Source organism: Sturnus vulgaris, chromosome 19 (assembly GCF_052056855.1).
Source record: "Sturnus vulgaris isolate bStuVul1 chromosome 19, bStuVul1.hap1, whole genome shotgun sequence".
NCBI lineage: Eukaryota > Metazoa > Chordata > Aves > Passeriformes > Sturnidae > Sturnus > Sturnus vulgaris.
Window position 1 is genome coordinate 8105455 of NC_142261.1, and position 70748 is coordinate 8176202.

The 70748-nt window shown below is 44.6% G+C and overlaps 3 protein-coding genes and 1 long non-coding RNA gene across 7 annotated transcripts; 1 reads left to right on the forward strand and 3 right to left on the reverse strand.

Annotated features, from left to right (window-relative positions):
- Positions 1-13642: 13642 nt before the first annotated feature.
- On the reverse strand, positions 13643-17415 carry SDF2L1 (stromal cell derived factor 2 like 1). Its single transcript, XM_014894567.2, has 3 exons — positions 17158-17415; positions 16225-16421; positions 13643-15015 (listed from the first exon to the last, which is right to left on the reverse strand). Exons 1-3 carry the CDS (start codon positions 17324-17326, stop codon positions 14737-14739), a joined length of 645 nt encoding a protein of 214 aa, XP_014750053.1. The 5' UTR covers positions 17327-17415; the 3' UTR covers positions 13643-14736.
- A 4837-nt stretch (positions 17416-22252) lies between these two features.
- LOC148221645 (uncharacterized) lies at positions 22253-27108 on the reverse strand. Its single transcript, XR_015807619.1, has 2 exons — positions 26906-27108; positions 22253-24762 (listed from the first exon to the last, which is right to left on the reverse strand). It is a non-coding gene; the product is annotated as an uncharacterized LOC148221645 (long non-coding RNA).
- On the forward strand, positions 25370-37913 carry YDJC (YdjC chitooligosaccharide deacetylase homolog). 4 transcript variants are annotated; one of them, XM_088175829.1, is made up of 6 exons: positions 25370-25498; positions 26117-26289; positions 34139-34298; positions 34996-35095; positions 36008-36185; positions 37548-37913. In XM_088175829.1, exons 2-6 carry the CDS (start codon positions 26132-26134, stop codon positions 37888-37890), a joined length of 939 nt encoding a protein of 312 aa, XP_088031955.1. In that variant the 5' UTR covers positions 25370-25498; positions 26117-26131; the 3' UTR covers positions 37891-37913. The 4 variants fall into 4 exon arrangements, with proteins under 4 accessions (XP_088031955.1, XP_014750054.1, XP_088031957.1 ...); XM_014894568.2 differs by lacking the exon at positions 25370-25498 and adding an exon at positions 25777-26034 and having other exon boundaries at positions 37581-37913; XM_088175831.1 differs by lacking the exon at positions 25370-25498 and adding an exon at positions 25821-26034.
- A 1990-nt stretch (positions 37914-39903) lies between these two features.
- Positions 39904-57469, reverse strand: UBE2L3 (ubiquitin conjugating enzyme E2 L3). The gene is made up of 4 exons (XM_014894574.2): positions 57369-57469; positions 48954-49049; positions 45579-45765; positions 39904-42556 (listed from the first exon to the last, which is right to left on the reverse strand). The coding sequence occupies exons 1-4, from the start codon at positions 57393-57395 to the stop codon at positions 42402-42404; spliced, it is 465 nt and encodes a 154-aa protein (XP_014750060.1). The 5' UTR covers positions 57396-57469; the 3' UTR covers positions 39904-42401.
- Between the last annotated feature and the right edge of the window lie 13279 nt (positions 57470-70748).

The following is a 70748-nucleotide window of genomic DNA, read 5'->3' on the forward strand; positions in this document are numbered from 1 at the left end:
CCAATAGGAGGCGGCCAGCTCGGGGACAAAGCCAGGATCTTCCCATCCCACTCGGGCTCTTCCCTCCGTGCCCCCAGCCCGGCAGCCGCCGCAGCGGCTGTGCCAGCGCTGGGACCACCGGCCGGGCTGCCCCTCTTTCCCTGTTGCACTACTGTCACGGTCGCAGCGAGCAGTGCAATAATGAAAGGGCGTCAGTGCGCCGGGGAGCGGCGAGAGCCGGGGACGAGCCGGTGACAGCGCGCGGGGACGGGACGTCCCGCCGCCCCCCGAGGGCCACCTTAACGGGGCGGAGGGGATACACACGACACTGACGGACGGACTTTGGTTGTGCAACTTTCTTTGTTTAAACACGCAGCGGCGGAGAGCGTGCGCGCAGGGGCAGGGCAAGGTGAGCGGCTCCCCGCACCGCTTGCCCCGGGCCCGCTGACGCTCCCCGCGGGCGAGGAGTCTGGGGCAGCCCCTCTGCTGTACCCGGCCAACACAAAATAAATAAAGTGACCCCCGAGTCCCCTGTCCCTGTTTTTTCTTCCTGGGGGGTTTCTTGTAGGTCTACATCCCCTTCTGACTCCCTGGCAGCCCCTCGCAGATAAAAATCCCCTCGACGAGTTTTCGCCCTGCGATCTGGTGTGCTGCTCACCCGTTTGGTCTTGCCGGGAGAGGCCGAAAATGCGAATAGGAAACGAGCGTCTTCCTTCACTGTGGAGCCTGAAAAACTCGAGTCGTGCCCTAGTGCTGAATTCAGCCATGGGGGAGCACGGGTAGGGAAGTGAGTGTGGGGCGGGAGGGGAAGGGTTTGCAATAATGGAGATGAGAACAGTGCTTTGCATCTGTGAGCTGTGCTGGGAAGGCCAGGAAATAGCCCTTTGATTATTAGTGGCCATGGTGAAATGGATACTTCTATAAAAGAAGGCTGGGGAGGGGTATTTCCTTAGCAAAGGACCTTTCTGCTCTGGCCTTTTGAACCTGTGCTTCTCCCTGGCACTATTTCTGCTTCATCATGACTTTTTGCAGAGGAAGGTGAGTATAGAAAGCAGGCTGGCTGTCGGAGAGGGATGCAATCTAATCCTGATAAAAAGGCTTTTACAGTCTATGCTTCATTTCCTATTTCTTTTGGGTTCTCTGTCTTCCATCCCTCACATGCACAAGCAGATACAAAAGCTGAATCCTTCCCTGCAGTCTTTCTCCCAGGGAGAAGTCAGCCCTCTCCCCAGCTTCACCTTCAGGCTTTGCACACACAAAATGGCTGCAGCAGCCTGTGGGTGGGCATGGAGAGCTCAGGAAGCTGCTTTTCTTTTTCCCACCCTGCCTGCCCAGGAAGCCCTTCTGCTTTTATTTTCTGTGGCATTTTACTCTTGCATAGCTCTGTGCAAATCCAAGGGGGTCTCCAGTGTGTAATCTATGCATGGAATGGGAGCTGGGGAGGGAAATGGCCAGTTTGCATGAGAAGGGGACCTGTCGGGCCCCAGTGTTTATTTTTTTGCTGACCTTCTGGGGATATGGTCAGTGAGAGCTGTGACAGCTGCTGGAAGCGGCAGGGGCTTTGAAGATTGTGAAGGTTGTGACCTCGAGGCCCCTTTCCTCTCTCTGTCCCAGGAGCTGCTGAGTCAATCAGGGAAAAGGGGAGGTGAAATGGGGGCTGCTCTTTAGCCATTTTTCAATCGGTGAATGAAACAGGAAAGGACAAATGCAAGAAGAAAAAAGAGCGATTACTTCCACTTTGGTGCATTACTGAGAAGGGGGAATCTCTCTTTGGCAAAAGATTATAACAATAATGGGAAACCACTGTGCTTCTAAGATACAGCACCTTGAATAAAGGATTTAACTGGGCAAGGAGCTGATGGCAGATCAATAACAGTAAATTAGGGGGAAAGCCTACAAACTCCTCTTGGTTCAAAGCAGGAGGAAATCCACCTCGTTTCCACCAGATATCAGCTCTAGATGCAGCAGCAGCAATGTTCCCAGTTGGCCCACTAGCTCCCACCATCTCCTTGACCCTACACTAACACATCTTCGTCTTTGCTGAGCTCAGCTGAACCCTGTGGCTGAGATTGCAGAGGCCACTGACAACGGCTGCAGCACACATGCCAAAATAAAGAGACAAAGTACATTGTGCGGGGCTGTATCCTTGATGTGCGTGTGCTTTCAAATGGCACAAGTCCCCTGGCAATAGACACCCCTGGGCAGCCCACGAGAGGGCTCTCACTCAGTCCCAGATCCCTCTCTTAAGCCCAGTGAGAGAGGTTTAAGTCTTTTTCAATTTCTGGATAACATGATCCTATGGATCTTTCCTTTTAAAATAGTAATCAGAACAGCAAACAGAGCACCCGGCTTCGGTTGACCAATACACAACAGAGGCAAAGAAAGCAAACAGCAGGCTTTTCACTTAGTTTACACAGGGGGCACTTAAATACTGTATTGGTTACATAATACCATTTGGGGGTTGGGGTTTTACACATTCTTCTACTAAATATATCTGTGAGATTTGTTTTAAAGTGATCAACATAAATCCAGCCACAGCTTTGAGGCTATGATTAGACCTAATACCACTAGGTAGCTCATAGCATATTTACTGAAAACCATGGCACAATAGAACTTTTTCCCTAGACCTGCTGATCCACACTGCGCTTGTTCCACTGCAGCAGAGGGTGTACATTGCCTCTAGAAGGGCTGCCATAGACAGCCACTTCCCTGCAGGAAGCACAAATTGCTGGACTTTGGGGCCATATCCTGCCTCTGCTCCACACTCAGTCCTCAGAATTAATTTCAGCACAGACTGAACAGGACATGTTCTGGCAATTACAACAAACTAAGTGCTAAGAAAGAGGACGAAGCACATAAAAAAAAAATCTAAATCCTAGCTGTAATTGATCAGGAAAAAAAAGGTATACACTGTTAATTCCTCCAGAAAAACCCGTTCAGATGGGGTACCTGAAAGTACATTCCCTTCCTGAAAAGCCCTCCAGTAGATATCCTGTTTCCATCCAAAGGGAGTAGCAGGTGGCCAAACTGCTCCACTGGAGGTTTGACAATGGCATTATCTATCCAGCTTTTCAGCTGAAGCCTGGCTAAATCTGTACACAACTTCTGAGACTCCAGCTAAACCCTTCCTGGGAATGGAAAGCTACCCCAGGCAAAGCTTGGATCTAGCAGCCCTGCATTCTTGCAAAGGATGCATCTCTCTGCTCAGAAGGGAACAGATGGGGAGAAAAGTCTCAAAGCATCAGAGCTTTAAAACAGTGCTCTTCTCTTTAGTGTATTGTCACCAGAAGCTCCATGGGCAGGGATCTCTGCCATAAGGAACTAGCAGAACAGCGGGTGGGTGGCTAATTGAGAATGGAAGTTCCTTGGGGCAAACCAAAATAGTCTTTGTGGCACTGCATGAAAGTAGGTATAGTTCCTGGGCTCAGCATCAGACATCGACTCTGTATAAAATTCCTGCTTACTCACTCACCTGGGAGGTAGTTGAGCCTTTATACATCTTGAGACACACAGAGTAATCAGATGACACTGTCACAGAGCAAACTCGAATGTATCATTTTGCGTGAATGTAATAAGTCAAGTATTTTAAAGTCACCCTGCTACTACTACAACAAATAGCAGAGCCCTGCCTTCCTCAAATACTGATATACTAAGAAGTAACACCTTTGTCAGGAGCCGCTACATCTTTGTAAGCAGTTTGCCCAATTAAAATCTATGGGGAGTTACACTGAGTACAAAACCACCATCACACGGTGCTAAAAACAAACTGGTTTGTTCTACCACGGTGAATTCCCGTCATATTTCAGAACAAGGTTGGAGTGATGGCCGTCTGGGTTTACCCAGCCCTCCAGCACTAGATTCTGTTACTTGGTTTTCTTTTCACAGCACTAGATAATTTTGAAAAATTCAAACAAAAGGGAGGCTGTGTTCTAAGAGAAAGAGAAAATAGAAACTTCCCATTCTGAAGGAAAAGGGGATCTCTCATGAACCCTAGAGAAGTATGGAGGTCTCCTTCACGTGTATGCTGCTGCAGACACCAAGAAGGAGCAAAGCTAAGGATTTCTCACTGCCTGCCTATCCCCAAACACTAAGTGATTAACTTAAGACATTTATAGCAGTGTTTGGAGCAAGTGAAAAAGTAGTTTTGGTTAAATGTCTGTCTGAATTCTCTGATCAGATCCCTTCTCCCCCTTGTTTCCCTGTTCATGTACAGACAACCTTACTGAAAGGTAAACTTTTACAGGAAGAAAACTTAACAACCAACCACCAATCTCCTCCCTATCCCCTGAAATCTCTCTCAAACACACAAAACCCCAAAACAACAGCAACAACAAAAGCAGGAGATAATTTAATTAGGGGTGGGAGAATCAGGATAATACATAAATCGGGAAAAGTGAAGCTGAACTGTTTTCCACTTGCATCCTGTATTATGGAATCCAGAGGGGTAAGGGGTCTTCTTAGAAGCCTGGACTAGCTGAATGAATGGGTCTTGGCACTACAGCGGGTGGGGTAAAGCCCCAGCCCGCCTTCCCCCGCCGGCGGCGGAGCCGCTCCCCGGGCCGGGGAAGGCTCGCCCGGGCTCCGCTCCGCGCCCGCTGCCCCGACGGCGCGGCGAGCGCCCGTGCGGCCGGCGAGCGGCACGGGCAGCCCCAGCCGCGCTGCCGCCGGCAGGAAAAAAGGGTTTCGGTGCCGAGGACTCATTTTCGGTGCTCGCCAAAGGCCAGTGCACCGCAGCCGGCTGAGTCCGACAGCTGCTACCGCGTGAAACCCGGATGGTTTGGGGGTTCCGAGGGCCTCTGGCTCGCGGCTCAGGAGAGGACCACGCTGACCGTCGGTCCTGCCGCTTTGTTCGCAGGCTCTGACCAAAAGGAAGGCTCCAAGCCTGAGGATCTTTCCCCACCGTGACATAGGGAGGCAGAGGGCGACCCCCTTCCGCGGGGAAGGTGTGCTTGAAGCCACTGCCTTCCCTTCCGGGAAAGGCTGACGAGAAAAGTCACATCCACCAGTCCCAGCAGAGACAGGGAGGACAGGCTCAGAGCGGGAGCAAAGGGGACACTGGCTAAAATCACTTCTCGACATAGACGTCTTGAAATGTTTTATTAACTTGGGGGCACACCAATAAATAAATAAACATAAATTGGGGGGGGAGGGGACGGGGACAGAGACACAGCAGGAGTAAGTATTGCTCAGGCTAATTCAGTCACATAGTTTGATTATCTCTGCCCAAAACACCTCTGCCCGATATCCAAGAACATCCTTCCCTGGCTCTTCTCTATTCAATTTAAATTCATTGATGCACATAAATGCCCCGGAGACCAGCCTAGAGGGAGCCCGCTGCAGCTCCGACGGAAAGCCCCTCCCGGGCCCTCCGGGGGATTTGAGGGTGAGCCCCCGCACTGTGTTTCACCGCATTTCCCTCAAAGAAGTGAGTGAGAGTCTCCCATCTGCAGCCAGTCAGTCCTGGCGGTGAAAGCAGCTGCAAGGCGTGGGGAACTCCTCTCACCCCACAGTCTCTATCAGGGACCACAGCACCCCGGGCCAAAGGGGCGCTGGCTCTCAGTAGAACACCCAGCCTCCCTCAGCCCGGAGGGAGCGGCCGCGGCCAGGCTCCCACCCGTGCCCGGTCACTCCGCAGCCCCTGGACAGCCGGACAGGGACAGACAGAGGTCCATGTCTCCGAGGGACAGGGTGGCAGTCGCCATTTTAACCTGCTCCGAGCAGGCCCATAGCAGAGAGGCCGCGGGTGATCTTCCGCCGCTCTGCGGGGCCGCGGGAAAGGACATTGGGGAGGGCAGGGATTCACCTGGGCAGTCCTGGGCATGTCACCCAGTCTTCCTGCTGGCTTCTTGGACACCTGCCCCAGAACCCAGAGCACTGCTCACACACAAGGCAAAGAAACCCTATAATTTTCCAGATGGAAGCACGAAGAAGCACCGACACGTTTTTGGGATCACTCAGTTCTGAAGCTACAAACTGAGTGCTGCTCATCAGTCCCAGTTCAGCACCTTAAGCATAACTCTACCTATTCATTCCAAAAGATCCCTGGACTTTAGCTAACACTTTATGAGGATAGAATTTTATTTTAGGTTAAGTATTGAGGAATTATTTCAGGATAAACCATAGCATCTCAGACTGAACAGCAGTAATTTTTCCTTCAGTTTCTTAAGGCACCAGATATAAGAAAATATGATCTAGTGTCAAAGTGGTTTTCTGACAACAACGATATAGACTGGGCAACTTTCCTATGCAGAAGAGTGCAGAATGCAGGTCAGAAAGAAAAGCGGCATTTAACATTTATTATTATTTTCCCTTCAGAGCCTCATTTAGTGTAGCATCCCACTCAGCACTAGCCTTCCCAGCGCCGCCCCGCGCAGCATCTGCTCCCGGTGGGGCCAGTGCCCTGGCATGCAGCTGCCTCTGGGAATAAACCTCCGCTGCCAGAGCTCCGCCGCGGGGTCCCAGGCAGGAGCGTGCTGTGGGCAGAGCAGGAGCCGCCCAGGCGGCAGGTTAGTGCCGAGGATGCTGAACCACCCTCCCCTGGCCAGCTCCCACTGTACGTCCGCTCCACGCCTGCGCCCTGCCCCGCTGGGCACCGCCGGGCTCGGAAACCCTCATTCCCCGTCACTGACACGCATATTGGTTCTGATATTCCCCACATTCGGGACCCCACCTCCCCGCCCCGGCAGAACAAGAGCTCCCCAGCTCGGCTTTCGGGTGTCGCTGGGGAGGAAGCCGAAAAAAAATGCCATGTCAAATGTCCAGTCTTGAGAGGATTCTCAGGCTTTTCTCTGCCACCCATCCCTGCTCTCCCGGAGGTCGGTGTCCCTTCAACTCCAGCTTCCAAAAACTCACAAGTCCCCCTACCTTTTTTGAGTAGGGAGGAAGGAAGTCGTGCCCTCCTAACTGCCAATTTATCCCTTAAAGAGCAAATCTGTTCCCTCCGGTAGGATCGCTCCTCCCCACCCCTTGCTGAACGGCATCATCCCTCCTGTCCTCTGCTTTAGCCCTGGGAATGGCAATTTTCCTAAGGGGCGCCACGAAGCACTTTTCCCCCCAGAGCCGAGACCGAGGGGCTCCGAGACTGCGGGGACTTCTTAAAGCAAGATTTCAGTTAATTGCTCACAATAAACAACCGCCCATATCATGAGGGAAAACAGCGCACGTAGAGAGACAAATACTTTAACATTTTAAACTATTTTGCCCTTGAGACTGAAGTCTCTAAGCTCGACTGAGAGCCAGTCTCACCGTGGGTTTCTATTGCTGAGGAAACGCAGCACAACATAAACGTTTCGCTGAGCAGCTTTATAGAAAATTGCCTGCAGCTCGACAGTAATAATCTGCATATCCGCACCCAGTGAAGGCAGAGGTAATGCGTTCAAAAGTATAATATTTGCAAGAGAGAGCAGATGGCGCTCCCTTGGGTGCAATTTCAGGAGCATCCTCGCATTCTGCACTTCTCGAGGTCTGTTTTACCCGCACAGGTTTAATGCTATAAGAGCTCTATATTTTTTCTTTGGCGATGGAGACACAAGTACACCCAACGATAGCCCAGTGTAAGGTATTGCTGGCACGCGTCATGACCCTTCCCGTTTTGAACAAGCAGGGACGATACAAGCGGAGTAGACAGGTGATTAAACAAGTGTCTATACGATTATTTTACCGCATCACCTTCCGCGTGCCCACCGAAGCCAGTTACCGAGCTAGATGGGTTTGCACTAGGATGGGAACTGCTGAGACTGCATTAAGGCGTTTCTCTCACAGTGTCAGCAGCCGGACAGGGCCGGAAGCCCTCTCATAAGCCATATAAAAGCACGGTTTGAACATCCCTAGGCACGAAGGCCTCCGGGCTTCCTTTATGCGGGATGAGCTCTCAGGGCACCCCCGAGCCTGTCGGCTCCCTCTCCCTCGCAGGTACTGAGTCGCCGCTGTGTTTTCTCGGCACAAGGAGGCACAACGACTCGGTTTTGCAGCCTTTCAGGCTCTTAAGCTACTGGGCTTTAAACTTGCCGCCTGGCCAGAGGAAGTCGGGTGAAGGCAGCGGAGGAATCGCCCTCTCCGCCGGCCCATCGGACACAGACGCTGCCCAAAGCAGCCCTGTCCCTGGGCGTCGGCCCTGCGGCCAATCCTTGCGGCGCCCAGAGCCGAGGAGCTCTCCCATGGGAGACGTGCGGCGCTCAGGCTCTGCCGGGCCCGGGCTCTGCCCGCAGCCGGGGGCTCTGGCGGGGCCGGCGCACACCGTGGGACCTCCCCGCTCCCTCCACGCCCCGCTGCGGCGGGCGAGGCTGAATAAAGAGACGCCGATCGTGCCCGGAAGGGAGGAGAGGGATGGGGGCAGAGGGAGCCGTGAGAACAATTTCGCTAGGAGAATGAGGGTCTCCTGCCAGCACCCAAGGATCGCCGTTAGCAGCGGCTGGCACGCAAATACTGGTACCCGGGATCGCGGAAGGCTCCTGTGCGAGAGCATCTTTCCGCTAGACATGAAAGAATATTGGCAGGCGGCGGATGCTGAGATACCCAAATTACATCGCCAGGCAGACATGCAAAAAAAAAAAAATAAAATTCTACTTTCTTTTGGCACGTGAACAAAGCCCTCGGCAATGACTGCGCTGGCAGGAAGGGGAGCTGGACCCGCCGCTTGCTGTCCCCACTGACGGCTGTGGGGCGTGACGTGGGTGACCCACAAAACCAGCAGGAGCTGCATCCCCGCGGGATGTCTGTGAGAAGTCTCGCAGCGGCTCGCAAACCGATACCGTGTCGGTAAGAGATGGCAGCTCGGCTTTCATCCTCATGCCAAAGGGAATCCTCAGCTGATGGCACAGCATCTACTCCAGGGGAAGCGGTCCAGCAAGAGCCGAGGAGAGCCAGGTGAGCTACGTTAGGGATAAGAAGTGTTCCTGTAACCACCACTGACGTGCTGCCTATTCCAGTTAGGAACAGATCGTTTCGTTTTAGTTTTTACTGTCGAGATCTTGCGAAATGCATTTTTTTGGTACATGACAGGACAAGGAGCACTCCCTTTTTAACGATCCTTTTGTGCGTTTTCTTTCCTCACCGAGCAGAAACCGGTATTTAATTTTACAATACAGATAATTGCCTTAAATGTATACTGTAAGCAAACAGATTTCATCCTTGGCCGCACTCCAACGATCCCAAAGAAAAATAGTAAACAGAAACGCCTGAAGCACCGCTTCAGAGCTTATGCTAATGTTTTAAACTTCCCTTTCGAATAACCGAGCAGTGCATGACTTGGCAGAGCGCACCTAAGGAGGTACGGCCGCACGGGCGGTCTTGCAGCAGCTGATCGCCTTAGCAGTGTAACGCGGGGGAAGCGGATGTTATTTGTTTCCCCCCGAAGAGTATAAATCTGCGGCGATCAAAGCTGCGCTGCAGAAATCCTGCCGGGCTGCCAAAGGCGCACGGCTCTCAGGCAGGCAGCGCTGGAAGGCGGAGGAGCAGCGCTGACTAGCGGCCGCGGCTCCCGCGCCCGGAGAACGAGACGCGCCCGCCCCTTTCTGCTCAGAACGGCCCTGCTCGCATCCACCCCACGCAAGTTTTATACAGTTCATCCACAGGGCTGTTCCCTAGGCAGGACAGAGGAGCCACCAGCATTGAAGCGCACAGAACAGAAACTCTCGTGTAGGGGCTGTCTGCGGGCACGGCCAAGCCAGGCAGCCGTGGGGAGGCGGCTGAAGTCAGCCCGACCCCTCTAGGGTGCGGCGGGCGGGCAGAGATGGGGCTGTGAGAGATCAGCAGAACAAAAAAAACCATCAGGCACCTACTGCGTCTTATGTTCAGCTGGGATTTGAGCTGCACTTAGATTTACCCCACCTACTTCGATTTTCAGTACAGCACACACCTGTATTAATAATGAGTACACTCAGAAAATGAAGCTGAGGAGGATAAATACATCGCGATCACAAAGATCAAGCAAAGAGCTACAGATCCGAGTCAAAGCTCGACAGTCCCCCAGACAGCCAAAGCCAGCATCTACATATTATTTTTACAATAAAAAAAAAGACATAGGAAGTAATCACACAGCTTTTAAGCTTGTACACATTCTGATTAATTTGTAATGTGTTTCATAAGGGTTTGGGACTCATGAGATGTCATACAGCTTCTAACACTTCTTATCCTAATGAAGCAGGACACCATTTTCCCAAAGGACAGGAGACAGATGCATCCCTCACAGAACAGCAGCTTGAATCAGTATCAGAGCTATCAAAGGATTTCACTGTGAACTTTATGCTAATTTAGAATTAGCACAATACCAAATATAGTAAAAAAGTTTTTTATAATCAGTTTGATTTGGTACAATTTAAATAGAAACATTGAACAGTGCAGCTGCTGAAGTCGACTTTTCAAGGTGCTCACTATATTCCCCCCTTGCTCATACAACCCAAAATAAACCAGTACTGTCCTCAGAGGAACTGCTTGACCATGTCTCAATCAATTCCCACGCACTACTGCAATTACAGCAAGTTTGATTCAGGAAATAGATGAGAAGGAGCTAATGCTGGATTTCCATCTTTTGCATAGAAAGTAAAAAGAAATTTATTAGGTGTAAATACTGCATGCCCTACCAAAGAATTATATCCCTGGAAGGAAAAGGAAGAGGTATGAAATATTTATTCCTTTAGAGTCCTAAGGTTTTTATAAATGCTTAAAGTTTATTACTGTTTGTGACCTACATGCATAATAAACTCTAAGGTAATGTTTGAATTGCCTTGTGTTTCCTATGCAACTCCAGGTTGGTAAGATTGAATGTTTTATTCTTCCTTGAAGAAGAAAAACATCCCCTGTGTTTCCTACCCCACAGGATAGAACCAAGCAAGGCTGGATTACAGGAGATGTTTTCAAAGAGAAAGTTGCAAAAGCAAAAGGGCACAGATGCAAACTGAAAACTAGGAAAGAGAAGCGTTAGCATCAGACACTCTACATCCACAAATCTCTGATAGGCTCTCAGCCAATTCTCATCTGCCAGCAGGGAATTTAACAAAGGGGCAGCAGGGATGCTAAGCAGGGTGTCAGGCACCAGGGGGATGCTGCTGCTGCTACAGTTCAGCTTCTGTCTAGGCCAGGTGTGAAACGTGGTGCATCTACAGTGCCAGCTACTGCTTCAGTGCTGGGGAAGGCACTGAAGAGAAGATTCAGCAAAACTAACAGGCTTAAAAATACTGCTGAGTAAGAGTCATTGTTACAGGCTTGTTTTGACTATTTTCTCCTCTTTAAAAAGATATGCTAATTTAACCCAATAAGAACAGATATTAGTATTAGTACTAACTAGTATTCCTAAATTAGTATTTATAGTATACAATTAGTATTCCTAAACACAATAAATTAAATTATAGTTATACCATTTAAATACAAACACTGGTTTATATTTAGCCTCAACATTCAGAACCAAGATTTAATGAGCAGCACATCCCTTCCAGCACACTGGAAGAACTAAACCCAGGTCTCGCTCACCTTGACTGAAAAGTCAAAATGTGTGGCAAGTGTTCATATGCTGAGCAGTTGTACAGAGCTTTAAAGAGCTTCCAGAAATAGAGTAAAAATATCTGCAGGCACACACTTGCCTCCAAAATTAACACATCTAAGGAACTCTGTCATTTCATACTGAACAAGATAATATATATATGTGTAAAATGCACTATTTGACAGATTGCTTTCTAGACTGACTAGTCTTTAGCAACTATTCCTGCTGAGAACAATTATAAATACAGATCCTTCTAATCCCTTCCCCAAAAGCCTTTCTGGTTTCTTAAAGGAAGAGTACAAAGCAACATTGGTGCACCTTTCATAGAGTTCTTGTAGTAGAAAAACACCTCTCAGTTATTAGAAATAATTATTTCCTGCTAGCATCAGGAGTCAAAATAAACAGGTTTCATTTAACCTTGAAGCATACAGAGAATTTTTGAGAAGAGGTATAAAATTTATCACACTAAAAGGAAAAGAAAGAAACAAAACAGCATTCCCAACTTTTATGTCTACATCTCTCAGTATTTCATGTTTTACCCTAGAGCTTCAACAGCTGTAGGCAGATGATAAAATCATATGGAAAACAAACACCACCACACAGCAATACAAAAACATTCTCCAAGTCTCTAAGCTTCACTCATGGGGGCAGGACTGAAAAGGTGAATTATGAGCAGCTGAAGTAAATAAAAACACCCAAATCACATTCTGAAATCTCAGTACTTGCACAGGAGCACAAGTCACCAATTTCCACAACTATAATTTTTGCACCTCCTACATTAACATGACTTGTGTAGCCAGAATTCAGCATGCCAGGAGTACCAATAGTTCTTGAAGTACTGTATGAGACCATTCCAAAATAAGGTGTACTTCAATCAGCCTTATTTGAGAGTCTTTCAGAACAACACTTAGAGTGATAAAAATTAGGGGAAAAAACCCAAACCAAACAAAACCCCCCTGACTATTGTGACACACGCCCAAGTGAAATATTAAGGCTAAGTGACTTTTATACTTTGGTCAGAATCAGAAGTGGAGGAAACTCAGTTCACAGGAATATTGCTGAATATGTCTTTAAATAAGGCATTCATGGGTATATTTGTGTGTGGCAGCTTGGTTCTTTAAGAACAAAAGGTACAAATATTTTTCAAAACAAAACATATTAAAAAGTAAGCAAAAAGGACTAAAAGTTAGTTTTTTTGCAGCCTCACCAAACCAGTTTGGTTCAAATCCAGAACAGAAAGCCAAAAGTCCAGTGAGATGCCACTCAAGCATAATAAATAAGACTGAAAATCACCTTTGCTAAGGACAGAAACATCCAGGCACAGACAATCACTGGATGGGGATAATACCTGGCACACAGACTGAGATGAGCCCCACAGCTCTGCCCCCTCTCAGCCAGTTTAGTATTCCACAGGTGCACAAATACTAAGCCCATATGGTGTAGGCACAAAGCATTTTAGTTCTTAGTGACAAGAACTCATTGCCAAGGCTATTTCTTTCACCTAAAATGCTATCACATTTTTTTGTGTTAACGTATATACCACCTTCAAAAGAAAAGCTCTCTTTAATAAAGGAAAAGCTTGTTTATACAGGTTTGGTTCGTTTTAAAATAGTTATTTTTTTATGGCTATAACCTCAATACCAATTAGTCAGGAGTATCAGCGAACCTGAAATATTAATCATGTAAAAGTTTACTTCTAATACAAAACAGCAAAAGCCAGTCTACTTAATCTCCAAAATGCTTGCAATCCTTAAAAACAAACATGCAACTAAAATTAGTAGAAAAAACATTCTTACCTTTTTCTTTGAGGGAAAAGAGCAAGATATACAGAAATGCTGTTACAGAGGTTCCTTGTTCCATAGGGTTTGGACTGATCTTCCCTAGCAGGAAATCCTTAAATAAAACCTGGAGCCAGCCTGGGCAGCACTCCTGCATGAGGTGCACAGAGCAGCTGCTGGATTTGTAAAGCTGAACTCAACTGCCTGCTGCACCCTCTCAACACAACACCAACACTGCAGCTCCCCACTGGAGCTGTAAGAGCAGCAAATTAATTTCCTGCTTCTTTAACTGATTGACTAATGAGCACTGTAATCAATCAACTATTTACACATGGAAACAAGAACACCTGGATGTTCTGACTTTTCTCACTCATTTGGTGAGCTTTTCAATTTGAAACAAAATCACATATACATGGTATTTTGAATTTTAATCAGTATGTCCAGTAACACTGTGTAAAAAACCCACTGAAGAATTAACTTCTCTTTTCACAGAGGAACACAGAAATTCTTCACTTGTTCAGTGATGACTCCTTGCTAGCACTCCAGTGCATATCACTCTGTCCGAAATCTATGACCAAACCATTGTCTCAGATGTTTTTTGCTCTTCTGGATTCACACATAAAAAACCCCACATAGGTGTATGCCTCACTATTTATTCACCTGGATTGTCACACTGATCCTGTAGAGTGACACAGAAGTAAGCCAAATTCAACTGTTCCTTTGCACTATAAGAAACTTTGTAAAATTCTAATATTAATTAAGCAAGCAGCCGTTTTCTGCACCTGTTCATAGAGCAGAGCAGCTTTACCAATGGACAATCAGCTGTACCACCACTACTAGAACACCTGAATTTCTTGGACAAAGTGAAAATATTAAAATTTTATCTTCTTACTCCAACATACACAATATTTTCAAGTCTTCCAATACAATACAGAATGAAACTCTCGTAAGACATTGGATGCAATTTTCAAATAGATACTTTCTTTTTAACTCAACGACTGACTAGCTGACTGCAAATCATTCAAAAAACAACATATTTCAGAACCATTTTTCCATTTCTAGACTCAATCCATCTCCTTATCACTAACATTCTTTCACTAGGACGTAGAAATCAGTTTCCAAATATTTAATTATAGTTGGGAAAAGATTACAAAATACAAAGTTTTATTGTTCTTGAGACTAGAGAAAAGTATTACTTTCATTTTTTCATTTCCTTTGAAATCGAGAAAAAGTAACAAGCAAACAAATGACAACAAAACCTAACAGACATATGAACTAGTTTCACCGATAAAGCTTGGAAGTCCAGAAAGGATTTCACCAAATAAATGTCAGTGGCTGAACCTGGCAGAAGCCATTCTCCACAGAAGTGCTGCATTCCTAGAATGAACTAATGCCCTTCAGTAATACAGAAAGTCACTCAGGCAAGGCAGGACTTAGAAGAGACCAAGGATTAGCATCTCCGAACACTGGAGTCAAACGAAGCATTTTGGATCCTGTGTCAATTCAGAGCTCATCATGTTTTGCAGGGTCCAGACTGGGTTTGATGAAGACTCCCTCCATGGCTTTCCAATAGTTGTGGTGGTTGGCAGCAGACATGCCATGAACTTCCCGCTGGCCTCTGATGGGGTGGCCGTACTGCTCCCCCGTGATGGACAGGAACACCTCAGTCCCCACGTGCTTGAAGCGCACGGCATCCTCCCGCTCCCAGTAAGTCCCACTGCACTGCACAATCCAGAAATCCAGGTCATCTCCTTCGCCATCATCCCCAAAGGCACTTACTTCCTGTTAGAGACACAAGCTTCCTGAAGTGAAAGTGTAAGCAAACACCTCCAGCACACACAAATATCAACCACAGACTCAGCAGAGTTCAAAGACAAGGATGGGAAAAGAAGCGGTGTTGTTTTGTTTTGTCAACAGTTACCAAAGCCAGAAGCAGTAAGGTTCTACCACTACATTCTGAACACAAAGTACCAACAAACTCCAACCTGTAACCTGAGCAGAAAGTGCTTAAAAAACCCCAAACAAAACAAAACCCCACAATGACACTTGAACAATCTTACCTCAATGACAATATATGAAGTGTCTACACTGAAAAATGAAATCCGGGAGAAGCTTTTAGAGTCAATCTTTCCCTTAAACAATTATTTTGGAATGTTATTTTTCCATCACTTCTCTTAATAATCAGGTCATCTAGACACCCTTCACAGAGCTGGGCCTTATTGTTTCAGCCACTTTACTCATGGTGAAAGAAAAACTTTTCCACAAAGAGTCACATCTTCCAAGTTTGAAAGTAACAACCCATCTACATAGCTTGATGGAAGACTGACATGACTAACAACAAAAACCTGCCAACAACTGCATTATTTAAGAGAGATTTTTAATCTTGGAGAAGTATTTGTTCAAGGACAAGACTGGGGCTGAATTACAGTTAGAAATTACGCTCTTCTAGATATGTGCAAAATTATAAATAAATATGATTGCAAGAGCAGATTCAATTTTCCTGTGGAAGGAGTACAGATAAATAAGACCAGTCAAAGGAAATAGAGATAGCAAGAAGACAACTGAGACTAATAGACTGGATCACCAAGGAATATGGATTTAGGAATGCCTAATGTTTTAATACATGATTAGCTGCCTGGCTCTAAAGCAGTCTTTACAATGCTGAGGGAGATACTCAATCTCCTGCATCTTGAAAACACCAAACATTTCAGAACAGTCTTCCCAGTAGCAACGGTGCAGAAAAAAAAGAAAAAAAGCAGATTTGTTAAAAGTACTATGAAATACTAATACTGGCACATTCTAAATATTATCTCTATCAAGAACTGAAATACATCATTTCAAGATGCAGAAAAGCCTACACTTGAAACTGGATATGCACAGACTTAGGGCTTCCCACAGCTGGTACTCAAGGCTGATTCTCCAAAAACCCAAGTAACTATTGTCAATAGCATGCACTACCTATACAAAAGCTTAAGATTTAAACCAACTCACTTGGTTATTGGAGAGAGGTGATGGGAAGTGGTGAGTGTGCAGATTTTTCCCAGTGTTAACGTGGGTAAGTCGTATGGCTTGCCCACACTTCACTGGTGTCCCACGCTGGCAACTGCTGTCACTCTTCCCACGGATCCGCCAGTAGCTGTTGGCATCATCTGAAGCTTCAACTCCTGTCACTGACTGCTGCCCACTTCCTGTTTGAATAGAATTAAATGACACAAGACTTATCCTGCTTCCCCAGTTCAAAAAGACATGAGAAAACTACAGAAATTTGCTCTAATGTTGTCATGCCTTCGTGTTTACAAGATGCTTAATTCTCGTAGCCCATTTACTGACTGCAAAAGGAATGCAGGTACCAAATAATCCTTCAGATTGAAGTAGTGAAACACAGCATGTGTTAGCAGATGCAAACTGTCAAAGTTTATGGCAAACACACAAGAAAAAGCTCTGATCCATAACAGGTACTATTCACACCATCCCACCTTTATCAAAAATACTATCAAGGTCTTTGTGTTCCTGAACAGACCAACACCCTCGCTGCCAGCGGAGACACTGGGAAGGTACTGCTGAGGCCCTTGACACTGAGCAGGGCTTACCTCAGGGACAAGGGCAAAGCACCCCTGTCACATCGCGACTCCAGGGCCCACAGAGCAGCTGACACATCCTCCTGTCCCACAGGCCTCAGCATCCCCGTGTCCCTGTCGTGTGTCCAGCCCACTCCTACATCCCATCCCTGGCCTGCCGCTTCCCTCTGCACCAAGGACGTGAACCTCGGGAAGCTCCAACTTCCTTCACCTTCCCTACCACCCTCACTGCCTGCCCACCCCCGCCATTTCCCTGCCAGGCGCCGCCTGTCCCCCCTCCGCTTCCTCGCCCCCCTCACAGCCCGTGACCCGCCATTTTCCAGCTCCCCAGCCGGGCCCTGCTCACCGGAGCCGTATTTGACCTCATGCGAGTGGAGCCGCACGCTGTGGCGGGTGTTGAGCAGTTTCAGCACCGAGCCACAAGTCACGGCGCCCGGCGCCGACTCCCTGCCGTGGCACAGCCCGGGCAGCAGCGCCAGGAGCAGCAGCGGGAAGAGGCGGCGGCCGCCCCGCATCGCGCCGCACCGGCCGGCCCCACCGCCCCCTCAGCCCAGCCGCCACTGCCGCCCTCAGCGCGGCGCTTCCGCTCCCCGGCGCGGGCCCACCGCTCGCCCCGCCCACCGCCACGCTCAGCCAATCCCCTCCCGAACCCCGCCCCACCGCGCGCTCTCATTGGGCTACGGCGAACCAGCAAGGATGGAAGTGACCAATCAGAGCCCGCGGCGTGGCGGCCCCCAGGGGAGGACGCGAAGGAGAACTGCGGGCGCTGCTCCCTCACGGGCCCGGGTCGGGGTTCCGCCGCCTTCGCCCCCGGGCCCGGAGCGGTGCCACCCCCGGCTGCCGGGCACCCTCGGGGCAGCGCTGACACGACTCTGCAGTTTTCCTTTCCTGAGAACGTAGGAGGAGAGGCCAGGTCTGTCACTGCTGCCCTCTCGTCTAACGTGGTCTGGGCTGTATGAAAAATTACAGCCAGGTCAGGCTGAGGGGTTGTTAAAAGGCCTTGGCGGAAAACGTGCTGTGGGTAGGAGTGTTCAGTTATCATCAGAGCCAGGGAATGTCCCCACGGCGAGAGCAGTGTCAGAGACAGAGCGGCTGCGGGGTCACAGCCAGGTACGGGCAGTGTTTACACCCAGCCTCGGGGAGCCGCACTTGGCCCTGCCAGGTCAATCGGCCCCTGCTGTTCCATTCACGCCACTTCTAGCTCAGAGCTGGCAGGCGGCACATTGAGGTCTGCTCCTGCCTGCAGGCCTGGCTCTTAGAATGGAGTAACTATCTCCCCATTTGGGGGATTTACATAGAAAAGTAACACTGTTGAAAAACAAAGGGAATTAATGTTTGTGTTATTATGGATTATATTAGATCTTCTAATTATAGGGCATAAACACTACACAAAAAAAGAACTAACAATGGATGCTGTAACATTGAGCGGTATCAATAATACAGCATCTTTGCTTTTAGAACCCAAATTTCACCTTCTGGGCTTCAGTCTCTTGCAAAATTCTTATAACAAAGAGATTATTAAGCTCTGTTCTATAGAAAAAAACCTGCATAAATTAACATACATACCGTCCTTTATTGCATAATTTTGCAAAGTGAAGAAATAGCCTCCTCAAAAAAAACCCTCAATAAGAGGCAGCCATTTACAAAGGACATTTGAACTCCTACGTAGTTCTTTTGCCTCTGAAACTGCTCAGTGGATTGACCCATGTACCACATCACAGCCTTGTATGAGTCCCACGTAAAACTGTGAAGAATTCAAAGTAATTCAAAAGAGCAAAAGATTTTGATCTTAATGGCAAGGAAACAGGTAGAAGGGCTCCTGTCTTGTGACTTAAATATTTGTAATAATGGTATTTTGTCCTTGCAACAGCAAAGAACTGAAACGCTGCACTTGATATTATAGGATGATTTAGAATACATTAGTGTTGCTGGGTAGTGCAAATATCATAAGATGCTCAGCTGACTCTCTCTTCCATCAGTCCTGAAGCTGCAAGGGTTTTCCTGCCTAGGTGATACCACTCAATTGAATGGTTAGGGGGTTTTTTGTGCTGGCTTTGGCCTGTTTTCCATAGCTATACCTACATGTAAGAAAAATCTCTGACTTAAATGCTACACCAGCATTAAAACAAGCCCAAGTACTAAACTCAGTCACTTACACACGTGTCTATACACATACATACAGAGCATGCTTTTCTCAGGACTAGAAACTCATTTCCTAGTGCTGGAGGTATAAAATCTTTACTCACAGAAAAGCAAAAGATCCCCCACTGATAGTCAAATGCCATATTTTTATATAATTCTAAGCAGCCTTGCTGTTCGAACTAAGACAACAGCTCACATTTGCTTCTGTTGTTATAAGTGAGGCAAAACCAGATGTCTGTGGTTGCCATTTTAGCCGTGGAAAATCAATCATATGGGGCTTTAGCTGGCACCTGTCTGTCTTTCTGGGAGGTCGCTCAGTCTCAGTGCATTTAGTGCCGTTTACATGGTGCTCCCTACAATGCTTTTCACTCCCACTTTAGAAACATAATTGGGTTAGAACGGTTGCCAACAAAGAGCCCATCAATGCCAAACACCCACGGCAATTAACAGCCACCTCATTGCCACAGGGCCTTCTATTGTTTCTGCTAGATTGCTGTAAGCTCCAGGTAAAATTGCCTCAGAAATTATGTGGCTTCACCTTGGTCATGGGAACATCAGCTTTTTTGATAGGAATCTCTTTATGATTCTTGTTTATGCACAGAAACAAAATAATACAACTGTGCTGTAAAACAGGAGAATGTAAAATGTAACTACAAAGCCTTCAATCACTTACAGTACCCCCACCCCCCAATCCTTGTGCACAATTAATTTTCAAGCATTTTGGAAACTCTTACCATTTGCACTCAGGTGCAGCTGTAGGTATAGCCTGTTCCCTCCCTGAACAAATGGTTGAGCAGTGCCAAATGCTTTGAACATGCAGGAGTGAAGTATCTGTGGCACAAGAAAATTTCAGAGGGTATATACTTACCCAAAGCAACAGATTATAGAAAAAGGATATAGTTTTTATGTTGGCCTTTGTTTAAGATGCTTTAAACTTTCTGTTTGCATGAGTGGAGCAGTTACTGAGAACTAAGGTAGCAGAGCTGGCAACTCCTGGGCATGATCTACACCCCAAAAAGTATGGGTGCATCTTTTGGTATAGACAGCCCTTGATTTATGGAGAGCACTGCAGGAACACCTGGGTTCTTTCTCAGACCAACACAAACCTTAGGCTAAACAGACAGAAACAGTTCTGAAGCCATTAGTACCTGATAAAGAAACAAGCCCACATAAGCTCTTCCATTGGCTTTTCTCTGCATCTGGTCCCTTCTCTGATGTCAATAAAGGCGAACTGTACTGAACTCAGAGTAACTGTAGACAATCAGGTCTGCAAAGACTCTGTGTTTTTTTTTCTGTCTCCTCCTTTCACTCCACACTGAGGAACAGCTGGTTATAAACCTCACTTCAGATGAAACATTTGTCTTCACTGGCATGCCTTACAACAGAGCTCTTCCAACTGTGACCCCTAAGCCTCATACAAACAGTGAACAGGAGTAATAATGATGAAATGCTGTCACCCGGAGAGAAATCCAAGTGACAAAAAACGGCTTGCCAAAAATTTATAGAATTCCAGTTTCTTATCACTCAGCCTAAGTTGTTTAAGGACTAGATAACCAAAAGAATTTGCTTTGATTTTTGCATTCAGTAGATATAAACATAATGTAAGAATAAACAGAGTAAGCAAATAAGCAGAAGACATTTGACCAAAAAAAGTATTAACATATACATATTTAAGTATTTAAATTGAAGATTTTTTCATCTGGGGGAGAAGATTTGATGTTTTTTAATTGCTGTCTTCTATTTCTAGTTTTAGAGGTAGAGAGGATTTCCTGGGAAGTTCTGCAGAGTCCTGGCAATGTGTCCATCACTGTTGCCATCTCTCAGCCACTCTCCTGCCTGATGCTTGTCCTACAAGAGCAGGGGATCTCCCCTCAGAACCCCAAAAGAATTAATCTGCATTTCCATTCAATCAACTGAGATTTTTCACATGTTATCAGTGATGCTGGGAGGCGACAACAATCACTGTACGTGATCTGCCAGATTAACTTCCATGTGTAGTAACATTGCTGGATGTTCCCAATGTTTGCATTCATTCCTTTTTTTTTCCCCCTTAACACATAAGGACCTGCCTCTGGTATATTTAATTAATTTTAACGACTCCTGATCAACATTTGTAAAAATCAGGTTCCGGCTTAACTCTGCTTTTTTTTAGACAAGTGTAAGTTGAAGTTTAAGAAGTTATTTAGAGTTTGCAGGCATGGATTGGAATTGCTGTTCTATTTTAGAATAAGAATGTAAAAATGCAATGTATGTTACATCAATTCAGACAGCTTTTAAAATAACTTAGTTCTTCATGGGATTTGAAAAACCTCTAGACATCTGTTTCAGTGGTAGGTAAATATTAATGCAATTCTGAAAATTCCACAGAACATCTATGCATCTTTTATATAACCTGCTCCTTTCTGACCTCAATAGACATAATTTCCTCTAGGAACCTTTATTATAAATACCAAGAAATGAGCTCCAGACAGTATAATAACTTTCAGAGAGGTCAAACTGAGTTCCTGATGCAATCAAACAGTTAATGGAATCAGATAGTCTAGGTTTAGCTATTAATGTGCACAGTTAAACAGTGCCTATTTTGGACCCATCATTTAATTTCTGGGAGAAATATTCCCCATCTCAACTCTTTTTTGACCAGGTGTCTTTGTAAATTTAATAGACCTCAACATCAGGCAAAGAGGCATCTGGAAAAGGAATGTGCAGGCTTTAGATCATCTCAACCCCAGTTAGAAGTCACAGGTGCCATAGCTTACTTAGTTCATATTAAAATATTAATTTTTACCACACATTAGACACTGAAAGAAATTCAGCAGAGAGAAAATAATTCCCTGAAAAAAGAGAGAGTGGATTAAAATTCACCATCCGTGAGCCACAGTATCAGCAAAGACCAGAGACCTGCTAGGTGCATCAGGAGGGATTTGAGTTTGGTGCTTTTAGCAGTCCTCCATAATTTAATGCCAAGTGTCAAATTAATAAGAAAGTCACAATGGCCAATTTTGCCTTTCAGCCACCTTGCTAGGACCACACACCTTGCCAGCTACTGGCATTATTTTGTGCTGGTGTAAATTCAGGTATTTCAGACATGGGCGAGGGAAGGTGACAGGCACTGCCTAGCTAGTGTTCACATGGTAAGCCAGGAAGCCTTTCACTCTTAGCAGATGTACCCCAGAGTTTGGGGATTTCAACCCTTTTTGATGTAGGATGGAGGAAGCTGTTCTATGGATGAAAATCTGTAGTTTAAGCATTTCTGCAGAAGCCACTGAACTTCAAAGATTTACAAAATCTTTGAGGCCGAGGCAGAGAAGAAAATGTTTACATCCTTTAATTTAAAAAATGGATTTTACTTTGTCTCATTTCAATGCCTTTTACAGTTCACACTTTCAACAAAATTTCATGCAAGGAAAAGACAAACAAAGTCCTACTGTGCTACCATTGTAATCCCAAATGAAATAACTAGCTGCAGCCAAGGGAACAAGAAAAAGAAAACACATTTTTTATGTCAACATGTAAACAGACGCCTTGTTGGAAGCGGTAATTGTTGGAAAACGCTTTTGTGAAATACAGGAAACCTCGAAATTTGCTACTGATTAACTCAAAATTCAGGGAAAGAAATTCAAGTTCACAAGCAGTGAAGCACTTGAGGATGGTGAGAGCTCCTGCTGGCTTTTGCAGCTAAGCTGAGGTAGGGCTGTGTTTGGTTTTAGTTAAGCTGGAAGATGCAGCCTCTCCTTAATCTATGTCCTGGCTTATGCAGCTCCACCAGAAATATTGGCCAATGTGCCTGTCTTCACTGTCCAGAGGGAGCCTGCCTTGCCTTTCAGCTCCGGGCTGAATTTGTAAGGGCCTTTCACCTCTGTGCTCTGTAGGGATCAGCTGCAAGGCTATCCTGGCAGCCAGCTGTGAGTGCAGGCTGCAGAGGGAGCACTGCTGCTATCTAAGGGCATGGATGTGGCACAGGGGCAAGGTTTGCTTGCTGGGGAATGTTTGCTTCCAGTGGCAGGAAGGAGAACTGGATAAACAGGTAAGAAATCAGAAAAGAAAAGCCTCCAGGAAGTGCATTAAATATTTAAGAAGGATGTTACCGTTAATAGCATTAAATGCATACTAAGGTTAAGAAGGCTGAGAAGCCAAGCTTTAACTAAGATTCTTATGCTGTGCCTCTCACCTGTGCACAGTCAGGGAGCACTGGCAGTTCTAGAAAGAGGCAGAAAACCCCAGAGTTTGCATTGGCAAAGAGAGGAGGTACTTATTTTATGATTCATGACATTACTTCAGAGTTGTGCTGACTTCAGCTGTTACAGTAACAGCACTCATCAGTAAGTGAAGCCTCTTGGGGAATGTGGGCAGGCTGTGACGTTCATCTCCCAGAAGGGGAAGCAAGTAGCAGTTGCACAAATATCCCCTCTGAAATGCCAAGGGCACTGGAAACCTTTATAGAACATCAAAAACTTTCTGTAACAGAGCCATACAACTATCAAATGACAGGAAAGCTCACAGGAATTTCCTGAATGAACATTTAGCAAGTTGTCGACAGCATTTTAGCATGATCTGTTTTGAATTTTGTTTCATATAATTTTTTTTTCTAAGAAAATGTCACTGAAGAGGCAGAAGGCGGTCTCCAGCTCTCATCATCATTTACAGTAGTCATTGCTCATTTACATGAACAAGAAAGAGTAAGAAAGCAACAAACAGCTGATGTCCCCTCTTGATGCAGCAGAAGTCTCTCATGCTCCCAGTCTCCCAATGCTGCCCATTTCAGGGCCTATAGGGAGAGCACAGCCTAGGAACCAAATTCTCCCATGAATAATATTGCTACCACCCATTCTGCTTTTATTTTTCTCCTTCAGAGTATCAAAATAAACTTACGAGTTGTCATCCAAAACTTAGCTGCCCCTCAAAGTGCCCTCAGGCTAGTGGAAACAAAGTTCTGTAGCAGTTTGCTACCTGGACTGCAATTGATGAGAGCCTAAAGATCAACAGGGCTGCAACCTACCTCAACTCAGTGATTCCAAATGCCTTGTTAGGAGACAGACCTGGAAAACCCCTACTTCCACAGCTGTTCATGCCCCCACACAGATGTTTCAAACTTCAGGTGTGAAAAGGGTGCAATTTCTTCTGCTGAAGTGTGCTTCTGTGTCTCCAGACTGATGGTTCTTCCTTTGCTGAAGACAGTCTCTGGCTGTGCCTACAGGTCATGTCCTTGACTTTGGGGCATGGGCATGCTGGCTGTCTTTTAGGAATTGAACTCTGCTGAAAAAGAAGACACCTGGAGGCTTTGGTTTCTTTATATATTCTTTATACATGAATTAAGCAGCAAGATTGTCAGTCCATTCCCACATAAATGACCCTTAAAGCCTTTTCCAACCCATTTCACTCCAGCTGCTCTTCCAAGAAGCCAGTGCTTGGCTTGTCAGCTGTTTCTGCACCTACCTCCATGCTGGCACAGGTTCAGAGGTGGAAATCACCATCATCCATGCAAGAGTCTCAGTCCCAGTGTGATCCCTGCTTTCTGGAACAAGTTACAGCAAACACCAAAACAGGTGCCCTGGATCCATGGACATGTTACCATGGCACTTTCTGAACTGCCATTCTCCCTACTCCAAACATGAGTCTGTTGTTTCTCCTGCAATATCAGAAGTTGGTGAACGTTTTGGGATAACACTACAGACCAAGAAGGGGGTTGTTCTGCTTTGATGGAACTTCATCCTCTTCCATGGGTGAAAAATGCAGGCTAACAGTATCTTCCACTCTCTGTTTCAAGCTGAGTACTCGGCACTTTCATTCTGGTAGATCCAGAGTAGCTTTTCTGCAGTAAGAAAAAGCAGTTCAATGCCAGGACAAACAAGATTTTACATGCAGCCTGATGGAGAACTGGCTGACATCCAGCACTGAATGACAGCATGTTAGAAGCTGCCCTTCGTGAAAGTCTAATCTGTTCTCCCTGCCCTTCTCTAGCCCAGCACCAAGAACCATGGGACCTCCTGGCCAGGGTTTGGTTCCCTGTGGCTCTGAAGTCAGACCGAGTGCACACTGCCAGCAAACCAAGATGGGGGAAAACAAGCAAGTGGCTACTGTGACAGTCACCGATTGCGGGATTATATACGCATGGCATCGTTGGGATTATCGGTTTTGCGCTGAAGCCAGCACAGAGCACAAACTGAATTACTTGTCCCACCCTCAGCCACAGGCCAGTTTCACCTCGGGATCCTGGAGCAGAGGCCGCCGCAGGGAGCGGCACGGGTGCCCCGGGGCGAGTACCGGGCCGTGCGGCGCTTCGGGCCGCGGCCGCCAGGGGCCGCCGGCGGGGCCGCCCCGGTTCTCGGCGCGCTCGGAGGCGCCAGCGCTGCGGCGAGGCCGGCCCGTGCTCGCCTGGCGGCGGGAGCTCCGCCGGGGGCGGCTCGGAGCGCGGGCAGGGGGGATGCACGCCCGGGCGGCGCGGGCACAGCTCCGCCGCCGGGGCCGGCGTCCCCCCCGGGGCAGCGGCGGCCGCGGCCGCCCACACCTGGCGGCGGCCCTGGGACCCGGATCGGGCCGGAGCGGAGGTACGCACCCCCCCGGGCACGGGGAGGGGGGGGCTGGCGGGCTCCCTGCGCCCCCGCCGCAGCGGGAAGACAGGGCCGGGCCGCCGGAGGCCGCTTCGTCCCGGTTCTCCCCGGCGCCACGGCCCGTACCCCCTCTGGCCGCGCCTGGTGGAGCCGGGGATCGGTGGCCATGAAGGCGCCACGGCTGCAGAGTCGCCTCAGGTGATCCGCACCCCTGCCCTGTCACCGGGCACCGCGGGCGAGGGTGTGCCCGGCAATGGAATTTGACCCTCTGACGCACCCTCCATCGATTAAATCGTTCCACCAAGCCCCCGAGCTTTCGCACGCTCCTCATCGCCTGACATACACAGTGCACGCGAGGGTTTGCCCCGCAGGGGAGGGCACGGCTGGTGCCCTCGGGCAGGAGCAGGCAGGGATGGTGTGAGCCCGGCGGCCACACGCAAATCCGACCACCGTGCGAGCCGCGAGCCAGCGGCGGGCTGAGGTGGAGCAGGAGGAGTTAGTCAGGGGCTGAGTCACGATTGAGTTCGCCTCCGGTAAGCCTGTCTTTTCCTGTTTGCCTCTGATCTGCAGACTGCCGCGTGTTCCGATTTAACCTTCTTTTACTTTTTTTGCCAGGGATGACATCTAAGGATGCTTCAGGTGAAGCTAATAGTAACTGGAGATGACTTCGGCTATTGTCCTCGGAGAAACCAAGGCATTGTGGACTGTTTCCTGGCTGGTGCGATATCTAACGTGTCCCTTCTAGTCAACGGAAGTGCTGCAGCAGATGCAGCCAAGCTGGCAAGGAGGTAAGCTACTTTCTTTAGCTCTTTTGTGGACAGCCTCCACGAAAAATCAAGCCTGCAAAATTAAGTATTTTGTAGCCCCAGAATAAACACTGTATCATAGCTCAGGCTGGTACAAGACAACTGTATTCAGACACATTTACTAAGACTCTACATAGTAAAACCAGTGATTTGCTAATACCAGTAATGGTCTTTCTCTAGTATTAGCCACCGCACCTTTTTCTCCCCTCAGGATAGGAAGCCATTTCCACTATTTGACTAGTAGAATTTGAGTTTGGCACTTTCTACTTCCACACTTCTACAAGATGCATCATCAGATGGAAAGTGCACATTATATACTCAGAACAATCTACTACCCCTAAACCTGTAAGAGCATAAAAGTACAAGTCTTTAAATCTCATTTAATTGATCCATTTCACCCAGGCTGAACACAAGGTCAGCCAGGCTCATTGCAGAATCAGGGAGAGATGTGATTCTGCAAAGACTTACTTATAAATCTAGGCAGTAGAAAACTTTTTTCCCAGCCCATAAACTTTTTTTAAAAAGCACATCAATATTTCTGTTAATTCTAGGCTTGATAAACACATCTGTAAAAAATGCATACATAAAGGGACAATACCTTTTACCTCCCACTTTTACTTCTTCACCAACTTCAGAGGCTGCTGGCACAGTTAGCTCTGCAGCAGATCAAATGCTATGTGGCAATCTCGTCGTCTAGTCCAGCAAATCCTTTAATAGGAAGCATTATTTGTATTTAGGTGCTAAAACCCAGCTAATGCTTCAGCTCTGATGTGGGCAGGTACTTGGAAGCAGGAGTATGTCCTGAAAGAGAGAAGAACATCAAGGTTGAGAAACAATTTAGGAACACAGAAAAGGAAAGGAGCTGTACTGCTACTAAATAAACTGAGACCTTATGCTTTAAATGCAGCTTCTGTGGGAGAGAGTTTCACGGGAGTTCTGCTGTCCTGTTCTCATTGAGCATCTCTTCTCAGTTTGCTGTGGTTTTAGGGGTACTTGGAAATTGCTTGTAGCTTCTTTGGAATAGGGTAGTGGTGTTAGTGGCAAACTGGTCTGTAAAAAAGCTAGAGATTCCCTGCAAACATCGAGGGAGGAACTGCTAGGGCATGAGAAGAGGAGTGGCATGACACCAGTAAGATTCCTAAAATCCTATTAGTAAATGAAACATAAAACACACAGATAAAGCCAGCACATCTCTCAGGCTTAGAGACACTGTGAAACCCTTTAAGCCCCAGTGGTCTGGTAATGTTGTCAGCTATTTTAGCCACAGTCTTTAGCAGGCTTTTAAAATAGAATCCACCTGGCCTCATTTCCGTGGCCAGGAAGTAGGCCATGTAGTCAGGGGTTTAAAAAGCGTCTTTGAATCCAGGTCATGACACTGGTGCTGGCAGCTGATATAGGTGTGAAAAGCCAGGTTGGAGGGCAGGGGACAGCCGAGGCTGCAGACTGTTGCTACAGTTTGATTTTTTTTTTTGGGGGGGGGTGGATGAGCATAAGGGGAATGTAGTTTTGAATTGTCAATGAGAATGAAATGTATTTAAATCTATTTCTGAGCATATAAGCATGGTGACTTTAGGAAAATCTGCCAGCTCTGAAGATCAACAGCCCAGGTTCTACAGTTCCTCATTTGTGTAACTCTCTGCAGGTGTATTCAGCCCTACCCAGGCATGGAGGGGAGCATTAGCAGGTGTGGAGAAAAGGTTTCCTCATGCTGTAATGCAAGCCCAGCTTCAGCTGCTGCTAATTGGCACCTGTGTGTAAACAAACCCCTGTGTCACCCCTGAGATATTTGTTCATGGTACAAAGGCTGACGCAAACTCTTTCTACACAGAACACAGATAGGTCAGACTTGCTAGAAATGTCATTGAGTCCTCCTCATCTTGTGGTGCAGAAGTGGGAAAGTATCACTTGCTTGACTGCCTTGCCAATATTATTCCCTCTCTCCCCTGCTTGGTGTCATCTCCCATCCCACTGTAAATATTGAGGCTTTTTTATTTTATGGGATGAAAGTCTGCCTATTTTTTTTTCCTCCCCATGTTTGTCTTCCCCTGTTCAGCCTTGACCTGTGGCATAAGCAGGAAGAATGGATCTATCCCCAGCTGAGAGAAGAGGCTTGAAGCAAGTAGCTTGTCCTTTCCTGGGGCACATTCCAGTGCTGTGGAATTTGATCTTTCACACACATGGTGCCAGGATTGTCAGAGTGATGGACTGCTTTTATGGCTTCATGATAAACTGTCTATGACATGACTGCTTGTCACTGCAAGTCTTAAGCTCTCACTCCTCACCTGGTTTCCAGTTAATTGGACATAGGCAGAGCTAATTAATAAGTAGACAGCTTTTCCTTCCTAAGCACCTCATGCTGCCCTACAGTGTTAGGACTCAGCATCCTTCAGAAAGGAACACAGTTCTTCTGAAGTTTCTTTCTTCTTTTAATTTTCACAATAATTGTGTAGTTTCTGGGTATACCATCTGTTGCCCTGAGTCTTGATTAAAAGCCTTGGCAGACACGTGATGATAGTCAGCAGATCTTTGTATCAGCTCTAACACAAGCCAACTGTGAAACAGCAGAACCAAGCAGTCCAAAATACACCTTCCTTAAAAATTACACCTTCAGGCTCAGCACCTTGGGCTTTCCTCATCCACTGCCACAACTGGGCTGAAAGAAGGGGCACACTCATTTCTGGCAACAGAGCAGTTTCAGCAGAGGCCTGATCCCTTGCCAAATGACAAACCTATTGATAGCATCTGCCAGAGCAGAACATAACCAGAGCAGCAGGTGGGAGAACAGCCTGCCATTGTGGGTTGAGGGTTTTTTTCAGTAACTCAAAACTTTTCTCTTTATGGGACCTTGACTGACTGTGATTTCCTGCTTATCCATATAATATAATCTCAATTTTCTACTTAACAGGCCCTGCCTTGAAGTCAGCCAGACTTCCTGGTGATTATTCCAGAGCCTTTCCCAGAAACTGGAAGGGTTATTTTGTAACCTGAAATGAAGAGATGTCTTAATTTTTTCTTAGAAATATGGAGATAGAAATAGAGATACCTAAGACAGTTTGCTGCCAAATCTCCCCACCCCTCCCTTTTACATCAAACAGCTCAGGTGTCACTGAGCCTTAGGACCTTTTCCCATTTGATTGTGTTCAAATAGCTTATGAAGAGTGACATACTTTAGAACACCTCAGTCTTCCTGGGTGTTTTTTTGCAGTTTAAATACTGAACATCAGCCAAAGCCCCCACATCTGAGTACATTTAACAGAAGAATCTAACAAAGCCACATTTAATTGCTTTCCGTGTTTTCACTTCCGTTCCCATCAACACTAATTGCAAAATGTGTGTGTAAATTGTGACTTAATTCTGACCCTGCCAGTCAACATCTGACTAATTTAGAAATCTCTCATGCTTTCTCATCACCCTTTTATGTGACTGTTAATCACACAGCAGACAGTTCCTCTGCTGAACTGTTTGGATGGGGTGGGACCCGATCTGAAGCCTTACACTAGAATCCCAGATCATATTGACTTTACTGGCAATAGCCCATTTTACTGACACACGAGCTGCACTTGATACAAAGATATAATTACAACAGAAACTCGGGTCCCTAAGCTATGTTACAGCACCAGCTCTTAACACTGCAGAGCATTTGAGCATTTCTAGCAGAAAAGTAGGTTTTTAGCAGTAATAGAGCAAGAAAATATGCTATTTGATGAAAGACAGATATTACTGAATGGTGAAAGTGTGTATGAGGAAGCATGCAAATGCCAACATGAAGAAACTAAAAAGTGCACGTTTTTGCTCAAAGCCTTGCTTTGTTTGGTTTAAGACACTTGTGTGTTCAGTGAAACGAGATGTTTAGATACAGATATTTACATGAGGCTCTGAATTGGGTCACACTTGGGCTGAAACCCGATGATCAGCAATTTCCTGGATGATACAAATAGGATGTTGAAGGTGAGATCTGTTTACCCATCAAGGGAAAGGGTGAAGTGCCATGCTTGTGCCAGAACATGCATCCTTCAGCAAGGTAATTGGAACAGTGCTTGGCAAATCTCATAATTCCCACAGCCATTGCAACTGCTCCCAGGAATACACAGAGTCCCATGGCATGGCCAGACAGGTCCCAGGGCACTGTTACTCATCCACCAACCTCAGAAGGACTCAGTGCAGTCCCATATCCAGGGTCCCTTTGCTGCCAAGGATGTCAATGAACAGGGATTGCAGCTGCACATTACCTGAGCAGAGACATTTGTTCAGAGCACTCGTGTGGCAAAACAAGCAACTACTTGAAAAGGAAGCAGTTTAAGCAGTTTAACTGATTGTATTTCCTCTCTCTTGCATGACTGTACTGGGCCTGCTGACTCAGAAATCTTTTCAGAGTGAATTCCTTCTTGCTTCTTCTAGCACCTGCTGTAAGGATATTTCCTCCTTCACAAGCCTCTCCTTTTTTCCCCCCCACCTCTATAGGGAATGCTGAGAAGAGAGCCACAGAGGTGACAGCCAACTTTCCGTGCAAACAGCTCACTAGTGCATGAACCTCTTCTCCACAAGTTCCCAGGTAGCTCAGGCTATTGCTGCTCCTGCTATAGGAGCACACAGCCATAGCCAATGTCCTGTATCTTTATCAGGAATGAAGTGAAGCCCTGTGTTAAATCCTGCTCACATCTCTGCATTCCTCGGGGCACTGGGACCGACTTGCAAACACAGAGGGGCCTCTCCAAACAGACTGGAAGGGTCATTGCAGCTTAAAAGGGTCACCAAAATTTAGAGACACTAAGGAGGTTCTTCATTTTGTTTTGGCAATGGTAGCTGTATGCAGAAACTAAACTGGTGCCTGAAGCCCAACGCCAGTCCTTTTATTTTGCATCTTGTGTGAGCAATTAGCAGTTAATGACCAGCAGTGACCAGCAGGGCTCACCCTGTCCCATCTAGAAAGGGCTCGGGCAGGGGAGTGGGTATGAGGCCAAACCCACAACAGCTGAGCTCTGGTCCCAGGGCAGCATCTATGCTTACATGCTATGTAAGCTGCTTGAGCTGCTGGTCTCTGCTTCAATATTTCAGCCAACAAATTAGCAGATATTTTACAGTCTTTTGAAAGATGTGGGCAACTACAAAGTGTATTTCTGTAGCAGAAACAATCATATGTACTCTGAAAAGTGGGCCCTTACAGGATATTCCTGCACCTTGACTTTTCTCCCTGTGAGCTTGTAGTAGAACTCTGCTGTACCCACTGAACTGACCTCCTCTCCATATCCTTACAACCTGACCAGCATGCCTTCCCCTGTGCACCTCCCACAGATGAACACTTCTGAGCAAGTTTCTCATGTGAGGCATTTTGAGCTTTGCTTTCAGTGCCCGTATCCCAGAGCCATTAAACACGAGCAATTCCTCTCCAGATGCCTCAGCATTCACAGTCTGTCAAACCAGGACTGACTCCACGAGAAAACTATTAAGATATTCAGCTGGTGTTAGGCAAAGTTCTGAAAGACGTTCTAATGTTACAGTCAGGGTCTCCTCTTACCCGAGGACAAGGCCAGCTCTCTCTGCACTTCCACATTCTGCACATTCCCCAGCTCTGGGGCTGGGTTTGGCTCTGGCCAGGAGCTGCTCTCATGTTCCCCAGTGCAGCCCTTGGCTCCTTGGTGTCCCACACCTGTCAGAGGGGCTTGTCCTCTCCTGGAAATAGCCTCCCTCACAGCATTTGAGGCATTGCACAATTGGAGGCAGTTCATTTGATGCTCCTGGGAGACAACACTGAGAGGCTCAGCTGTTCATTTCCTTGCCCTCCCACAACACACGAGAAAGAGAGTACTCAACAGAAAAAGTCCATCTGCTGATTCATGGTAACACAGGAATCCTTTTTTTTCTTGCAAACAGCACTGCTGTGGTACAAGTAACACTCCAGCTGATGCAGTCAAGAGCTTCCCAGAGACACAATAAAGAATCTGGGGTGGACTTCTAAAAGAAAACCAAAACAAACCCACAGGCTTCCCCTCTGCCTTTCGGCTCGTGCAGGGTGTCCAGCAGGTCACAGGATGGAGGGGAAGCCCTCCTGCCACAGCACTCCTTCTGCCCTGGAGCTGCCTCCTGTGCTGCCCTGCAGCCTTTCACCCCCAGTGACACTCCTTCTACTTCTTGTATTAGCCAGGAGTTGGTGTGCACATGTGCTCAGGCCCTGCTATGATGGACACTTACCAGTGAAACAATCGGACCCTGCTGCACAGAAATCACCAGATCAGAAAAGCCAGAGAGGACCTTTTTTTTCCACAAGCTGTTTTGCTCCCTTGAACAAACATTCAAGCTCCTTAATCACACAATGGACTCATTTTGTTCCACAGAGCTGTGCATACAACTTGACTCGTAACATTTATGTCTTTGAGAAGTAGTATCTACGAACTGACTGCACCATCTACCTGGATCACAGGACATGGAAGAGTCAGGAAAAAAGACTTTCAGTCCTGCAAGGGCCAAAGCCTTAGGACCTGAACGAGCTAAATGACTCTGACTTGGTCCAATCCAAGTCAAATCCATCCTCAGTCCTGGCTCCAGTGAGCTGGTGCTTCACCAGTCAGCTTCAGATGTCAGACAGAAGGGGAAGACCTTTTGCACCCTCTGCCTAAATGGAGATTGTTTTTGTTTTCTCCTTGTGGTACAAGGGCTGGACCAGAGACAGACCACACCCCCTTTTAACAGCTCTGTGCAGAAGTTCCAAGAAGGATTTAAGCACTACAGACTTGTTGCCTTGAAATTCACTCTGCACCGTGAGTCAGACTGGGCAGCACAGACGGAACATTGCAGTTCTGTCATCCACTCACTGGGTCAGCCAGAGGCCACGGGTTGTCTTGGAAAAAGTTTCAAAGCATCATTTTGGTTACTGATTCTGAGGATTTCCAGAAACACTAATGAGACCCAGCACAAATCCAAGCACGCACAAGTCCTGTTCTCATTGTAGGGGAATCCACAACACAGACCAAGAAGGAAACACCAGCACTCTGCTAAGCCCTGCGCTTGAGGCGAGCTCTGCAGCCACACCAGCTCCACAGTGCCTTTTTTTTTTACTTGTTTTTTTTTTTTTTTTTTCCAGAATGTTACAGGGTACTACTGGGAAATCGATCATGCCCCTGTGACTCCTTAGCAAGGCTCTACACTTCACTGAGAGCCTCCTTGCTCTAATCCTTCTTTGGCTGTGCCAGGGAGATGCTGCTCTGTGCAGCTCAGCCTTGTCACTCACTGAATGATTGCTCCAGTAGACAGGAACCTGGTCACTGCAGGCAATTCCAGCTGCAGCCCCTTGTATTTACACCTGTAGCCTGTGCTGTTGCCATAACAGCTTCCTTGGGCACTGTTTAGATATAAATGACTGGATTCTACTTAAGGGCAGCTTTAGGCGTCATCAAGTAAAACTCAAATGTCTCATAAATGTACCATCTTTAACAGGGTGAACAACTCAAGGGGATACCTAGCAAGGGATAATGAAGTGCTTTAGAAAAAGCTGCAAGATCTGGATTTTTCAGATATTTACCAGTGACTGCAGTTTCTGGAGTGCAGTTACAGCATTTAGCCCAAGACACCTCGTGCTGTGAGCCAGGGTGGGGGCAGGGACTGGGGACACTCATAGGCTGGCCCTGGGCGGACTGCTCAGGGGGGTTACCTGGACATGTCCTGCTCTGCTTGGGGTCACTCTGCCATCCTTTCTGGCAGAGCAGAGATACAAAGATGTACTCCAGTGAGTACTGCAACACCTCTAAGATCAGTCTGGTTCTTACACTTAAATCTCTCCCTCTTTGACCACGGTGAGGGAGATGCAAAGCATAGCAGATATTTCGCTCTTTTACAGACACAACATCCCAATAGGCCTGCATGCCAACCTCTCCGAGGGCTCCCCTGTATGTGAGGTGCTCAAGACAAACTCTTCTTTGCTCAACCAAGATGGATTCTTCCATGGAAAAATGGGATTCAGAACAGCTCTATCAAAAGGTCTCCTGAACATGTCAGAGGTAGGAGAAAGCCACATACAGCTGTGTAACTTGCCTTCCTGATAAAAATCTGCCTGCTCTTAGCCCAGCACATAACAGCTGAGATCCTTTTCCAGATCCCAGATGTGAGGAGGCTTAGAATTGAATCCTACCCGTGCAGCTTGAGCTGGCTTTCAGGTCCTGGGCCTCATTCTGCCAAAGGCTCTGCAGTCTTTGAGAACCCATTCCTCCCTGATTCAGTGCCTGTGTACACTGTTAACTATTTATCTGAGGAGGTAGAAGGGGCATGGGAACAGGTATTTACAAAGAACCTAGAGATCAGTAAAGAGCAAATGACAGAAAAGTCATAAGTAGGCACCAGGGTCTTCATCTTGTGAGAAGTTTTGGTTCTCTAGAGAGGTGGTTGGTTTTGCACCATGAACAAGGATAAACGTGTTCAGGTGATGAAAACTGCACCCATTTTAAACACAACTAAGTGTTCAGATAGCCTATGTATTTAGGACAGCCTCATCAGCACTATGCCCAGAAGCAGCACCACAAAGAGCCCCATGCCCAGGGGAGGCTCTGGGCAGCCCAGCAGTGCTGCACATCCCTGTACAACCACAGCACCTGCCCAGGGCCAGCTCCTGACTCCTGCCCACTGAGGTCCCACCAGCCCCATCACTCCCCTGCTCTCAGCCTCTGCCAGGTCTTGCTCTGACCCTTTTCTGCTGCACAGGTGAAGCAGGAGCTAAAGGCCCAGGTGGAGCTGTTCCAGGAGCTGACAGGTCACCTACCTCCTCACATGGATGGGCACCAGCACGTCCATGTTCTCCCAGGTAAGAAGGAAATCTTCCTCCCAGCACCAAGCAGGTGAGAGAGCTCAGAGGGGACTCCCCCTGCCACAGCTCCCTATATGGGCAATAACCCCATGAGACACCTGCTGGCAGTTGCAGTTTGAATGTTCCCACCTGACCCCACCTGAATGTTCCCTGCCCAGACCCAAACTCTGCTTGGAGCCCTGGGTCTTCCCACAGCAGCACCAGGGCATTAATGGCACAAATGGCCCAGGTTACACCTCTTCCTCCAAGACCAATAATTCTCCTCAGCATCCTAATTCCATATTCTCACCCACATTGAAGAAGGCAGACCAAAGCTAGCAGCAGACTGGCCAGTTTAAACTGGAATACTGGAGTTTGCAATAGCTGGTGGCTCTTTTAGATGCTACAAGAACTCCGTCCTGTCTGTTGTGTTCCCAGCCCAGTCCCCACCCTGAAGGTCTCAGCTTTACAGATGAGGAAGGATCCTTAGTCCTCTTTTTGCAAATAAAGTCATTGTGGTACACAGATGGAAAATGGAGTGAGAAAAGAATCCAGGTTTCCTGACTTCAGTGCTGTCTCCAGATAACATTGCTTTGGCTGTACAAGGACTCGATGAAGAATTTGTTCATGACAGTGCAGTCACCTCTGGTGCACTCTAAGACCAGAGCCACCCACTTAGAAAGGGGGGCTGGACTAAAGGCTCAGTGCTGAAAGGAACAATGACAAGGCACCTACAGCAGAAGTTCAGGGAGAAATGTTTCCAGTATAGAAGGTGACTCCCATACAGATGGATTTCAGCAGAAGATAAACCAAATGGAATTTTATTTTCTTAAACACAGAAAGGAAAGAAGCCTCGTTGCTAACAGCTTGCAGGGGAAACAAGAACTTGGTTGTCCAACTCCTGACTGCAGTCTCTGGTTTTACTTACAGAGGTCAGGCACGTATTTGCAGAGGTGTTAGAGGAATATGGCATTAAGTACACACGTGTCCCAATAGAGCCAGGCCTTCATAACTGTGACTGGATTCCACCATCCCTGATGGAATTTTACCTGGGAGTAGAAGAAGATTCTTTTAACACAGTGGATGTGTTTACAAAGCATGGAATAAGGTAAGAAAGGTATTACCCATCCTTTCTTGTAGTAAAACATTAAGATTTTATCAGTTCCTGATAGTATCTTTCAAAAATGGAACACCACCTTTCTCTTTCCTCTTAGAACTTAGAGAGAGGTTCAGGAGGAGCACAGAAGTGCCAGGGGCACAAGGGCTTAGGAAGTTTTGTTTGAACAGAGATGAGTCACTTCCCACTTGAAAAGGAATGTTCTTTTCAGGATATGCTTCTCAGCCTTTCTAGTGAAGCTGCATCAGTCTGGCATCTGAAATGTCAGGAGAAATGCTGCATTAACGCTGGAATTTTAAAAGTATTATTTAAAGAAAGTTTTCAAGAACTAAATTTTCATCTTCCTGTCATAGAGAAAGGGTTTTAAGTAGCAGGAAAGAGACTGATTAGAAGCAGGTATTTGTTAAGGGGAAGCAATAAGCTCTGAGAGCTGGCAGTACCACAGCAGGTGATCACTGCTGTAAGCAAACAGCCTTGTCAGTGTCCTGCATCTCAGAGGCCAAACCTTGAAATCTCAGCCCTCCCCCCAGTAAAATCCTTCTCTTAAAAACTTAGACAGTGTTTTGTGGATTAAAGGCCTTTCACGAGAGACCCTTGCAGTCATCTGTCCTTTGGAGCAGATGTCATTCCTACCTCAGTCCACTGGAAACATTCTTCTCTGGATTTTGCTTTTTGTATCAGTTCTTCTGAACACCAGCAGCAGGCTGGTATTTCTTCTTTCTCAACAAGAGCTGAGCTGGGCTCTTCTGTGATCATTCAGGTAAAGAACTCCAGCCTTGATTTCTTCCAAAAACATCACATGCAGTGTTTCAGCTCTCCTAGACTCACTTAGAACTGACACTTGCAGCCAGACTTGAACAAAGAATTGTGTGAAGCTAAGAAACAGCGTGAAGGTGGTGTCCTCCAGGAGTAACATTTGGTCCAGTTATTATGGCTCTTTGATATATTCTGGCAGAAGGCTTCTTTAGCTGTGTGGTTGCCATTTTATTTCAGTCACTTTTGGTTCTACTTAGCTGAGGGTTATTATTCAGGCTTAAGTTATTTTGGTAGTGTGGCATTTCTCAGTTTAGCACCGCTCTTCCCTTTTGGGACAATAAAATACACCTGTAAGCTCAGAGATGCCAAACACCCCCTGTGCCATCACACAGTGCTGTCCCTGTGCTGGGCCTTGCTGTCCCTGCAAAACTGCTGCTTGAAATAGGATCCTGGTTTCAATCAGGAAAAGTTCTGGTTTTACTTTTGTTTATAGTTAAAAGTTTTTAAAAACTTCTCCCACTTTCCTATCTTAAACTTTAGGTAAATTTTGATTCCTAATCCACTGGACATAACACAATTGTCTACCTACCTCTTTAGCATTAACAGCAGCGTTCCCTCCTGTGGCTGCAGGTGGCCAGACATGTACATAGGCCTGAGCACCATGGGCAGGAACATGTCTGTCAGCAGCATCCGCAGCGCCATCGACAGCGCCGTCCTGCAGCTCACGGCCAGGGCACCGCACAGCAGCACAGGGACCATCGAGCTGATGGTGCACCCGGGCTACCCCAGTGTCCCACCTGTCGGCGGCTGTGGGGAAGGACCAGATGATTTCTCACAGTCCTGGGAACGCCTCCATGAACTCCAGACTTTAATTAAGCCGGAGCTGCAGAGCCATTACAAAAGCAGGAACATTCAGCTGTGTTCATTCAAAGATCTTTAAATAAATGAGCAGACATCCATCCATCCATCCATCCATCCATCCATCCATCCATCCTCTGAAGACAGGCAGTTGCTAACATCCAGAGAAGCCAGATGACTGTTATCAATGTCACAGGCTGTGAACAGCCTGGGAATGGACACCACCACCCTGTGAGCAGCTCCCGGCAGTGCCCCACAGTCCCAGCTGCCAGTTTTAAGGCCACAACACCTGCTCAAAATGTGCCAAACTCCTTCTGTGACACCCTCTCCACAGTAGCCCAGTGCAGCACACGCTCCCAGGGCTCAGCTCCTGCCAGCAAAGGAGCAGCACGGGGACAGACTTAGCTGTGAGACTGCAACACAGCACCCTGAGGGGTCTGATCATTTCTCCTTTCACACCTGATGGCAAAACAAGAACCCAGCTGGGTTTGGAGCAGCCACTCTGTAGGTCACCCACAGGAGGCCTGGACACTTCAGCATTTGGCTCTCTGAAAGCAGCCAGTCCCTGCCCCTCACTCACACCCGCTCATGGTGAGGGGTGCAGGGACACCCTCAGAGCCTGCCTCTGCCTGGAGAAGCTGGGTCACACATGGCCCAGTGGGGTCTGCAGCCACCTCCCAAGAGCCACCTCAGCCAGCAGGAATTGTGTCTCTGCCTCTTGGCATTAAGGTCCCCCAGGAAAGTAACATCAGCTGCAGCCCTTTTGGAGAGGCTTCTTATTTTTGGGATGACTTTGCAGGAGCAGCAACTGTTGACCTAGCTGCTATTTCAGTAACTGCTGTGGATGAGAGCAGCAGCAACTGATCCTGCACCACCCACTGCCCCTCAGGACAGCCATGAGCTGTGCCAGCCATGAGCACGGCTGCGAGTAGAGAAGGTCCCTGCATTTATCCCTTTTATTCCTCTCACCGGAGCATTCAAACTCCAACAAGCCCCAGAAGTGCTGATATGTTCTTAATTGCAGCCCTGCCATTCCTGTAAGGACTTCCACATGGGGAAAAATTATTTTAGATTGATTGTGCTCATTCTCTGCACAAAAGTTATCTATTTAACAATTGTTTTTGTTAACCATGTTTTTTAATATAAAAAATATTAGTATGATCATCATTCTTTTAAATGAAAAATAAACTCAGGCCTTTTCTATTGCAAAGCTTCAGGAGGCTTTCGGGTCTAGTTAAATCTGCTGAGTGAACTAAACCCACTCACCTGTCTGCTCCCACACCGCTGGAAGGGCCTTCCCTTCTATCTTTAATGGGAACTGTCTGACCTTTCCTGTAACACCTCAAGGAAGTTTTTGTCCCGTACAAGTAGGAAAAGCATCAAAGATGCTGTAGAAGATATTTCCCCGATTCTTTCCAATATTATAGACAATGCCTTCGATGTCTGAGCCGGGCCGGGTGAGAGCAGGGCGGGTGTTTCCCTGGGGATGCCCCGGCCCCGCAGCCGCTCCGGGGGTACCGGGCCAGAGCCGCGGCCGGAGCGCTCGCAGCCGCCAGCGCCGCGCCGTGCCCGCCGCGCCGCACTGCAACCCCTGCGGAACGCGGAGCTCCAAAGGGTATGGAATTGTCACCGCCTTCTCATGGATACTTCAGACCTTATCATAAACATTTAACATGTTAGAACATGTGACGTTTAGAACATTCTCCATGTTCTAAGCGCTACCTTGGCTCTGATCGCACCCATCAGGACGTTACACACCTGTGCAATTCTGGATGCATTTCCTGGCAGCTGAGCTTTGAAGATCTGAGGGCAGCCTTTACCCGAGTGCTGCACTGTGAAAAATGGATTTTGTAAATTCCTTATTTTTAAATGAAGAGCATTAAACCCCAAATATCCGTGTAATTAGAGAAATGAATAATGAACTACTAAAAGACTACTCAATAGGGAACCTTTCAATTGCCTAAATTATAGGGAGATAAGGAAATTTCTTAGTGGTTCTGTGAAAGCTTTAAAGACAATCCAATTTCAAATTAAAACACTAACAATCCCAGTTAACTCCCAGACCTCTGTGAAAATAAAACCATGCCACAAAGCCTTTGAGAGCAATTTTTATTAGGGTAGCAGAATGGACTTGCAGAAAGCCTATACCAGTACTCCTGGGTGTAGATTCACCAGTGCGCTGCTTTAATTGTGGATGTTCAACTGCACATTTAGAATTCAGCATGGCTTAGGGAACCAGAGAGAACAAGAGCTTGATTTCCTGAGTTATCATAGGACTTTGCACTTGGATTTCTTCTCCTCAGCCTTCAGCCACACAGGTACCGGATCCCTTTGTTCAGAGGCTGCCCCAGACACGCGCCAGCACTTTGTTTACACGTCTCACAGTTTAGCAATTGGACTATGAAGAACACACCAAGAGAACTGATAGCGAGGTCTGTCTCTGTGTGAGCCGTGCAGCTGGATGGGAGCGGCTGGTGCGGCTCGGCCGGAGTTGCTGCGGTCACTCAGCCCTTCCGTCCCTTCCCGCGGCATCGATCACAGCCAGGCACACAGACGCAGTCTTTGACCTGAGAGGCTTTACAACCACAGAGTAACTATTGAGTAGCAACGAGGGCAGCAAACTAGTGCTACAGTTTTGTTTCAAATAAAATTTAGAGAATGGTAAGTCTCCATGCCAACAGACATGATCAAAGGTACAGTGACTCAGGTGATGCAGAAGTTACACACTTCGGTTTGACAGATAATTTGGCATTATTTTATTATGAATCTGAGTGAGCGTGAACGAAACAAAATCAGTACCAACTTTCTGCAAATGAAGACACAAAGATGTGAAAATTTGGTAATAGTGCTCTCACAAGCCTGAAAACACTTAGGAAATGCAAGTTTCCGTAAATAAGGTGAATGTGGTTTAACTTTATTTACCTGCCAAAGAATCTGTCTAAGAACACTTAAACATAAAATTTCTTAGCTCCCTAACTTATAAAAAAATTTACTTTCAACAGAGGTGAGGTACTGGGCTGTCATTGTTTACACTAAATTGGAAATGAAAGCCAGAGGAGAGGGACAAATGAGGAAACAGCAAATACACAAGACATTAAAACCAAGATCTACTGCTTGACACACTAGTTCTGAAAGGTTGCAAAGGCAGAGGCTGTATTAAAACTGAATTTAGGAGTACAGGCAACCACCTAGGTGTCAGGGTTTTTTAAACTCAGCTTCCTGCACATCAAAATGATATGTGCTCCCAGATACTGATGGATTTCTGGAAATAAACCATTCCCTCAGTAGCAGACCCCAGCTGCAGAAGGGGAGACAGCAGGTTGACTGTGTGGCAGTTTGACTGTGGAGCTAGGATCACACTCTGGCCTGGGGAGGAAAGGCAGCAGAAGCAGCAGAGACACGGCAGAGGATGCTCAGCTCTGAAGGGAAAGGGCTCCCTTCAGCATGCACAGGAGTGCCCTGCCCGCTGAAGCTCGACTGACACTGAACACTCCCTAAAGCCCGTGCCCCGTGTGTTGAACAGAGCAGCAGCAGCCAAGCACACTCTGTCACACCTTATTGCTCAGGCCTGGCCTCGCAGTGGGGCTGGGAACGGCTCAAGGGCCATCCCACAAACACAGACACTCCTGACGCATTCTGAGGGAAAACCTGCAGAGAGGACAGCAGTGCCATCAGATTTACTTCTTGAATTCAAAATTAATGTTTCCAAAATAATGATTTTAGGCTCAAAAGACAGTTTGTCACTTTGGTACCTCTTGGTCCCCAATTTCTGGAACTCTCCTGGATTGGTTGCAATGTTGTTCTGTGCATGTTTCCCAGTACTCTGCATAAGTATTAAAGATAGAAGTGAGGGAAATTTGCAATCACATTCCACTACTTGTTTGCTAGAGATTATTTTTCCAAGGTTTTCCAAGAGCAGAACGTAAGCCATATTCTAATTCAATGACACACACAAAAACTTGGGTTTCCCCGTTTAATAGACATTGGCCAGATTTATATCAGACCCAGACATTATTTCTGATTGGTTTTGTGGGGTTGGATTTCATTTATTATGTTACAAACTGAAGTTCAGGGGAACTTGCAACAAGTCCCACAAAGCACAGTGCAACATTTAGAAAGAAAAGTAAACGAAACTGCCAAACACTCAATTTTCTGCCAGAACTGGGATATTTTTCCTAAGACATCATTTTGAGGAGGGGGTTAAAATTCAATGAATGAACTCAAGATAGTGGGAACTGCAAGGAAAAATAAGAAATGACAGCCACAACCTTTTCAATTTAAGGGCAGAATATAAGTCTAAGATATTTTTGATAAATTCTGACAAGAAAAAGAAAACAGCATACTTTAAAGTATATTGAAGCAGTGATTTTTAAACAAAGAAAGCAGAACTAGAACATCTTAAATTTTAATCCTTTCTTTACAGGTTACCTAGCCCACTTTTGATTAAGAAAACTGTAGAAAGTTAGTAACAGCCACAAGTTCACACCGAAAGGTGGCACTTGTCAATTTTCCATAGAGTCCTGCTTTACGGGGTGTCTCAAATGCACTGCTCCGATCTTCTATCATAGTTGCTGACAGCACTTGTGTCAGGTTTTAGTCCACTGGTCGCTTTTCACCATATTTCTTTGTAAACTCTTCAGCGTTCTTACAGAATTTTTTACGGTCCTTAGAGTATTCTTCAGCTAGGTCAGCCCGGAGGGGGTGCTCGGGCTGTGGATCATTCACCAGTGCTATGAGGGACTGGATTACTGTCAAAAGAAGTATAAATACCGTCAGAGACTTAGATGGTTAATTTTTCAAAATCAAAATGTAAGCAAAATTCCCCTGTAAGAAAAGAGCTTTAACTGCATTTAAATACATCCCCATAAATCTCGGGCCTTTTCAAGAGCAGGGCGTGAGTAAGCTGCAGTGATATGCCAAGATTTAGTTCAATGACCATGAATGAACAGCAGAAAATTGTATTTGTAAACAAAATCAACATGAATAGAGACCAAAGTGCATTACAGATGACTTCCCATGTAACTGGCATCCCATCTAAAATCCTCTCCCTATGGCTGAGAACGAATGGAACTTCTTAGACAGCTTCACTGAAGGGATTGGGCAAAGATGGAATTTGCACCATGAAGCATTTCCCAACACCTGTCACAGTGACACAGCTGTGACTGAGCCTCTTCTGGAAACCCTTTTTTCCAGCTTTCTTTCCCTATGATTCTTACTTCTCCTATGAACAGCAGGCAAGTCTTCCCTTTACTCTCAACTGCCCAAGGCAGCCACCACTTGAGATGCACTGGGCAAACAACGAGGTGAGAGTGGCAAGGTGTTCACAGCAATGTCACCAATGTCCCTGTCACTTTCCAAAGAAAAGTCATTCTCCAGGAAATGGAAATGCACCTGACAGTTCCTCAGTGAGCCTTACACCCCACAGTGCCATTTGCTGCTACATTTTTCTCACACACATCCTCACAGCCACTGGAAGCTCACAAGGGTCCCACTGCCCAGCCACCCAAAGGTGTCAGCGTTCCTGGGCAGGAATAAAAGTTCATACAATGATGATCACTCCAGCAGATGCTGGAACAACAGAGTGGCTTCGTTTGGGGCACTGATCTCAGTCTTTTCTACCCATGAACAAACCTCAAAAGAAATACTCAAAGCCACACTCAAATCTGATGTTTGTCTCTAAACTACCAAACAGGAACATTTCTTACCACAAATCCAAGTTTAAACTTCAACAAACTATCTAAGGAATGTTGAATTCAGACCAGCTTCCTTCACAGTAACTCAGCAGTCCTGGTCTTACAACAACTGCCATCATATTGCTGAAACCAGCAGAAACACAGAGTGGCAATCCCTTCTCACTGAGCAAAGCATGCAAAAACACCACAGAGAAAATGTGTGTCCAATAACCTTAATAGCAGTAACAAGCCAGAAAAAACAGGCCTGGCAGAACAGGAGCATCCAGTGTCTGAAAACCATCCTGCCATAACAGTTGTTTTTAATATTAAGTATAAATTAACAAAAAGTACAGCAGCAAGATGCACATTTAGTTTGCAAAAGGTAAGTTAATGATTTATAATGAACTTAATCTCTTCACTTTTTTGACACCTGTGTGAACAAAACCAATCACTTTGACGCTGTACTAATGATGTCACATTATTTCCTTGAGAAAAGCTGAGAGAGATATTTCAGTGCAGAAGAAATCTGAAGAAAAAGGAATAAACATTTAAGCAGGGTTTTAGTAACAATGTCACAGCTTCATACAACCATGTAGTAATAACAGATGTTGACACTAAAACAACTTCTTGAAGAAAGAGTTAAGACAAACAAAAGCCACAACACAGCAGACCATGAGAGATTTGCAGTATTTTGATACCCAGGATCAGTTCCAGATTCTGATTTTAGCACAGCTTTTATTCACTCTCTCAGATAAAAAGGGAATTGCTACTTCTCAGGGAGACACTGACTAATTTCTGCACGCAAACAATTGTTTCAGCAGTTCCAGCTAATGACAGCTTGTTTTTCAAGCTGGGTAGAGACATCTAAGTCCTTTGGTTAACTAGCAAAGGCTGACAGCACCAAGACAGGTGCTCAGGTGTGGAACAGAACAGAAACCTTCCACACGTTCTTTCCATCTCCTCTCTCCTGAGGATCTTTGTCCTGTATAATCAGGATAAATCTACAACAAATCAAAGATCTTGGCTGTGCTATTTCACAGGTTCTTTCTGCTGCCACCTCCATTTTCACCAACATCCAGCTGCTTCATCTCGTCTAAAACAAGTACAGGAATTTTCCTGTTTTGTCTTTGGGCAAGAGTACACAACTAGAAGTACTTTCTTTAGCATGCAGGGGTACAGAAAAATAAATCTTAAGTACAGCATTGTTTCCTATCAGGAGCACAGATCATGTGAAAATAACCTTAAAGGACAGCCTGGAAGATGGAAGTATTTTCTCCTATGGAACAAGATACTTCAGTGTCACTGAAGTATTTAAATTCATTTGAATCAATACTCTTTAAAAAAAAAAAGCATTTTTTGCAAGGATGTTTGCTTTCTATATGTATAATAATAAAAGCTTAATACTCAACTAACCATTACCTGCCAGACAACACAAAATTTTCACCCCAACTCATGCAAGCAACAACAGGAAAAAACCCCACTTATATTACACTTAAGTCTGCCACAGAACCTGACAAAACTTTTTTCCTTACAATATTTAGATTCTTATCAAAGACACTCTACACAGCAAGCCCAAGAGTAAGAACAAGTTAATCTGTGATTTTTTTTTCAGATTTTGTTTACAACTCCCATGATATTTCAAGACATGTTCAAATCACTGAACCACATTGGCAGATTTTAAAATATACAATGCCTTGAGGTTTTAGACCCATTCTTTCAAACATCCAGGAATTTACTGAACACCTCTGGATTCTAAAGTCAGTGTTTAAAAAGAAACACAGAATAACCCCCACACAAACTACCAGCAACATTTTAAAGTATGCTGAGGACACTTCCTTAATAAACTCCTTAGTCATGAAGAGTTTTGTGGTTTCCTGGAGGTGGAAATGCCACTTCAACTTCAGTGCCAGTACCTCCCATTCCAGTAACAAAATCAGATTCCACAAGAGTTGTACTCTGTGCTCACCACATGTGATTCATGACACAAACCTTACAATGAATATACCCTCAGAGCACTGAGAAGCTGACAAATTAGCTTAAATTCAAACACTCTACAAAGTTTCTCAATACCCAGTTCTTTCTCCACACGGAGTCCTACCTTGGTCAGTTTTGGTTGCTGGCTTCCAGTTTTCAGCACTAATTACTGGCAGACAAACCTGCCCCTTTTCATCGATGTTAGGGTGATAGATCTTTGTTTTAAATGTAATCTTAGGAGGTTTGAATGGATATTCTGCTGGGAAGTTGATTTCAATTCTGAAGGCTCCTTTATCATATGGAGGATTGTCCTGCAACAAGAAGGCAGAATGTCAAGGATGTGGCACATGCTAATGAAAAGCAGCAAGGTACAGACTTGGATTCCTCTGATCTCTTGAATGACCTCTTTGAAAGGCATTTTCTACCAACACTACTGCCAGGTCTATGTGTCAGGAAACAGCAAAACCTATATGGGGGGCCAAGCAGGTTTGCCATTGCCCTACAGCTGGCTGACATTTCTATGGGTAAGAAAGCATCCAGCTCCATTTACTTCCAACTCAAGGCCCTCTCTAGTAAGTCGTTTTATTCCCAGCTTTGTGTTTCAAAAAACATAGTAAACCCTTTCCAAGACACAAACAGCAAGCCTGACAAGGGAAATGGGCTTGTGAACAGTTATTTTGTGTGTCTCACAACATGGTGGCATGAACAGCAAAGCAATTTGGTTTGTCAGATCTCCCTAAACGTTTCGAGAACGTTTTTGTGCTGACTACACAGAAATCTGCTGAGCATTCATTGGTACTAAAGATAGATATTCACTGTGTTTGCTGATGAGAACATTCTGAATTTGTATGCAGTTTTAGCACCCACTCTTATCAGATCAGTTTTGAAGGAGCAGGATGAGAGAACTGTGAAGTGAGCAAAGCAGTTCTTCATGCTAAAACAGAAAAAACAATGCCCAGAATTTCACTTAGAAAAACCTGTTAGACTGTTGATAGTGATGCTTCAGATACTGCACAAGAGAGGCAGAACAAAAATAAACCATTGCTACATTTAAAGCTGATAAAAATACTGTTCTGCACTGAAAACACTAACTATGAAATGAAGCCTTTCCAAACAGTCTGGGAACAAGAATCAATGGATGAGAGTTTCCAATTGGTATAAAGTATAATCACACACATTCATCATTAGCAACCAGACCCTTCCCTGCAATCAATTCCACTCCAGAATTTACCAATACTTGGGGGTGGGGAGCGTTCTATTAAAATATTTGTCAACAGAAAACATTTAATTTTGGGCTCATCCATGTGGAGAATCTGGCTGTGTGCTTGTAAGAAATACAGCACAGTTTCTGCCAGGGGGAGAAGCAACCACAGCAGCTTTAAAATCACTTTTTACCCAAGCAATCCTAAAAGCTTTGGAAGTTGAACTAATAACTTGTGGTGGTGGTGACAACTTTGGCAGTCACTGCCCTCTTCCCCCACAGCTCAACTGTTCTTGCCTCCATCACCTGCTGTAATTTGTGAGGATGTTCAGTGAACTGACAAGAGAAGTGGCCTGCCTTAAAAACATCCATTTTATTCACTGTACCTCTTACATGAAGGAGCCTGGGCTACAGAGTCTTGTTTTGATGTTGAAATCAAACAAATAGTGTACCTTGGCCACCCACAGGACACAAACTACTTCATTCTACAATTTGGAACAGGAAAAGAAGTTGCCTGGGTATCTTCAATTTGCTTCTCAATTGAGTGAACACCCTTAAAAGTTAACATTTGTTCTGAAGAACAAAATATGTTACAAACAAGAACTTTTAAAGCTTTACAGTTCACCTTCACATTCTCTTTCAGACTTTCATTAAGCAGCTGACCAAGAAATGCCCAGTTATAGCATTTAATAATCAGTAACTGGTTAGTATTACTGAAGTATGTGTCTTTAAACCCTAAGTAAGAATGCTAAAAAATCTGCTAAAATGGAAACAACATGTGAAGCAAAAACAGAGAAAGAAGTTTAACTTTCAATGAGCTCATGCATTGCATTTTTGTGCCATCAACTCTGGTACCAAAAATAGCTAAAGAGATAGTAACACTGAAACATCTACAGCATGACCTCAGAATAAAAACTTCTACTACTCTTTGAACACAAACAACACATTTAATTACTATAGGAAGTGTAATTTCATAACAAAATTCTCCCTTAACTATACCAGCAGTGAATTTGAGACTATTTCCCCTGTAACAGGACATATTACAAACCAAAAGGCAGGTCTGGAGCACAGTTCACTGCACCAACATTTAAACACTTGTGATGCTGCAAAGCTTTGCATGACAAACACTACGCTCATCCTCTGTTGAGCAGAAACTGATAAAAATAGCTGCTGTACACCACACATTCCCAATCTTAACAAGAATAAACAAGTATTTTTGTGTTTTGCTTTATTAGTCATATTTACCAACCTTACATTGCTTCAAAGTCTTATCAAAGCACTAAACTGCTACACAAAGTGGCTGATTAAAGCAAGTTGTTCCTCAGCTCTGTCAAATTTCAGTGTCAGATCCCACTTGCTTTGTTTGCAGGAGTAGTGTCAGCCACTCCAAGGAATCACTTGCAGGCACGTAAGTAAACAGCAAACTGAATGTATTCCCCAGCATTTAAAGTGTAAAGGCCCAGCATTAGCTCAGCCTGTGCCATGTGAGCTCCAGAGCAGCCTCTGACTAACCAGGCAGAGGCACTGCTACAGAGATGCCTCAAAGTCTTACTCATATAATTAAAAGACAGACTTACACTGGCTGGGGAGGCTTTTTGGCAGCACCCACAGAAAACCACAACTGCTGCCCCAATGGCCCATCCCCTATTGCTGCAGACTAAAAATAGCTCATGAAACCAAGCCAGCCATTTCCCACTGCCATGGGCCACAGCACTGGGAAATACAAGGGGTGAAAATCCAAGTGATTTTCAGCCAAGAAACCAACACATCACATTTCCTGCTTTCTCCTTAGTAACAAATCCCTCTCTATTTGACTAATAAAATGGTTATCTACTTCGATTAAACATTCCCTAAGAAGACTGTAGTGCTTTTAAAGAAATTAGGTGAAATAGGTTTATTTTGGCACTAAGTAATGCCTAAATATAGCTACTACTTTCTTTTAAAGAGCTCAGTTTGGAAAATCCAAACCTTTTCCTTGCATCAAATTTTTCCCAATACGCAGTTTTATTCTAGCAAATTTAAAAAACCCCACATATTAAGGAGTAAAAGTATTTCCTTTCTTTTTCCTATGATCATGTAGATTTTGTACTTTAGGCTTAATGTAAAACCAAATTTCACTTGCTTCCAACACCTCTCCCAGCAGCCCAGTGCCACCATGGGGCTCCAGCCATGTGCCAGCCCAGGCCTACAATAAGGAATTATTTCATGGTCACCAGCAGCACTACTGAGCTGTGGATTTATGAGATACAAATGATCCTCGTTTTATTTTAAAGCTCATAAGGAGTAGTCTATACTCACAGGAACAATAAGCCCTTGCCAGGTCAATAAATTTGCTTCATCAACCTGGATATTACGGAAGTTTTTCATTCCACATTTGCGGATTTCTTCAAGCTCCTGAAAAGCAAAGCAAAGTGTTAACTGTAAGTTAATAACTGCATTAAGCAAGATGCTCACATTTATTTTTCAAAATGCTTAAAGGTCAATGTTTCTTTAATTAGTGATGGCAACCTACACAAATAAGGAATAAAATTTTGCATCTGTAAGAACTAAAATTCTCTGAGATATTAAACCCTTTATTTTCTCATATGAGGGAAAACACAAAAATGTCTCATTATTAACATCATTATAGACACAATGAAGTTCAGAAGTATTCAAAAACTACATTTAAAAATGTTTTTCTATCTCAAATGTAAGTCAGTGCCTTTGGTCACAGACTATTGATAATACTGTGAGGGGCAGAAATAAAATGCATCTTAGGACTTACGTGAAGGAGAACAGTGATTTGGAAGAGTTATTTCATAATAGTTTTAAACAGGGATAAAAACACTGAACAGGCCAATTATTTCAACTGAAAATGAACAAATTCCTGCATGAACAGCTTAAATGGATCCAAATCCAGAAAAATATCAATCTAAGCCAAACAAGCCTTATTTAGAGCAGTAGCTTGAAAAGATTCAGCTTTCTCTCTGTTCAGTACCTCAAAGCTCACAGCACACATCAGGATTCCTCTCTTTAAAGCTGTGTCAGTCTTGAGCAAGGTTATCTTTCTGCACCAGTCAAACTATTTTCAATCAGTTGGTGAACCAGGTATCACTAAACTAAGTATTTCAGCATTTTTATATTTAAAATGATGTATAAGCCCTACTGTAGGGACTGTTTCCTGGAGTATTTCATAAGACCTAAAAAGAAACACCTCAAGGTTCTACTTTTATTTCCCCCACAACAATTACAGTCCTTTGTGGTTGAACTCTGCCATTTTATCTTTAAAGAGAATTTAACCAAATATGAATTCAAAAGTCATCCACAGCAAGACATAAAAGTTTCCCAGTGCTTTCAAAACTGCAGCACTTGCCTGGTGGCTGCATAGGTTAGGAAAAATGTTGCTTATACAGCAGCACTGGGTGCTCTGACAGCACTCAGCTCTGCACTGGGTGCAGGCATCTTACAAAATTAGGCTAGATATAATTATGATAAACCCACCAATTACAAGCAAAGGCACTACACAATGAAAAACAAAAAAAGATCAGTTTCCCTGCTCCAAATGCTGTACTGTCCATGGATTGTTTTCTAAAATAGCTCTATGTTCATCTTGGATCAAACCTTTCTGCACTTGACTGGCACATTTAATACTTGCAGTAACCTCTTGCATAAATTCAGCATCATGATAAAATTCAAACCCAAAGGGAAAACGAGAATTCCGAATGCACGTGAAATAAAAATCACGAGAGCCAACATCAAAAAATTACCATTTATATTCCTACCCACTGCACCTACTAAAGCAAGAGCACACTCTGAACACAGAAGCTTAACCTTGGAGGCCTGGATACTGAATTGATGTCTAACACTACCTTCATGACACTAACACTGACTACTTAGTCTGGACCCATGGATTAATCCCCAAATTCCACTGCTGCTCGATTTATGCAATGTCACAGACAGTTTGGGTGGTTTTTTTTAAAGAGCTAAGAGGATTATCTTATTTCCTTAAAGCAGCAAAACATGCCCCCCCAATAATCCCATGAAGCATATTTATAGGGATAGAAAGCAAGCCAAAATATTCAAAATAAAATAACCTTTATGCTCACAGCTTTAAGAGGTGCTTTACCATCACTCAGAGTGCAAATCCCCACAGTGCCTTCCTTTGAGTGCTCCTGCACAAAGCAGCAGCTCAGGGACAGCTGGGCGGGTCCTGGGCTCACTCTGCCCTGACAGGGTCAGGACAGGAACTTGCTCTCAGCTCAGTTTTGCTGCTCACTCCCATCACACACACAACTGTGAAGTCCTGGCAAACCACTGCTCCACAGCATGTAAAAGGAATAAATTGCATTCCACACTAGATGTAACACATCTAACACTGGGAACAAAATAAGCTAATTAAGCAGTATGTATTTAAACATGAATTAACGTGTATCATCACAAGTGCCTTTGCTCTAAAACAAGACAAAGAAAATGGGTTTAAACTATTTTCTAGTTACTACAGTAAAAACATTATGCATATGACAGAAATCTCTCCCATCATGGCCAGTGGGACTGCAGTTTCCATGCAGCTTTCCCAGGTTCAGACAATGGCATTGTACTGATGCTGGCCCAGAGAACAATTGTCCAGATGCAAAAAAAGGAAGGACTAGGACTCTATAATTCAGGTATGTTATTAAGATAATAAAACAAATTAGAAAAGTGTGGCTTCACATTGCTGGAAAATTAAACACCTACATTTTATAGTTAGAGTCAGGTTAAAAAATTGGATGCTGAATTAAGAAATGCAAGAATTCCACACAGTAATAATTATAAAATTGTAAAACTTTGTATGCCATCAATGAAAAGTTTAAATAAGCAAATTGTTTCCCACTTTTTCTCAAGTCCACCTATGAAAGAGGGAATTAAACGGTACAGAGGCACTGAAGAACTACACAAAAATTCTTCAGGCCAGCTTCTTCTTCAAAGTGACACATGAGGCCTTTGCAGGAAGCCACTTCCAAAATCGAAGCCGTGGTAAATGAGTGAGTGTGCGGGGCCTGCACCTGCCCTTCCCCTGCGGGAGGAGGTGACAGCTGTGCCGGGCCAGCCAGGGATAAACCGGCAGCTCAGGGCTGCAGAGGTCAGGGACAACCCCGCCACCTCCGCGGGACACGCACCTGAACTGCGGCCTTACACACACTGCAGCTCACACTGCACAGGACTGCTCTATACTAGGAGCGTTTCAGACTCTCTGTGTCACTCCAAATCAATCAATGCCGCCGTGGAAACGGCTTTTCCCTACTACTGTCCCCACAAGAGCAGTGTAACACCACACGTGCCCTGCTTTCAGGAGTGGCCAGAGGTCCACCATTCACAATTTAAGGGTGTGAGAGGAGGTTGTTTTCGTTTTTTTCTTCTGGCAACTGCCAAAGCCCATAATAAAGATCTAACTGCCTCAGGGCTAGGGAGGCAGACATAACTACAGTATACAAGTACTGTTAAAAAAGTGAATGAGCTACTAAATACTTTCAAGCAGCACATATTAAAAGTTAACAATACGTTTAACATGGGCATGAGCAACTCCAAAAGGACAAAAACTACTTTATGAGGTAAAAGGATACAGTCCAGATATTTATTTCAAAGTAATACTTACGAGTCTAGGCAGACAGTAAATAGATTAATTCCTTTTCTTGTTCTCCACCCCTTAATTTTGTCAAGTAACATAATTAAAGGAGCACAGGAGGAGCGTAACTAAAGGTTAGATGACTGCAGTAAGAATTTCAATCCATCTTCATTCCCCACTCCTTTATCAACCTTGCATATGACCTTGCTGCATTGGTTTATCCACTTGAAAAACTGAAATGTCTTAGTTCATGGAGCTCTCTTAAGACATGATATTTGTAATTTGGAAATGTTCAGACAAAGTGTTATACACAGTGCATGAAAAGGAGAAAAAACTGTATCAGAGGTGGTACCTGATCTTCAAGCACATAATGCTGATGGTAGTCACAAAAGTACATACTGGTTCTCATATATAACTATTAAAGGTTTAAAACTGTCATTTTCAATACTGTGTAATCATTTGTGTGTAGAAAGAAAAGCAGCATCAGCTTAAAATGTACCTAAGTCTTTTAAAAAAAATGCAACTGTTTTGTCCATGCATATTTCAAGTTTTGGGACTTCTCTAAAAACCCAAGCCAGACAGGAAAATGCAGTGAAGGCAAATACTTGTAAGAGTGCAATCCCAGGACATGGGAATAAGTGGACAAACTCATACTGACTTTAGTAAGTTCTGCATCAAGCCCAGAATGCCATTAAATTCACAAATAAAAACAGAAGTCTCCTGAAATAATTCTAAACCATTATTACAACTTACAGGCTTTTTTTAGAGAATGTATTCATAAACAGATAAATGTAAGTCAAACAGGCTCCAAAACACTGATCAGGAACTGGCCAGTTTCACTTTCTGGATTTACAGTACAGGGAAGTCTTAATAAAACACCTTAAAATCTGATTCTACCACACCAAAAAATCCATCACAAATCCAACTAAATAGAATTTAGTTCTTTTAAGAATCAGTTGTAAGTTTCCTCTGCAACATTACAACCCTGTATACTCATGTCTTATTGACTGAGCAATTCTACTTTTTGGCAAAGTATTTTCATTTGATGAATCCTTTTGTCAATTCTCAGTTTCAAAAATGGAAAATGCATCAATATTCTCACTTCTGCCTAAGGACAATCACGTTGCTCAAGACCGTATTTCCCTTGTTACTAAGAACGGAAGTTTGGATTAATTTAGAATTATTTTTCAAGTATCAGAGTTGTTTAAAACACCTTTATCTGGGAGCACTACAGCGTTTACAGGACCACAGCATCCTGGAGACTGACCTACCTGGGTGTGGTCCCATGTTTGTGCTTTATCATGGAGTTCAACAGTTGCATAAATGTTTGACTATGCAACTATGGAAGCAGAGTAAAAACAATAAAATTAAAGTAATTGTCTACATATCTCACTTCTATGTGAAGTGTTATTTACTCTTTAAATCTGTTTTCAATTTCTGTCGCTAGTGGTACTTTTGAACATCTAAAAACCAGGAAACCAAAGCATGGATGTTACAGACACCTGAGCTCCATCCCAGGCAGTCACCATGGAAGGGCCCAGCTCCACAGCTGGGGCAGCACAGCCCCCTCCAAGAGCACCCAGACATCCCACGGGAGGTGCAGCTCAGCACCACATGCTGCTCCCCTGCAGGTACTGAGTGTCCAGCACCAGAACAGCCTTCCCTGTGCAGCTCCACACCTCCAGCATGGAGAGTGGCTGCTTTTACCTTAGCAGGTGGCAGCTGTGCAAAGCCTCTCCTTCAAGTCTCTGGCACATCTTTGGGAGATCTGTGTTCCCCATCATACAGCCTGGAGACAATTTCCTTTCTATGAGGAAGGGCCATGAAGCCCAGTACCCCCTTCAAAGAGAAGCTTTAGACCCTCTCCTAAACATAATCACTCCACATTTTCCTGTTCTAATCCTGAGAGACTGTCCACAACACCACATCCTTGACAAAGACTGCTTCATTCCCACCGTTCAGTTCACAAGGAGTCAGGATTCAACAACTGGGGCTCTTTGAAGAGGTGTAATGGTGGCTCACAGATCAAACCTCCACCTCAGATGTCACTGCAATGAGTCATTAGCCATGTTTATTTCACGTTTTTGCTAAGCTCTGTGTGCTCCTGGAAGGGCACACCTTCACAGAGCTGCTGTGAATCAGAGGAGAAGACTTCAGTTAGATGGCACTATTTGATGGGATAAAGCTGAGCAAAAAGGCCATAAAAAAGGTCCTTGGCCTAGGGAAGGTGATTTGCTCAAACACACCCCCCTCAGATAACAAGCCAATCTTGTTGTCTTTACAACTTGAATTCACGTTTAAAATTGAACGGTGCAAGTACAATGGCAAAATTTGTAATGCTTGTTTCACACACAGGTTTGTGAACTGAAGATGCAAATGGCTTCCCCAACTGGAAAAGGGCATCCATTCCCTCCTGGACACTGGACATGACTCCCCGTTTTCTACAGGCAGACAGAGGGTTATTATGGATGTACTGCACCCAGTCTCTTTGAGCCTTGGTGATTAATATGAATAACCAGGATGCATGACTTGAGTCCAGAAAAAATGCAGTACCTCAAAATGTTGGCAAGACCTTAAGGAAACAAGAATTGCTTAATTTTATATAACTATAAAAGGTTTAAGGTTTAGTCTCATTTATCAAAGACAAGTTTGATTATTTAGCTCAAAGAAAAGACAGTTAATGCTTATCCTAAATTATTTTAAAGGTAATTGACTGACACAGTGAAAAACCCCATTTCCTTTAGTTATGATCACTCATCATTCCAAGACCCTGACAAAGACACCCCAAAGACTCTTCCCAATTGCAAAACTTCAACAGTAAAAGACTATAAATCAAAGTGGACCTGTGAATCTGGGACTTAAAACAGAAATATTAGGTTGATACACATGTGAGCCTGGACCTTCACATCATGCTGCAGCAATCCCGATGACATCATCCCTACAAGAGCTCTACTTTGTGATGAATGGCAAAACCAGAGCCTTTCAGGCTGCCTTGACTGGCCAGAGCAGGAAGGGAGCTGCTGATTTAACAGCCTCTGCAAGTTGTGGGACAGAGCATCTCACAGCTCTTGAACTGTGCAAAACCCACACACAACACGAACAACCCATAGATATTAGGCAACAAAAACAAAAGTGAAAATATAAGAGGTAAGTTATCAATGTCTACTTCATTCCCACACCACTCCCTCCAAAAAACAACTGCCACACTAATTTTCTACAAAATAATGTCACATTATCACTCCTTTTTAGTGTATTTTAGTGAAAGACTGAAGTACTAACTAATGTTTCAGAAGTATAGTAAAAATGAGGAGGGGGGCTGAAAAGCAAGAGGCACTGAAAATATTAAGAACAATTTTTCTTGCCTTTCAAATTTTCATTTTCTATTTTAAATTAACAAGAAAAAAAAAAAGGAAAATAAATATTATTCCTACCAGAGTAGTAGTAATGTACATTTGAACAATTAATGTATTTTTCCAGAACAGGCAGAAAAGCTGCCTTACAAAAACAGTAAGCAACCATTTAATTTTATATCTGAAGTGAAGGGAAACCTTATTTGAGTATAGAGCAACAAACATAGTGATTATGATATTGAAGCCCTGAGAAAATACAGAGCTATCAAAAATGAAATAAAAAATTAATTCCATCTCACCACGATCCTTAAGGACAATTAAAAGTTCATGCCTACTGATTTTTAATATACAAGAATGACACTGTACACATCTACTATTTAATTTTTAAATGCTCCATAGGCTATTTCAACCAACAAAACAAGTCTTATAAAAGCACTGCTGAGCTATTGGTTTCTTCCAAAACACCCAAGTTATAATGGTTATTTATATATCTGCACCATTAAGGACATGTAACTTCAGGACGTGCCATGAACATGTCCTGGTGAAATCCCAGCCCTACTGGGGGTCCAAGTCCTTGAAGCCAGCTGTAAAACCAGTATTAAAGGATTAAGTTTAACAGAATCACCCAGGTATCTGTCAAATCCCAGTGCAGGGTTACTCTGCACCCCACCCCAGGGACAGGTTTTTTAATAAGGCTGAAACATTGCTCAACAGTTATGGGGTCTTTTCCCTCCATTTCCCAGGACTGGCCTGTAAAATTCATTGATTTCCCCACAGGCACTTTGCATGCAAATCTGGGTTCTGTCACAGCATTTTACAGATGAATAAATTTTATGTCACTATGTACGTGTGTCCTAGGCAAACCTCACCGCTTACAGTTTGTGATATTAATGGGCAATTATGTAGAGCACATAAAATAAATTTGTGTGCTTTGGGGGCAATGGTTACCATTTTCCTTCTAAGAAATACTTTCCTCCTCAAAGAAAATAATAAGAAACATAATCCTGAGCGGTATTTAACCATAAACTATAGGTGCTCTTGGTTAAAGCTCAACTGGGGCCGAGTTTCCATTTCCAAGTATCATCCACGGTTCAGAACAAATAAGAGTGAAGACAAAAACATTACCACGTCCGCAGCGAATGAAGAAACTTCTGAACCCAGGTCCATGTTTCTGTGTGATAAACCTCTTACTCATTCAAGGAAGAGGTTACTCTCCGAAACAACAAAAACGAAATTATTTCATCCCTGGGCGTCTGGGGACGGTTTCTCACCGGGGAGAGCGCGGGGGAGCGGCGAATCTCCCCCCGCAGGGAGGGAGGGAGGAGAGGGCGCTTCTCCGCCGAGCCCTCCCCCGGCAGGGCGGCCGAGCCCTCCCGCCGCCCCGGTGATGCCCCGGCCCCGGGCGGCGGCGTTTCCTTCCCCCGGTCCCTTCCTCTTTGCTTAGTCACCCTGGAGCCCCCCGAACGAGGGGGTCGGGGCGGCCCGCGGCGCCCGCCCAGCGCCCCCGCCCAGTCCCGGGCGGCAGCCGGGCCCGCGGGACGCTGCGGGAGCGCGGGGCGGCGGCGGCGGGGGGGCGGCGCGGCCCCTCACGGCCGCGGCCCAAGTGCCGGCTGCTCCCGCTCCGGCCGCTCGGGCGCGGGGCGCCGCCGAGGAGCGCGGAGGAGGCCGCCCGGCCGGGGCGCGGCGGGGGAGGCGACCCCGCGCTGCAGGAGGGGGCCGGGGCGGAGGGGCAGCCGCGGGAGCCGGGGCCGCCCGCCCGGCGGCCCTGCCCGGCGCTGTTACCTTCATCAGCCTCCTGCTGGCCGCCATCTTGGCTCTGCTGCTGCGCCCCACAATGCATCGCGGCGCGGGCCGGCCGCTAAACCCTGCGCTTCCTGGGGCGGTGCGCGGGCGGGGCGGGGCGTGCGCTCGGCTCGGCTCGGCTCGGCTCGGCTCGGCTCGGCTCGGCTCGGCTCGACTCGACTCGACTCGACTCGGCTCGGCTCGGACCGGACCGGACCGGACCGGACCGGACCAATGCGGCCCTGCTCGGCTGTGTTCGGCTGTGCTCGGGTTGGCTCGGCCCGACCGTGTTCGGCTGCTCTCGGCTGTGCTCGGTTCGGCCCGGCTCGGCTCGGCTCGGCTCGGCTCGATTCGGCCCGACTCGACGCCCGGCGCTCTGAGGTCTCGGTGGTGCCTTTTCAGTCAGCGGTGTCACCGGTCACTGATTTGAAAGTGTTGCTGTGCCTTTTTCTGTTTACTGTGCATCTCCCACATTCGGTACCATCTTCCTCGGCGGGGAAGAGACAACCACCTGTAGTTACAGGCTTTCTCAAACCAGCCCATGTCCTCTTCAGAGCCCTTCAAAAGCTTTATTTCTTGGTTTCTTCAAATACTCTGAAGGGGGAGGGAAGGGCGATTTCAGAAGAGGCATCTGACCACAGAACCATCCTCAGCTCCGCTGGTCTCTGATGAAAACACCCCCGGCCTTACCTGACCTTGAGCAGCCCAGTCCAGCCTCACCCCCGCTTCAGCGCCGTGCCACGATCTCCGAGAGAAAAGTGCTGTGGAAGAGGAGAAAATCCACTGTCAGTACCAGTCAAGCCTCCTGTCATTTGCCAGGGACTTTTTAGCCCCTTAGTGTTGCTCTTACTGTAGCTGCTCCCCAACTCTGATCCACCAGACCCAGCAACAGTGCAGGTGTCCTCAGGTACCAAAGACACAGCGCTGGCAGATACAAGTTACGACATCACATCTAAAATGCCACCAGACATCTGCGTTCCTGACTTCCTCCCTAAAACCTTCTCCATCGACCCAATGTAGTCAGGAATTACTCCAGGACTGCTGCACGTGTGGCCTCAGTTCCCCTTTCCACCACCCGTGTGTCTGTTCATGTCCTCACTTGATCTAACACTTATTCTACAGAACAAGTCACCTACAAAGTTCCAAGCTCTAAAATAAACTTTACAGACTCATACAACCTGAAAAAAGGAAATGTGGTGGTTATTACAACAGGCTTTCATAATCTTGTAAAAACGCAACAGAAGTTTTTAATTATGAAGCACAGGATTATAATCTTAAAATTAGTCATTGAATAAGATATTTGCTAATCAATATTTACATTAATATAGTGTTTATTGCTACAAAACTCAATCAACATTTGTTAATGAGATAAGCTATGCAGCACCTACAGGAATCACCTTAATCCTCACCTACTTCATATGCATATTATGAAATTGTTTGTAAATAGTTATTAAATATATTTGATGATAGTGATAACTTTATTCTATTAGATACATAAAGATTTTTGCATTCATTTTACTCCAGGAAAATGGAGTCAGAGGAAGCTGAAAGAGGCAGACCCTCGTGGGGAAGTAGTGGAGAAATGCAAAGTGAGCCTGTGCTGACTGGGGGGAGAAGTTACACACGTGCCAGGCAGGCAGGGGCTGTGAGAAACCAGAAGCTGCAGAGACTCTCTGAGGATTCTTGATGTGCTGCTGAAGTGGGATGCTGGTGATGAAGATTTAAAAATGCTGACATCTCAGATTCTATGATTGTGAAATGTAGAAATACCTAAATCTGATACCATGGTAACTTGGAAGAAGAGTTCTTACAACTGATTATCCAGATGTCTACAAATATGAAAAACAAGCTGCTTTAGATACTATATTGATTTCTTTATTTGTCAAAACTCTATTTATATCTTCAGCTCATCTTTATTTGACTGCACAATTTTCCAAGACTACCATATGTCTTTGCATATTCTCTAAAGATTTTTTCCCCAAAATACAATTATTCTGTCCCTCATCTATACCTGCATTGAGACACAGAGCCACCAAACACCAGAAAGTATTAGAAGCACCACAGGGAATTCTAAAATTACTATCTGTAGTTTTAATCCGTGAATTTACACCATGTAAGAGTGTGTCAGAAGTAGCTGGGATCATTGTAAGACAATCTGCATTTCCTTTAACAAGACAAAAATACCGCCCACACTATAACTAACAACAGCCCAGCCAGCTCTGAAGAAATTGGTGTTGAGTGCAGCTGTCCTCACAAACTGACACTTAATGTTGAAATCATTTATTACAGCAGTGTTTGAGAAGTTTACACAGAACTGGGCACAACTCACACCTGCTGCCAGTATCCTGGATCCTTCCAGTGCCTGGGCCAGGCAGATGTGATGGTGCCAACACTCACGTGCATCTTGTGGTTGCCCAAGGGCTGCAGTCGTACTCCCAGTGCTAGATCTCACCTGGGTGCCATGGCCTAAGTCAGGACACGCTGTTGTACAATCCCAGAGAAGCAGCAAGAATTTCTTTTCAGAAAGAATTTCATCAATTGTACCTCGTACTCTTCTGTCAGAGGCAAAATCCAGGCCATTTGTTACACAGCTTGGAAGATAGTTCTGCATTTTTAAACTTTTCTTTTGGTGTGGTTTCTAGGTTGTATCCATTATTTTACTTGACACTTAGGAGTGTCCAGAATGCAGGTTTTAGTGTTTATCCTGTAATATCTTCAAAAGATTGGACACTATACTTATGCCTGCCCTCTGCCAAAGATAACTTTCTATCACATTTCCACTTTTTAAAGCAACATAACTGTTCCACTTCTGAAAAAGAAATTGTGCAAACAGGCTTTGTGAACAAATGAGCCACAAGAACTCAACCATTGAAAACTTTAGAAAAAATTCTCCTGGCTACTTTACTGTTATGAAATGGCCATCTGAAAGAAAACAAAAAACCTCATGAAAACTGAAGGTAAGAGGAAAGAATAATTTGGCTGCTGTACAAAACCTTGGTACCCCCACATTGTGCTTATGAGAGGGATGTCACTGCACCTCAAGAACAACACAACAGAACCAGGGAAGGTAAAGAGAAGGGCAGAGGTGGTGATTAAGAGAGTGCAACAGTGATGTACTAAGAGAGATTGGAATGGCTGAGGCTCTTCCACCTGCAGGAGAGGAGGCTGAGAACATGTGAGCAAGGCTCATGAAATCATAAAGGCAGAGGCTGAGATGAATATGAAGCTGTTATTTGTCAGACTGGAACAAAGGTACACAGATACTGATCAGGCATTACAAAGTGCCCAAAGACAGGGCCTTTTTCCACAGCAGCTAATTAATGTTTGGAACTCCCTACCACAGACTGGAGTAAAGGCAACAGTCTGCAGGTTCAAAAAGAAACTAGTAAAACTGGGTAACAGGTCTATACGTGGATTAAAAAAGAGAATGGGCATGGAATAATCATCTAACATCTCCAACTGATGCCTGATCATAATTATGGATACACAGAAGTGTGAGGTGACAGAGTGTTGGCTTGCATGGTGGTCCCTAAATAAACCATCCTCCCCTGCCATGGACAATGAGAGAGGGGTGGGATAGGTGAGCCTCTGTTCTGGTCACTTCAGACATTCAGGATTCCTTGGATATGATGGTTTCTAGAATATAAACAGAATTCAGATTTCAAATGGGTTCCAATACCTTGAAAATACATCAAAGAGACCTGTAATCCACAAGGGCAAAATTAATCTCTAGGAGCAAGGCCAAAGGTAAAAAGATAAGATTAAAGAATAGTTATTGCCTTAAATAATTATAAGCCTCTCCATTGGAATTGTTAAATCTAAAATGTTTTTTTTTAAAAAAAAAAGAAGACATAATTTATTATTCTGTTGACAATCCTCCATCCTTTATACCTGGCCAACAATTTAAAGTTTGTATGTAGTTTTCTTGTCTCTTCAGTTTCTTAGATCTCTAAGACAAGCATTTTAAACCAATTAATTACATATGATGATTGTCATCTGACATTTGTTCTGTCTAGTAAGTATCCATTATAAAATTATAAACTCATTGTCTTCCTCCTGCATTTTATGTGTCACGAATATTATTAAAGTAATTCTGTCCTATACAGATGCCTTTCCCCTTGAATGCAATATTTCTTAATAAAAAACTAAATGCATCCTTTGATGCTGGAAACCGGTCTAGAGATGGAGAGGGGACTTTACAAACTATTACAACAATAATACCATGAACTTTATGCTCCTTCCTATTCATGCTTCATTAGCTTCTATCAGCCTGAATCAGAGACAGGGTCCCATGGTACTAGAAACTCTGAATATCACAGTGAAAAAGACCTGAGCAGCTGTGATAGTTGGTGACAATCACCTCCAGAGAGACATAAAAGGCCTGGAGGGACTATGGAGTGTTCTTCAAAAAAAGAACTGCCTTGGAGGACAGGAAGCTCTCTGGAAGTGTGGCAGGAGGGAAAGCAGCACAAAGACACTGAACTGCTTCTACTGCCCAGCAACTGGAAGAAAGAGACCAGTAGTGACATGAGACCACTTTCAAGGCAATTAGGTCTCTGCTTTTTTCAGATGAGGCCACTGAGACACAGGAATCAGTAACAGACAAGTGTTCCTTAACCTTAGAGTCTCCAAGACAATAGGCTGCAAAATTTGGAGTATTCTTAGCTCAACATGGCTATGACCCTTTTGATGGACCCAAGGAGCACCCTGATGTAGAGCTTCCTCTAATTACTGGAGAAGTGGCTTACAGCTTTTGAGACTTGGATGAAGATGATTGATTTGAGGGACAGCTGACAGATGGCAGAGGAGAACAGGTCCCCTCTAATGTGATAGAAGTTTCAAAGGATGACATGGTGAGCATTGAGCCTCCATAGCCAAGTGGGCTCTTGCAGAGTGCAGATCATGAAGTAAGATTTTGCAGCAGAAGCATGAGCAATGGAGAAAAAATGGATGGTCTCGACAAAGAAATCTGTGTCATTGTGTTGGCTGATAGACCAGGAGATACAGAGATTCCCCTTAATCATGTGTCAGTACCTTATCCAAGAAATCTCTCTCAAGTCAAACAATTTGGAAGAAGTATTGTTGTTGGCTGGGAGCCTCCACTTGTGCTGGCTGTGTAGATATTAAATGTGGTTTCTATAGCCAGACAATCAGCTCAGAGACTCAAGCAGTGATTGAAGACTTAGATTTTGAAAGTCAGACCTACCAAATTCTACTTCAAAGCATAATATAAAATGGAGATTCCTGTTAGAGGCAACACACCGTCCTAGCAGGGGGAGATTTCCAAATAGCTCTAAAATGTTGAACATTTAGGAGCATCATCCTGTTTCAACAGAGGTCACTTGGGTGCCAAGCAGCAGTTACTTACATGCTAATGAAAGGTACATGCCATGAGACAGAGATCCACTGCTCTGTGTTCCAAAGCTTGCAACCCAACGCTCAGCAAAGAGCAAAAGTGGAAGTGTGACCTCAAAATGTGAAATGACACATTAACCAAGAGCAGCAGGAGCAAAACTCAGCACCAATGGGATTTGTTACTCCATCCACACATCATCAGTGAACATTTTATATATCAGCTGGCAACAATGCCAGAAGGAATGGTATAAATGGTATAAAGGGTTGCTCACAGCTAAAGTATATGTGGAGTATTTTAAAATAAGTGAACATTCAAATACTTAAATTTAAATAAAATTATTTAATATGATTATTTGTATACCAGTGGAAGGTTTACTGTTTTTTAAAGCATTGTTTGTTTTTGTATCTATCTCAATATTTGTTTTGAGATACAAATGTGTTTCATGTTTGGTTTTTGCAAATATGGATTTTGGAGATGGCTTTCTTGTGATATAGGATTACTTAAAACAACATATTTCTTGTAGTTCTTCAGCATTTGCTTTTAAACCCACTATTAAGTGAAGGATAAGCTTGTAAAACCTTATGAGAGTTATCTTTCCCTTGCACTGTGTTTAGTTTCACAGTTAACTCATGAATGAATCTCTTGGATGAGAAGGGGGTTTTGCACATGTAAAGTGACAAGGTCTAGTGTGGGTTCTGCTGATTTGTGTGGAGAAGCCAATCTGTCCCTCCCAGAGGTGGGGACACTTGTGTGCCAGTGCCGACCTGCACATTCACATTGCCCAGGAGCTGGTCTGGCTTCTGGCCTGCCTATATGAGTACCTAAAGCTCTATCAGTAATTTAGAAGGTGCTTTTAAAACCCTTTCAATTTGTGAGCCTTAGGTGGTTGTACAGCGAGGTACAGAATACAAGAAACTTCCCCTTACTACTGGCATAAAACTGCCCTTTGTTCCTTACTGCTGGATGTGTCACAGACAGTCCCTAAGCCCCTGTTTGTCAAATAAAAAGGGGAAAGGAAACAGTTGGTGGCAGAGCCCAGGCAGTTTGCAAGGCTGGCTCGGGGCTGTGGGGACACCATTAGGTGGCAGCAGAGCCCAGGGAACGAGCCCCCAAATGTCCCTTCTCTCCTCCATGGCCCCAGTGTCGCCTTCAGAGGGTTTTAGAAAGGAACTTATAAAGCAAAACACTTACTCTTCATCAATGTCATACACTGCAGCTCTTTTTACAGCATATATACTCTAGAGAGTTTCCAGTCCTTAAAATACTTTCCCCTGCTCCCGATCTGTTCAGCCCATTGAGAACACAGGTCTGCAGAATGACCTCAGTGCAGAATGAGCTCAGGGGCTCTGCCAGACTCACACAGGACAATCCACAGGGTGGTCCCAAGGTGACCCCAGGAACTGGAGCCCACACACTCGTGCTTGCCCCACTGCAAGAAATGCTCGTTTACAGTAAAGCTGACACAGGCTGGATGCACTGATGGGTGCCCTTCTCTCCTCTACTCTTAGCTCAGTTTGATGGAGCAGACCCTGTGGAACAACAGAACATAACATAAACCCAAGTCTAGTTTTATAATTCCAGTATTTCAAACCCCCTCATGTTGTTCTAACCAAGAAGAAGCAGCAGTGCCGTCCACTGAAGGGGATACACTTTGCTATGACTTTGACCTTTCCTGCACAGCACGTTTTGATCCTGTGACCCAAGCACAACTGTTAAGCTGTCAGATCCATGCAGAAGGAGGACTTAGAGCTGGCATTAGCAACTTCCTGCTTATTCATAGACTGGGACAAGAAGACAGTTCCACAAATTAGAATCCAGCCCTTCAAGCTGGCAAATTTAGAGCATGCTGGTTGGCAAAAGGATGAATTTGTATAAGTTATTTGTCTTTTTCATGGTGTTCAGTGGATATGCCTTTACTCCTTATTGCCTGTAGGTAGAGATGTGATGAACATGGTTTGGCAGGGAAAGTTTAGATTGGATCTTCTTACAATAAATCACTAAAGAAAATAAATCCTTATGTAACTTATTTCCCCCACGTGATCAAAAGCATGTCCCCAGTCAAAATGGCATCGTCCACTCTGTAAGGGGCTCAGTTCTGGCTACGTGCAAGGGGGCAAATGCCCCCAGCCCCATCTCCATGGGTGCCTGTCCAGCCCCAGGGAGCCCATCCTTTCACGTGTTAAAATAAGGGAGTAGCACATATGACAGTCAAAGCACAAGTGGACTTTTGTCCACATGATTAAGAAAGCATGGAGTGAGCCAGAGGAATTGTTCTGCCACCTTGCATCTGGCTCCCAGTCCATAATTCATCACACTTGCTTTACCTAAAGGGTTGTTTCCATAACAGGTGGAATAGCAGTGATTCTCAGGTGTTGACTGCTCCTTCTGCATTCTCCAATTCCCCTGCAGAAAAACAGAGGAGTGGCAGAGGTTTTGCCAGAGCAAGCAATGACTGTCAACTTCTGCTGTCTCTTCTCATAGTTCCCAGAGATTCAATTATTAATAATTTAAGAACACTTTACATTTTAAATCACCTTAATTTCTAGTTCTTCATCACTAAACATTGTCATAATTTTCCTTCATACCAGTGACTTCAGACAGCTCCAGCACAACAATGTCTATAACTGATCAGTGAAACCCCAAGATCAAGAAGTTGATTTTTTTTAATTAATGCTATTCATCTCAAAGTAAGAGGACACGAATAAAGTTCTTAATGCTTCAAATGATCAAATCATAAAGTAGGAAACCATCTAAGTTTTAAATCAAACTCATCAAATATGATCTCGAGGTGACAAGAAATAGGGTAAAGACAAAAATAAATTTTCAACAGCATTTACATTGTATTCTATATTGATAAATAGCTCTCCAAATTCTAACAGAATTCTCCATCGCTTACCTTACCCTACTAAAGAAAGACAAAGAACCCAGGGAGAACAGAGCTTCCATGGCTTCTGGCTTTTAGAAATTACCTGCTAAGTGTGTAATTTTAAAGTGATTGTCTTCCATTAGGGCTACAATAAACAGCATGGTGGAAAATTCTGACTGATTAGCTTTTCTAATGAGCTGCAGGAGGTTGTGGAGGCCAGAGCTGTAGAATCTTAAACATTTCATCACTGATTACAAACCTGCCTCTGAATTAATCAGATAATGAAGTGCATAGATTTAATGAACCTTATGCTGATCAACAAATTATCAGTGATCCTTGAAGATTTTTGGCAGGCTAAACACCTTTTTTATAAGATTTCCTAAAGTAGAAAGTTTATAAAAATTATGTGCTCTACATATAGTTTTAAATGCAATAACCAGTAGATATAAACTTTATAATTTACACAATTATTTAATTTACTCACAGTGTGTTTAAGTTCCTGTTGGGACTCCAGGGGGGCTGTTGTTATCACAGATGCAGTTTAATTGAGACAGCAGCAATTAAAGATGAACTAAATCTTGAGAACTTTTAACTACAATCTCACTGGAACAAGTGGAGCTCTGACTCTGGAAATGAGAGAACAGGTTTTAGGCATTGTCAGTATTGGTACTGTGGGTAAGTTAAAGTTCTTAAACCCAAACCATCCCTTTTGGTAGAACTACTCCCCATGCCAGCATCAAACTCCCCCTGCCCTGACTTCCTGGTGGCCACTTTGCACTGCTCCTCCTTCAGCCATTTCTCTTCCCTCCCAGTTTCATTCCTGGTGCTAGAGTTTCCATTTTGCAGAACAACTGCCCAGTTCTCCAAGCCACTGTCCCTCTGGGCAGGAGAACAAAACAAGGGGATGCCATGGGGACACCACACACATTGTGCTGTGCTGTGCCTCACCAGCCTGGGCTGCTCCCTGTGACACACGGCCAGAAATGGCCTCACCTGCTCTTCCTCCTGAGTTTTGGAATGTTCTGCTCTTGCCATCTCTTTTGATTTTCTGCTTAGTCACCAGCTTAATACTCACTGAAAGATCAAAGTTATTACTGTTAAAATCTAATATACTGCTCTTGGCTACTGATGGAGCCCGGGTATGGACTAGAGAGACCTTTGCTCTGATCCAGGATTGCATGTCTCATGTTCCTATTATCACTTAAAATTTACTTTCCCCAAAGGGATGTTCTTGTAGAAGTCCATCTGTCAAGTGATTCATGAGAAGTGGACATAAAAGAAAACCAAATATGACTAACTGAATACATTAAAAAATTAAATAAGTATCCCTAGAAAATAGATACTTGAAAGATCTTAAATAAAAACACTAAGAACTTGAATTTGTCACCTCTCTAGTCTCTGTTTTGCATTTTAAATGGTTGCACCTTTGATGAAACATTTTTTTAATGTTATGTATTGCCCTTTTCTTATAAAAACATATGTGGCTTTTCCTTTCTATCTCAGTTGTTTTGGATTAAAAGAAGAAGAGGCAATTACAGAAATATCAAAGAAAGAGACAGAAGCAATCGCATGGATCAAATTATTATCTCATTGAAATCCAGGGGCCTGTTATTTGAAAGTTCAGTCAGACCAGGATTCATCCTCAGTGCCTGGAACAGTGGCAAATTGGTTTTAATCTCTGCACATTTCTCATCTGTGCCCAATATGATTTATCCTGCAATGCTAGGCTCTTGGTATTTATCTGGATGGCTTTTAATAAAGATTGAATTAAAATGCCAAACTTCTTTTGTAAAGTAAATTTTGTAAGAAATTTCATTTTTATTTCAACTCCCAACTTCAAATGTTCAGAGTCACTGTGAAAGTAGAGCTGTTTGATAGACTTTTTGAAAGTACTTTTTTACAATGTTTGCTGCTGAGGAGTGGGAATAAGCTCAATTTTATGATGATAAACATTTTACACAGGAAATATCAGTGTGTATCTTTCAAGTGGTGCCATGTGTGTGCTGTAAACAAGGTATCATTGTGACTCTGATAACGCATAATCAGAATAGATCAGCCAATAGATATGTGAGAGGTGGAATGGCACAACACTGACACTTTCATAAAATAATCAGATAATCGGATTTTTCTGCCAAATGCAGATAAAAACATTGCTTACTGTGGGTTTGAGGGTGACGTGTCTCTAAAATTTCTTTTTCTAAGCACAATTTTGAACATCAGTTGTCTCATTGCTTTGGAATTTTCATGAAAAGCTTAATTCATAATTAAATAAATAAGCTTTGGTTAGAAACCAAGACCTTACCCATTTCAGGGGATAAAGATATATATATATATGGAAACAGGAAATTGTTTATCCTCAGCAAATATCCACATACTCAGAAATGAAGACTCACTATTTAATAAAGTACCCTTTGCTATAAATTAGCCCACTGTCTCTTATCCTGTGTTAGTGTTTCTAAGGAGTGATGATTTAAAAATATAAATATAAAATAGAAACACCATTTACATTTTTGAAGCCTTGCAGCTTCCTTCATTACTTTTCTAAACGTAATGAAGAGTTCTTTCAGCCTTTCCTTGCAGGTCATGTTTTCTCAATCTCTTAGTGCTTTAGCTCTCCCTCTCTTTCTCTGCCTCCCCACTTTTGCTCTTTTCAGACTGCAGAGTCCAGACAAGATCCAGCAATCTGGCTCGAGTCTCACAAGTGCTAAATTCAGCAGAGCAGCCACCCCTTATTTCCATATGTGCCTTTTGCAGACACATTCAGTCTGGGATGGATGACAACTCTTCATCCCATGCAGCCACTACCCAATAGGAAAAATCATTCTTGATTTCCAGCTAATTAAATGGCTGGGAGTCACCAAATCTCCATGTGTGCCAGTGCTGAGCAGGCTTGGTGCCACCCCAGCTGTGGACTATGGTAAGAAGGCAGTCCAGACAGGTCTGTTTGCTAGAGCATCATGATGGGTCAAAGAAAGTTCTTGGCAGGCAATACAAGCTCTTGGTCAGATGTTATGCAGTCCTGTTTTATATCTTGTCTTTTATGTATGAAATTCTTGTGAAGTTCTTCAATAACAAAACTGCTGTTGCTCTTCTGCATATTTTTCCAATGTCTGAAAATCTACAGACTGAAAATCTAGGTGCTTTTGTTTACAGATGCTTGAATTCACATATTTGCCATTGAAAGTTATTGCCCACCCATTTAACACATCTAACATTTCCACATGGCTCCCAAATTCCCACACCTCAAGGTCCTTCAGGGCACACAGTTAAAATTAGATGGGAAGGATGTAAATGGTGTAGACAGACACTGCATTAATCTGTAAATCTTTGAACAATGGAAGATATGCAGAACACTAATGGGTCAATGTATATTCGTTATATGAAGTTGAGAATTCAGCTAAGTATATAAAGTGGTTTTTCTTTGTAATTTTCTCTAATTTTCCTATGTCTTCATAGAAAGTGTTTGGGGGCATTCAGTGGACATTCACAAGCAAAAACTATCACTATGCAAGTGGATTAGAGTGTGGATGGGGCTTTAAAGAGACTAGAAGGTAGAAAAACAGGAATAGAATAGAATAGAATAGAATAGAATAGAATAGAATAGAATAGAATAGAATAGGTTTATAATTATAATACATGCATGGAGAGGGCTAAATTCACTGCTGCCATCAGTTGCTCTAACTCTTGATTTAAGTTAGTTTCTGTCCATTTACTCCAATCTGACCAGATATGCTGGCCAAGTACATTTGAAAGCTCCCAGAGTATCTAGTCACACATCTGAGGACTCTCTAGATTAACTGCCTGTACAGATTTGAGTGACCCAACCACCACACATTCACCAATCACTCAGGCCTGCCAGCACCCTGGACCTGTGGCTGCTTTCTGAGTTGTGCAGAACTGTGAAGGCTGCAAGTCAAATCTACTTTCGCTGAGCAAAGCGCCTCGGATGCCAGTTTTGGAATGTATAGCTCTATAAATCTCAGTATGGCCTTTTGAACTGTATATTACTATAGAACTGTGGGAAATCCCTTTTGGGAGAGAAGTGCACAGTTGATATTTATCACTACAAAGTCTATTGCAACACATTGTCTCTTTCCTTTGAAATAAAAGCTTTTGAATTACAGATGATCAACTATATTCACACCCCAAGCGAAACCTGAATATTTCTGGCATTTTGCCAGTATCGGCTTGGGCGTGAAATATTTGACATTTTGCATTAATTTTTTACAGTAATAAAAACACTTTCTCAGCTAAAATCTCCTTTGCCATCTAGGAAGTGCCACTGGGCTTGCAGCTACTCCAGACTCCGACTCAGTAAATCCATGTCCCATGAGGGAAAGGAGCTGTAGTCCTGGGCATTGAGCTCCCTGAGAACATACAGATGCCACCATGGTACAATCATTGACCCCACCTACAATGCGACAGTTTAGCAAGAAGCAATACTTTTGGATATATTTTAATAAAGGTAATTGCATAAATCTATGTACATGACCAGTGAAACAAGACTGCTGTACAGTCTGTGTACAATGTGGCTGAGTTAGCACTGACACAGGCATCTTACCTCAGCAATTCCAAAATCTCTAGCTCTGCAACCTGAATGTAGCATTAACTTATCTTCCTCTCTCATGTATTGACATTTCTTTCCTTTGGGGAAGGAGGCATAAGATTTTAATGAACTGAGAAATAAATGTTAACCTTGTAAGAGGGATCAGTCACAGAGTGAGTTCTGAGTTCATTTCTATCACGAGTGCTCATTTGAGTATTGCTGCTAACAGGGCCAGTGTTCCTCTGTCCAGGAGAGGAGCAGTCACCCCACTAAACCTCACTTTTGTACAGTTTTGGGAACAGAGGCTGGCCAATCTGTGAAGACCCATGGAATGAAGACTGAAGAATTTGGGACCATTGAGCTGTCCAGCTCCTGCTGAGATGCAGTGAGGGAACAGATCACACATCTCTGCAGGACCTTCCTGAGAAAGCAGAGCTGTCAGAAGTTCAGCCTATATCATAAAGGTGTTTAATTCTATGATAATGGATCTACATAGGCATCTGCTGGCCAGAAGACTTCCCTGCTCATTTATGATGTTAAGGGTTGGGATACATGACCCAGTGGGCAGGAAATTAGGCACACACACAACTTACCCTCTTTCTGACTCACACA

What these genes read in the sequence shown, in the direction of transcription:
- SDF2L1 (XM_014894567.2), bottom strand. Translation starts at nt 17,326, where the DNA reads ATGCGGGGCGGCCGCCGCCTCTTCCCGCTGCTGCTCCTGGCGCTGCTG. An exon ending in TGAGGTCAAATACGGCTCCG is followed by an intron (nt 16,422 to 17,157) that starts GTGAGCAGGGCC and finishes CTATTCAAACAG; the next exon opens with GAAGTGGGCAGCAGTCAGTG. An exon ending in CACCTCTCTCCAATAACCAA is followed by an intron (nt 15,016 to 16,224) that starts GTGAGTTGGTTT and finishes TGTCTCTAACAG; the next exon opens with GAAGTAAGTGCCTTTGGGGA.
- YDJC (XM_088175829.1), top strand. Translation starts at nt 26,132, where the DNA reads ATGCTTCAGGTGAAGCTAATAGTAACTGGAGATGACTTCGGCTATTGT. An exon ending in GTCTCCTGAACATGTCAGAG is followed by an intron (nt 34,299 to 34,995) that starts GTAGGAGAAAGC and finishes TCTGCTGCACAG; the next exon opens with GTGAAGCAGGAGCTAAAGGC. An exon ending in GCACGTCCATGTTCTCCCAG is followed by an intron (nt 35,096 to 36,007) that starts GTAAGAAGGAAA and finishes TTTTACTTACAG; the next exon opens with AGGTCAGGCACGTATTTGCA.
- UBE2L3 (XM_014894574.2), bottom strand. Translation starts at nt 57,395, where the DNA reads ATGGCGGCCAGCAGGAGGCTGATGAAG. An exon ending in CCAGCAGGAGGCTGATGAAG is followed by an intron (nt 49,050 to 57,368) that starts GTAACAGCGCCG and finishes TTTGCTTTTCAG; the next exon opens with GAGCTTGAAGAAATCCGCAA. An exon ending in AGCAACCAAAACTGACCAAG is followed by an intron (nt 42,557 to 45,578) that starts GTAGGACTCCGT and finishes TTCTTTTGACAG; the next exon opens with TAATCCAGTCCCTCATAGCA.